Raw genomic sequence first — 72,089 nt, 5'->3', positions numbered from 1 at the left:
CGTAGAGAAAACCGGGACCTCTCTAAAATTATCAACGGCTGGCGTAGTTTGCGTATGCTGCGAGCTAGATGAGAAGATGGCGGAGCAACTGGGAACAAATCAAAAGAAAAGAAATAACTGCGCAGTGACAGGAGATTATGATTAACCTTGAATAAAATCGAGTTAAAAGTAACTGCAAGTTCAACAGGAAGAATATTCAATAAACAATATAAACTCTTTGTAGAAGACTTACTGGGGAAAGACGCTGGGGAAGGAAGATAACTTTTTAAAATACGAAGCGCCTTATTTTGTTGCCTCTGAAGCGGAATTAAATGGGATCTGAAAGTATTCAAGTAAATAAGTGGGCAGTAATTTAGATAAGAATGAACAAGAGCGGAATAAATAGAACGCATAGATTCGAGCGGCAAAATGAATTTCATACGTTTCATAATACCCACGCTCCTTCCAAGCTTCAATCTTATACCATCTATATGCGGCTTCCAACTCAAATTTGAGTCAACCAGCACACCAAGGTAACGAATAATTTCAACACGTGATATATCCATACCCGAAACAGATGACTTAATCAACTTCAGACATGGAAGTGCCCGTGACGTACGCGAAAATACCATAAACTTTGTTTTTGAAGTATTCAGAGCTAGCCTATTTGCCGTAAACCATGCTACTAGTCTATCGAATACTAGACTTAAATTATGTTTGACACGATCTTCATCGATTCCAGAGACACTACAGGCTGTGTCATCTGCGAAGAGAACGGTCAGCCCTAGGTCCTCAACTGAATTACTAATATCATTAACATAAATTAAAAACAACAGAGGGCCGAGAATTGAACCTTGGGGCACTCCAACTTTATTTGACTGGTTCGAAGACGTTGATATAACATCGCCCCCATCAATACACTGGACTCTATCGCTTAAATATGACCAACTTTGATTCTCCTAGAGATTTAGGCCTAAAAATCATTGAATCCATGTCTGAAAAGTTGGTCACTGATTTTGTCTTGCGACGAAAACAACAGGCAGTTCGAATTACTACAAAGCAGAATCCAGGTGGAAATTGCAAAAGACTGGACCCCACTCTCCTTTTTCAGAGGTTCATCACGCTAGCAAAAAGAAACAATCTCACGGAATCTGAATACTTTCAACACGAACTGTGTTCCTACCCAGCATCACTTTTTGACAGCTGTTGCATGCTCCGGTCTACAAACAAGCTAGAGTTTGCCAAGGCTGTAGCACAGGCTTGCAATCTTGAAAAGTGCTCTATTCCCCTTCTCAAAGGCATTTGATGTATCATCGACGGTGGAGCTCTTCTGCACAGAATTCCAGGGGCCAAAAACGACGATACTCCAAAGTCATTGACCATTATACTACTTAAGTGACCTAAGCCACTATTGTGTTCGACCGCTACGATGGTGGAACTACCATAAAGGATATGGCCCAGCCGAAAAGAAGTCGTATAATCAGCCGTGAGATCTTCTTCACAGTAGATATGCAGCTGAAGGTCAAAAACGGTTGAGTTCTTGTCCTGCAAGAAAAACACGGCCAGGTTTATCTGCGCGTTGGCTGTTTCAAAGGGCGATCAAAAGACTTCGTTGTAGTCCAGGCACCAGGTGATGCAGATGTCCCAATTGTTCAATCTGCTGTTGATTCTTCCCGGTATTACGACACTGCCGTCATTGGAGCGGCTGATCTTCTGTTTCTATTGTGACCTATCAAGCAAGAAACTATTCTTTGTACCTGAGCCAAAGACGAACAAACATCCCCGGATATGGAATATTCATTAATTGAAAGAGAAACTGGGCCAAGAGACATGCCATCTGATTCTTTTGCTCACACCATCTTAGGCTGTGATTCTACTTCACGGATCCATAGTGTGGGAAAAGGCCTTACTTTGAAGAAGCTAATGGCAGATGCCGATTATCGTACATCAGCTGCAATTTTCATGCTGAAGTAAGCTTGAAAGGAGGAAGTAAGGGTTGCTGGAGAAGACGCTCTGCTCATGATATATGGCGGATCAAAACAAGAAAATCTGGATGAACTCCACAGGAAGTTTTTAAAAGGAAAGTAACTACTGCTAGCACGTTCGTCCACACAGAACAGCTACCACCAACTTCTGATGCAGCTGAATGCCACAGTTACAGGGGTTTCTACCAAGTTCAGGTATGGAGTGGAGATCCTGATTCTGAGCTTAAAACCGAGGAATGGGGTTAGAGAAATATAGATGACGTCTTGTATCCATCGACTACTGACATTCCACTAGCCCCTCGTCTGCTTCTGAAAACCGTGAAGTGCTCCTGTCAACTTGAATGTAGCTCAACGAGATGTAGCTGCTTTAAAAACGGCATAGCTTACACTGTAGCGTGTAAAACATGCAAAGGGACAGCATGTTCTAACTCTCCAAGAATCGAAAGCTATAACGATGAGGAGAAAGTCGAAGCTTAGATATCTGAATCAAAAGAATAAGTTGTGAATACTAGTCGGAGTTTGATTCTGTCTTTCAAGTGTTCATGGAGTTGATTCGATAATTTTATCAGTGTGAAGACTAGTCAGTATTTTGACAGTAGTTTATTCTAAGAGGGATTTTAAATGTCGGCTGCTGAAAACTAGTTTCATAGATGATTTCCCTTTTCTAATATTTTTCATGTTTTAATAAACATGTTTTTAGGCCGACCCATCAAATTCAGGCCAACTAATCATTAGATCTCAAAACCGAAAATTCAGCCAGCGAAAGATGGTCTAATAAAAGAAAGGGTCACGACGACGAGAAACGTAAAAACCTCATGTTGATGATTATGATTTTCTTATATATAACGTGCTCCAAATTTGACTCCATTTCGCACTCATCTCGTATTTTTACATCGCAATAATAATTCAGTTTAAGAAAAAACGAACAATTACCAGAACTTAATATTTTGCTAGGAAAGTGAGAAAACTAACACGATAAACAAAAAAAAGTAGTTTTGCGTCAACCTAGAATGTGCAACTTTCGATATTTTGTTCGGATTTTTTTTGTATCTACAATATGGTGAAAAATGATTTCTGTTGCAATTTATTTGGGGTCAAACTCTACTTTGCCAGCACTATTTGTGAGTATTCGCCTGTGGAGATGGTGTCGGAAGGCCTCAATCTGGATACGTTTGCAAGGTACTGTTAGTGATCGTATCCAGCTCTGCCGAGATGATAAGCAACATCTCGGCGATAAGTTCTGCAATATTTAATAACGCTATCATAGATGTCTTTCGGCAAATTCCGCCATACCTAATTGAGCCATCAATTGATGTATGTCACTTGTCATATACCAACGACATTTTTCTTTTAGCTGATAATCTTGAGGCACTCCAGAACACCGTTGATGTTGTTTGCCCCGGATTGAATGAAATCGGTTTTTCAGTTGCTACTTCCAAAACCGAGTTTCTTGTTTTTGGACCTGAGACTGCCTCCAATGATACAATCTAAGTTGGTCTAGCAACAATGTCATGTTCCAGTTCATTTAGGTATTTACGTCTTCCATTTGGAACGTCAATTAGATCACAAGAAAGCTTATAATTGATTCTTTGAAAGAAAAACTAAGACTATTGGTAAATCCGGGCCTGACTGCAATGCAATTAAGAAATTATCGGCTATAGCAATCAGTACTGACAATAAAGATGTGTAATGATTTTTGCAATTACAGCTTGAGGTCTATAGATCTTGCTTCCATAGCAAAACTATTCAAATATCAAAATTAAAAAGAGCAATCGTTTTATTTCAACAATCAATACAAAAGCACCAAATAAGATCACAGCAGCATTAAACCGGGATGTTATACATAGATTCAACTGTTTCAATTTGGTCATCTACAAATTTATGAAACCCCGAAATTAATTTGCTAAAAGTATAAATAATGAAGGGGAATTTTCAGGTGTCATGACGAAAGGTGTGCGACTGATGAGTCCCAAAAATCTTTAATAGAGAGTATAGGAATTTTCCATACTGTATAACATTTATGCTGTGCCCTGCACTAGCACTTGGAGAAAGTACAAAAAAGCCTGGCATTTCGACAGAACTTTTTCTAAGCATCAGGTCAGCATCTAGACAAATGCTGGGACTCTCACCCCTCCCCAAGTATGTTTTTGTGTACCTGTGTGTTTAGTAGAGGTCCATTGCTGATGTATACTGATGCTAAAAGATTTCTGTCTCGTGATTTGTGATAAAACGACTGGCTAGTACATACTTCTATTCCGCCGTCACTTTAAAGCTTGATCAACAGGCAATTAGATAAAAGGAAGGGGTTTGGATTAGTAATTGTTTATTAACAACATCAGTTTTCTTGTGAAGGAACTTAATTTTGTATAGAAATTCGTATTTCAACGAAATTTCATTTTATTTGATGCTTTTACCAATGCAGTACGAGCTTTTGGAAGCTTAGTGGTGGTAGAGATTTAAATGCATTTTTCGTTAGACAGAATTAGGCTAGGCTGAAAATTCCTCTTCATTATTTTTACTTTCAGCGAATTAATTTCGGGGTTTCATAAATTTGTAGATGACCAGATTGTAACAGTTGAATCTATGTATAACATCCCGGTTTAATGCTGCTGTGATCTTATTTGGTGCTTTTGTATTGATTGTTGAAATAAAACGTTTGCTCTTTTTTAATTTTGGTATTTGAATAGTTTTGCTATGGAAGCAAGATTTATAGACCTCAAGCTGTAATTGCAAAAATCATTACACATCTTTATTGTCAGTACTGATTGCTATAGCCGATAATTTCTTAATTGCATTGCAGTCAGGCCCGGATTTACTGGGTCTAGACTGGGTCTGGGCCTAGAGGCGCGATAAATTATCACAGAGTAATTTTTGTCTTAACAAAAAGTGGACTGATGGGATTTATCGTCAAAGTGCCGCGTGCACTCCAACGCCACGCTGTCTATTCACAGAAAAGCAATTTTAAAACAATACATTAATCCCGTGGCTACTTATAAACTGTCAGATTTCTGCAAAGAATGGCAGCTGAGAGTTCGATATTACTTCTCTCTTTCATTACCTTTGGATACATCAGTTGCATTATGTTCAGTGGTTCTGCGATCCCGAATTTTCGGAGATTTCCCCGAAAATCTCGCAAAAACGGAGCGGTAAAAATGCTTAGGCCTAGAAGCGTCAAAGCTTTAAATCTGGCCCTGATTACAGAGAGCATAAACAAGGCTTGTATAGCCGGTCAAGATAACATTTTTCTTATTGCTGAAATACATGCAACAAAATGCGACAAGCCTATGGCTTTCTCCTGTACTCAATAAAATAAATAATAAATGCATCCATTAAAAGAACTACAGTTTGCGGCTGAAAAATTTCACTTCATTATGGTATGTAGTACTTAGAACTATGTAAGAGATTCAATGAAAAAGCAAAGTTTTTCAGCAAAAAATAAAGGACGATATTATAATGGGTATTTATGAATTCAAAAAAGAAGTCAAACTTTAGATGAAGAGAAATCTTATAAAATAAAGGAGTCAAAGCCAAAACGAACAGAAATTGCAAAATCTAAAGAATTGACCCTGAAAGCAATCGCTAATTACCACAAATAAGGGTATACTTTCGAATTAAAATAATAATAATAATTTATTGATACCCTTTGTACATAACAAAGACGTACTAAGAAGATTACTAAAAAAAGAGAAGGAAAATGAAAAGGAAACTGACAAAAGAAAACTTACGCAAAATATTGACGACTTAACTGTTAAGCACTTAGAAACGAGGGTCAAATTATATGAGATTTTACTTATTACGACACTAAGCACTTGATAGACGTTCCAAATGGAAGACCTAAATACCTAAATGAACTGGAACATGACATTGTTGCTAGACCAACTTAGATTGTATCATTGGAGGCAGTCTCAGGTCCAAAAACAAGAAACTCGGTTTTGGAAGTAGCAACTGAAAAACCGATTTCATTCAATCCGGGGCAAACAACATCAACGGTGTTCTGGAGTGCCTCAAGATTATCAGCTAAAAGAAAAATGTCGTTGGTATATGACAAGTGACATACATCAATTGATGGCTCAATTAGGTATGGCGGAATTTGCCGAAAGACATCTATGATAGCGTTATTAAATATTGCAGAACTTATCGCCGAGATGTTGCTTATCATCTCGGCAGAGCTGGATACGATTACTAACAGTACCTTGCAAACGTATCCAGATTGAGGCCTTCTGACACCATCTCCACAGGCGAATACTCACAAATAGTGCTGGCAAAGTAGAGTTTGACCCCAAATAAATTGCAACAGAAATCATTTTTCACCATATTGTAGATACAAAAAATCCGAACAAAATATCGAAAGTTGCACATTCTAGGTTGACGCAAAACTACTTTTTTTGTTTATCGTGTTAGTTTTCTCACTTTCCTAGCAAAATATTAAGTTCTGGTAATTGTTCGTTTTTTCTTAAACTGAATTATTATTGCGATGTAAAAAGACAAGATGAGTGCGAAATGGAGTCAAATTTGGAGTACGTTATATATAAGAAAATCATAATCATCAACATGAGGTTTTTACGTTTCTCGTCGTCGTGACCCTTTCTTTTATTAGACCATCTTTCGCTGGCTGAATTTTCGGTTTTGAGATCTAATGATTAGTTGGCCTGAATTTGATGGGTCGGCCTAAAGACATGTTTATTAAAACATGAAAAATATTAGAAAAGGGAAATCATCTATGAAACTAGTTTTCAGCAGCCGACATTTAAAATCCCTCTTAGAATAAACTACTGTCAACATACTGACTAGTCTTCACAACTGATGAAATTACCGAATCAACTTCATGAACACTTGAAAGACAGAATCAAACTCCGACTAGTATTCACAACTTATTCTTTTGATTCAGATACCTAAGCTTTGACGTTCTCCTCATCGTTATAGCTTTCGATTCTTGGAGAGTTAGAACATGCTGTCCCTTTGCACATTTTACATGCTGCAGTGTAAGCTATGCCGTTTTTAAAGCAGCTACATCTCGTTGAGCTACTTTCCAGTTGACAGGAGCACTTCACGATTTTCAGAAGCAGACGAGGGGCTAGTAGAACGTCAGTAGTCGATGGATACAAGAAGTCATCTATATTTCTCTAAACCCATTCCTCGGCTTTAAGTTCAGAATCAGGATCTCCACTCCATACCTGAACTTGGTAGAAACCCCTGTAACTGTGGCATTCAGCCGCATCAGAAGTTGGTGGTAGCTGTTCTGTGTGGACGAACGTGCTAGCAGTAGTTACTTTCCTTTTAAAAACTTCCTGTGAAGTTCATCCAGATTTTCTCGTTTTGATCCGCCATATATCATCAGCAGAGCGTCTTCTCCAGCAACCCTTACTTCCTCCTTTCAAGCTTACTTCAGCATGAAAATTGCAGCTGATGCACGAAAATCGGCATCTGTCATTAGCTTCATCAAAGCAAGACTTTTTCCTACACTATGAATTCGTTAAGTAGAATCAAAGCCTAAGATAGTGGGAGTCAAGAGAATCAGATGGCACGTCTCTTGGCCCAGTTTCTATTTCAGTTAGTGAATGTCCTACATTCGGGGAGCTTTGTTTGACTTTGGCTCAGGTGCAAAGAATAGTTTCTTGCTTGATAGGTCACAATAGAAACAGAAGATCAGCCGCTCCAATGACGGCAGTGTCGTAATACCGGGAAGAAACAATAGCAGATTGAACAATTGGGACATCTGCATCACCTGGTGCCTGGACTACAACGAAGTCTTTTGATCGCCCTTTGAAACAGCCAACGCGCAGATAAACCTGGCCTTGTTTTTCTTGCAGGACAAGAACTCAACCGTTTTTGACCTTCAGCTGCATATCTACTGTGAAGAAGATCTCACGGCTGATTATACGACTTCTTTTCGGCTGGGCCATATCCTTTATGGTAGTTCCACCATCGTAGCGGTCGAACACAATAGTGGCTTAGGTCACTTAAGTAGTATAATGGTCAATGACTTTGGAGTATCGTCGTTTTTGGCCCATGGAACTCTGTGCAGAAGAGCTGCACCGTCGATGATACATCGAATGCCTTTGACAAGGGGAATAAAGCACTTTTCAAGATTGCAAGCCTGTGCTACAGCCTTGGCAAACTCTAGCTTGTTCGTAGACCGGAGCATGCAACAGCTGTCAAAAAGTGATGCTGGGTAGGAACACAGTTCGTGTTGAAAGTATTCAGATTCCGTGAGATTGTTTCTTTTTGCTAGCGTGATGAACCTCTGAAAAAGGAGAGTTGGGTCCAGTCTTTTGCAATTTCCACCTGGATTCTGTTTTGTAGTAATTCGAACTCCCTGTTGTTTTCGTCGCAAGACAAAATCAGTGACAAACTTTTAAGACATGGATTCAATGATTTTTAGGCCTAAATCTCTAGGAGAATCAAAGTTGGCAGGTTCGTAGGCTGTCCGGTCGTTTGTGATGTTTCTTAGCTGAAGATCCCCATTAAATGATGATCTTATTTCTAGTAAATTGATAACGATCTGGGTGTCTTTACAGTCTATTGGCTGCCTTGGCTCGGACGTTTCCTTATGTTGTTCAGTAGTTCCATAAGTTGCCTGTGACACACCCTCCATCAGAAGATTTAGTGCAGAGCAGAGTGGTCGAGACAGAACCAATAAAGTCCTTTGAACCTCTGTCATATCACTTCCATTGGTAAGTCCACCAGCCGTTTTGAGACAACGCATGAGCCCCTGCTCAATGACAAGATCCGTGGAGAGCCCAGTCCAGAATATATCAGAACGTATTATCAAATGCACCCTATTCTGGAAGACTTGATTAACGGCAGGATGGGTTTCTTGGAGCTTGACCATTCACTGGAGGTAAAGGTGGCAGGGTTTTTTGTAATCGTTGTGCCCAGATGCTGCCAGATAAGGTAGCATTTTGGAGGTGGATTTTAAGTGGAGATCCTATGACCCAGATCGTTCGGCTCTTAAGAAATTTCGCAGTGCGGATACCGTATCGGAGTATTGGAACCACAGTTTCGAGGTTCTGTACTGGAGCAATTCCAGTCTCTTCCTACCAATGAATCTTAATATTTTGTCCAGGGAACACTTTCCTTATATATCCGCAATTGCAGCTTCTTTGTTCATAAGCTTTGTGCACGTTTCTGAGTTCCAATATTTCTTCAGGCTGCAGAATTGATTCAGCAACACTGGAACTTTTTTCGAGAAGGACCTCGAAAATCATAATAGCGTGTAGCGCAGCATTAACCAGAAAATGGCCACGTATTACCCTGGTCATTGCTTTCCCGCTGAGAAGATGGGGAACAGTGTTAGGTGCGTAGAGAAGTTCAAGAACCTCTCTAAGCTCTGAACTCTCCACGATGTAGCCAACTGATCCAAGGAAGCTCATCATGGTGTGAAATCCTTCAAGTTTTGGAACAATATTTAAGGGCCTACTTCCAGGAGCAGCAGCTTAGACAATTGTCGTGGCCACCATAGCGGCTGGTCAAATGTTACAACCGGAGTAAATCCATGTCACCAGGCCTGCTCTGCTACGAAAAACAAAGTCGAATAAACCCAAGTGTCATCAATAGCTGGAAGGTCAATCATAGGGATGAAAATAATGGAGGCTTTCCCTGAGTGATTCCCGATCATGATTGTTTCCTGTGTGCCATTCCTACCCGATTTTGGAGTTTCCAGATACCAGGACGATAGCCACAGGGTGTCAAGACTTCGGCTGACAACTGTAGGTTGTAAATCTCTTAGACCTTGGTATCAAATGTGGGGGAGTACTGTATCATCTAATTTGTGATGGACGACGCGTGTTTTGTATGGATCCTTTTTGTCATCGGTTGTGCGTTTTTTTCTGGGAATGTGTATTCTCGTTGCAGTTGAGTCTGGTGTCACAGAGGCATTGATACCCGTTCCATGGAAAGTATTCTTCCCGTCAAGAGTGCAGATATCATGGTCCACGCTGTCGGCAATGTGGTGTATGAACCTGCCGGAGAGAATCTCCTCCAAATCTTCAACTGTGCGGACTGACTTCAACTGACTGGTTACTCGGGGTAATTTTCAATTGTTAGTTTTTAGCTTACGGCTTTATCCGGGAAATCACTTGGACAAAATGTGGGACGAAACGTTGCTATAATTTATTGTATACGAAGGTAATAAAAGTGGTGTGGCTGCCTTCTCTGCGTTAACTGGTCTTCTGAACGAGTAAACCATAATTTATCAGCCCACTTATTTTATTTTTTTACCAACAATCGACGAATTGATAGACAATAAGTGCTTAAAGAAACATGTCAAATGAAAATAAAAATGAAACGGGTTTTCTAGTAGACACTACATCAGGCTATTTTGATTTTTGGTCTACAAAAAAATGAAAAAAAGAAATAAATGCTTTTTTTTTATTCTGTATCAGTGAGGTAGGTGTCTAGGAAAGGGGGAGTTCTTCACCCCCTCCCCCTCTAATATACAAGGGTTTGACTAGAAAAATGTCAAATAAAAAAAAATGCATATTGATTAATATGAAACGGGTTTTCTAGTAGACACTACATCAGGCTATTTTGATTTTTGGGCTACAAAAAAAAAAGAAAAAAAGAAATAAATACTTTTTTTTAATATTCTGTATCAGTGAGGTAGGTGTGTAGGAAAGGGGGAGTTCTTCACCCCCCTCTAATATACAAGGTTTTGTTAAGATTATACCAATTTATCCTATGTTTCTTATAAAAAAAAAACCATGTTTCTGAACTCTTTTAAAATTTAACAACTCTTTTAGCTTAGTATCAGCCCGGTGTTTCTAATTAACATCCGCCGTTGCTAATTCAAATCTAAAAATCTGGATGTTAGCTTGCTAGTTCTGACACCTATGAAAACCATGTAAACAAGATAAATAGTGGGTTAGACTATATCCTGCTGGACTATAACCTACTAATATCGGTAAGTTAGAATAAGAAAAGACACTAGAGTCGTTTCCAGATAGTGCACACTTTAAGTAAAGGTTAGTAGTATAGCGTATCATTAGAATAAAATGTAAGATGAGGTTTCTCGAACTTTTCAGCAATTGCGGTTCTAGGTCTGGGCAGGGGGGTGGAAAGAGAGCTGCCCCCCTCGGTTTTTCTGACATCTTGTATTATACTCTCTTTTTTATTGTTTTACGCTCCTATTGTATACCCTCTCCCCCCAGATTATGAGGCCTAAAACTGCTACTGCTCTTCAAACTCTAAATCCTGTTTGGCACTTTATGAATTAAAAAAAAAAGATTTGTGCAACATAAGAAGCTTTATTTCGAGAAAAGTATATATATTTTTATTTTTGAAAATTAACGACTGCCTATCCACCTCTACATTCCTAAAAATAAAACTTAAAAATTACAGTTAACAAATTCTCAAAGGTAGGATTAACTATATTTTTAGATCAAATTCATTACTGGAACTTTCTTTAGGTATGGCCTAGGAGAAAGATAGTACGCTACTTCGGAAATCTCTAAAAATTTCAATGGGCGCAAGAATTATCTGATCTTAAGAATATTTACTAGAGCATGCTATCATATTTTCTCGACAGTTTCTTATATCAGTAAAATGTTTCAGTTTTGAAATAATTTGCACAAGTTTATTGATTTTCTAAGCACTGAAATTAGCAGGTAAAGCTCCTACAGAAGCAGTGGACAAGGGCTAGATTATGATCCCATGTGAACATGAAAAAAATATTGTTGATGTGTGTAGTGTATGTCATCGCCTGAGCAACGGTCTAACCATTCACGAGTAAAGACACATGTATTCTGTGTTTGGTAATACGCCATCTACTTATTATTTTATTAATTTTTCCTTAGCATGGGAGTTAGTATTAGTAATCCGCAACCCCTATTTTAGATAACTTTAAATTTAGAGGATACCGATATAAGCATGCTGGTGCCTCATATTTAGCTGCATCGAGGCCTGAATCAACTACTGAATAATCAACTTTTGCACTAATCATTCCCAATTTGGGTAGCCTTTAAATTTCTAGGGTGCTGAGTTTAGCTAACTGTTGCGTAGGAGCCCGACCCCGACTGAAGAACTGAATTCAGTTTCACCTGAAGCGTCTGTAGAAGAGAAACCTCAGATCTATTTTGTATTTTGGCATTAAAAATTAGTCATGTATTTGAGAATAAAGAATTTAATAAAAAGCTTCTAACTTGGTCTTATTTTAATTGTATTTGCCAAAGCTATGCGCGAATTGCTCATTGTTACAGGGTGAGCTGCAACCTATTAAAAGCCGAATAACAGCTCATAGTACCTGAAAGTTAAAAAAAGTGTTTTGAATAAAAAAACTGTTTAGTGAGAAAATTTCCCGTTTAGTGTTGATCACTTTATATAAATATAATACAGTATGATCAGTCCCTATCTGAACCATTATACAAAGCTGGACCGAGATCCAAGTACTTGGGAGAATGTTTCAACAAGTATTAGCCTAAGCGACACTCGATTTTTTCAATGGTAGACAAGTTAGGTTTCTCTTGAAAGCAAAACTTGGCTTCACTTTTATACCCCCAAGTTTTTGAAGAATCTAATTTTAAATTAAATTATTCCAATACGCATATAAAAATCAATAATTAGTAGTGCAAAATTATTATTAGACGTTTTTAGGAATTACAAGTAGGTTTCAAAGGCATTTTGAGAAAGTTTCTGCGAAAATACGCATTCCAGGGTAATATACACTGGACCGCTGATGGAAGATTAAATGGGAGGTGGGATTGGGACTGACATCCAAAAAGCTGTAAAGTAAAGTTGTGGGTGTAAAATGTGTTTAGAAGGGACATTAAGAAAGGAACTTGCTCTGAAATGCCTTTTGAAAGGTATTTCTTGGTGTTGAGGTATCCAAAAAGCTGTAATGTAAAGTTGTGGGTGAAAAGAATGGATACTTCAACTTGTAAAATGGGTTTAGAATGGACATTATGAAAAGAACTTGTTCTGAAATGCCTTTTGAAAGGTATTTCATGGTGTTGAGGCATTCAAAAAGCTGTAAAGTAAAGTTGTGGGTGAAAAGGATGGATGCTTCAACTTGTAAAATGGGTTTAGGATGGACATTATGAAAAGAACTCGTTCTGAAATGCCTTTGAAAAGTATTGCTTGGTGTTGAGGTATCCAAAAAGGCAGTATAGTAAAGTTGTGGGGGAAAAGATGAGTACTTCAAGTTGGAAAATGGGTTTAGGAAGGACATTAAGAAAAAAAGTTGCTCTGAAATGCCTTTTGAAAGGTATTTCATGGTGTTGAGGCATTCAAAAAGCTGTAAAGTAAAGTTGTGGGTGAAAAGGATGGATGCTTCAAGTTGGAACATGGGTTTAGAACGGACATTAAGAAAGGAAATTGCTCTGAAATGCCTTTTGAAAGGTATTTCATGGTGTTGAGGTATCCGAAAAGCTGTAAAGTAAAGTTGTTGGTGAAATGGATGGGTACTTCAAGTTGTAAAATGGGTTTAGAAGGGACATTAAGAAAGGAACTTTCTCTGAAATGTCTTTTGAAAAGTATTGCTTGATGTTGGGGTATGCAAAAAGTCGTAAAGTAAAGTTGTGGGTGAAAAAGATAAGTACTTCAACTTGTAAAATTGGTTTAGGAATGACATTAAGAAAGGAACTTGTTCTGAAATGCCTTTGAAAAGTATTGCTTGGAGTTGAGGTATCCAAAAAGCTGTAAAGTAAAGTTGTGGATGAAACGAATGGGTACTTCAAGTTGGAAAATGGGTTTAGAAGGGACATTAAGAAAGGAACTTGCTCTGAAATGCCTTTTGAAAGGTATTTCTTGGTGTTGAGGTATCCAAAAAGCTGTAATGTAAAGTTATGGTTGAAAAAGATAAGTACTTCAACTTGTAAAATTGGTTTAGGAAGGACATTATGAAAAGAACTTGTTCTGAAATGCCTTTGAGAAGTATTGCTTGGAGTTGAGGTATCTAAAAAGCTGTAAAGTAAAGTTGTGGGTGAAACGGATGGGTACTTCAAGTTGGAAAATGGGTTTAGGATGGACATTATGAAAAGAACTTGCTCTGAAATGGTCTTTGAAAAGTATTGCTTGGTGTTGAGGTATCCAAAAAGCTGTAAAGTAAAGTTGTGGGTGAAATGGATGGGTACTTCAAGTTTTCAAATGGGTTTAGAAGGGACATTAAGAAAATAACTGGTTCTGAAATGCCCTTTGAAAAGTATTGCTTGGTGTTGAGGTATCCAAAAAGCTGTAAAGTAAAGTTGTGGGTGAAAAGGATGGGAACTTCAAGTTGGAAAATGGGTTTAGGAGGGACATAAAGAAAAGAAGTTGCTCTGAAATGTCTTTTGAAAGGTATTTCTTGGTGTTGAGGTATCAAAAAAGCTGTAAAGTATAGTTGTGGGTGAAAAGGATGGATGCTTCAACTTGTAAAATGGGTTTAGGATGGACATTAAGAAAATAACTTGTTCTGAAAAGATATAATAAAGCCTTAAAAAAGTATTAAAAAATGGGGGCTCAGGGGCCTTTGGGACGGCGGGGGCCCTTTGGGAGCCCGGGGGACCTTTGGGGAATGGGGGCTTCCTTCGGGGTTGGGGTTGGGGTATCGGAGCCCTTTGGGGTTGGGGGTAGAGACCTCACGACAATTTTCAAATGGAGGTTGTGTATTATAACGACCGTAGAGTTTCACCCTCAAATCCTTTTCTAAAACATCTTCTAAAATCATCGTTTAAAATGTCTCTAACTGTTTCGCCGAAATAATTTCCTAAAATGTATAAAACGCTTTCGCCCAAATAATCCCTAAACGTAATTTCTGCGTGTTCCTTTTGTTTTTGGCATCCCTGCGCTGTCACATTTGAAATTACTTGGAAACCCTTTCCCGCGTTAATCTCTTCATCTCTAAGATCAAAACATTCGCCCTGAGACAATTCTCCTGGAAGAACTCCAAAGACATTAATAAACTTCGCCCCGGAGACAATTCTCCTTGGAAATACATCAAAGACATTAATAAACTTTGCCCGGAGACATTTCTCGGAAACGTGTTCTCCCTGGGGATTCCATGCCCATATTTGGTGTGGGATTGGGACTGACATCACAGGTGTTCTCCCTAGGGATTCCATGCCCATATTTGGTGTACTGTCACGACTAGCACCCCCTTTTCTACTTCTGTATTCATCTAAGGATCATTGATCATTTATTGATGTATGTATGTTCTCGAGTCTTTGTTCTCTTCTCGACGTCGCCCCAACAAAACATCTTTTTCTTCCACCCAATTACCCGCCGTTAAATAAAGGACTCAGATGTAAAGATCAATAGGGTCTAATCGTCCTCCAAGAATATTTAAGCTTTTTCACTTAAAGATTAAATTCGAGTTAATTAGGGAGACAGGTTGCCTCTCGTCAGACCATTCATTCCAGCCTCAAATCAGAAGGCTAATGATTATGCTACCTTCGCATGGTCAATATACCACGGCACTTTAATTAATCAGTGGGCAGGCCCGACCTCCTAAAATTAGGAGGCGATGTTTTTGTTAAACAGGCGGAGGCAAGTTTTGCCGAATTCCTTCCAAAATTTTTAGAATAAATTCTATTACATTTTTGTACTTATACTAATTTTATCATTATGACTGCTGGATTTTAATAATAAGCACCGGCTAGTTTGGATTAATCAACTTTAAATTATTATTTAAGTGAACCCGGTTATTACACCCTGGCAACTTTTAAGCCTATTCATATCACTGATGATGATTTGATGTAATTTTTCTAGAGCTCGTCCCCTAGAAAATATTCCTGACAGAGTACCCTAAAGGAGTCTTCTGCCAACCAGATATAGAGGTACGAAATATTTTTTACACCGACATTAATCTTAAAGAGAATTATGAGACAGTCATCTTTCAAACAGTTCGTAGTAACGAACTGTAAGTAAGGAGCGACCCGGCTAAATAGTAACCGAAACTCTAAAAAACGGAATTTTAATATCAATAGATACATCAAAAGAATCAGATTTATATTCTGATTTCAAATATATATGTTTCATCAAGTTTGATTTTACCTATCAAAAGATACGCGCCTGAGAAAATTTGGCTGATTTCCGAAAAAAGGGGGAGGGACCCCCTAAAAGTTATAGAACCTTAATGAAAATCACACCATCATATTCAGTGTATCAGAGAACCCTACTGTAGAGGTTTAAAACTCCTATCTACAAAAATGTGGAATTTTCCATTTTTTGCCAGAAGAAAGATCACGGATGCGTGTTTATTTGTTTTTTTTTTGTTTTTTTTTCTTTTTCCCAGGGGTGATCGTATCGACCCAGTGGTCCTAAAATATCGTGGGAGGGCTCATTGGAACGGAAATTAAAAGTTCTAGTGCCCTTTTTAAGTGACAAAAAAAAAGGAGGGCAACTAGGCTCCCTCCCGCGCTCATTTTGTTCCCAAAGTCATCCGATCAAAATTTTGAGATAGCCATTTTGTTCAGCATGGTCAAAAATATTATAGTTATTTCTTTTAAGATGACTTAATCCCTCGAAGCCCCCAGAAGGAGGGCTGAAAGTTATGAACTTTATCCAATGTTAACATTTAGCATTGGTTATTGGGACCCTGCTCAATGGTAACCGAAACTCTAGATGGTAACCGAAACTCCCATAAATATACTAGTAGTATATTTGATCCTAACACGCAGTGTTAGGATAAATATACTACTAGTATATTTATGTCTTTATTAAATTGTAAACCCTCCTAAGAGGGTTGTATTAAATGAGATAATGATTTTATTTACCCTGGAACAACAAATCTTCCAGGGTAAATATAAATCAATATCTCTGTGTTATTATAGAAACCCTCTTAAGAGGGTTTAATAAAATTTAATATATATATATAAATGATATACATAATTTACATTCACCGCTCTTTTATTATGCTAATAAAAGAGCGGTGAATGCAATATACAGGACGGTATATATATATAATATATATATATATATATATATATATATATATATATATATATATATATATATATATATATATATATATATATATATATATATATATATATATATATATATATATATATATATATATATATATATATATATATATATTGATGAAACATATATATTTGAAATCATAATTAAAATCTGATTCTTTTGATGTATCTATTGGTATCAAAATTCCGTTTTTTAGAGTTTCGGTTACTATTTAGCCGGGTCGCTCCTTACTTACAGTTCGTTACTACGAACTGTTTGAAAGATGACTGTCTCATAATTCTCTTTAAGATTAATGTTGGTGTAAAAAATATTTCGTACCTTTATATCTGGTTGGTAGAAGACTCCTTTAGGGTACTCCGTAAGGAAGATTTTCTAGGGGACGAGCTCTAGAAAAATTACATCAAATCATCATGAGTGACATGAATAGGCTTAAAAGTTGCCAGGGTGTAATAACCAGGTTCACTTAAATAATAATTTAAAGTTGATTAATTCAAACGAGCCGGTGCTTATTATTAAAATCCAGCAGTCATAATTATAAAATTAGTGTATGCATAAAAATATAATAGAATTTACCCTAAAAATTTTGGAAGAAAGTTGGTAAAATGTGCCTCCTCCTGTATAACACAAGAATCGCCTCTTACATTGTGGAGTTCGGGCCGTAACCATTTTCTCGGCCCCTGAAATTATCTACGGCACATTCGAAATTATAATCCTCTCGTGAAGTTTAAGGTAATTTTGTTCTGTAGGGTATTACGAGAGGCACCTTTTCTCATGACTTCGCTCGAATTTAATCATTGTGTGAAAATGTTTGAATATTATTGGAGAAGTAGAATAAGCTCTATATCTTTACATTCGTGTCCTTTATCCAACAGCGGATCCTTGGGTGGAAGAAAAGGATGTTTGGTTGGGGCGACTTCGGGAGGAGAATGAACACTCGAAAATATACATACATCAATAAATGATCATTGATCCTTAGATGAATACAGAAGTAGAAAAGGGGGTGCTAGTCGTGACAGTACACCAAATATGGGCATGGAATCCCTAGGGAGAACACCTGTGATGTCAGTCCCAATCCCACACCAAATATGAGCATGGAATCCCCAGGGAGAACAGGTTTCCGAGAAATGTCTCCGGGCAAAGTTTATTAATGTCTTTGATGTATTTCCAAGGAGAATTGTCTCCGGGGCGAAGTTTATTAATGTCTTTGGAGTTCTTCCAGGAGAATTGTTTCCGGGCGAATGTTTTGATCTTAGAGATTAAGAGATTAGCGCGGGAAAGGGTTTCCCAGTAATTTCAAATGTGACAGCGCAGGGATGCCAAAAACAAAAGGAACACGCAGAAATTACGTTTAGGTATTATTTGGGCGAAACCCTTTTAGACATTTTATGGAATTATTTCGGAGAAACAGTTAGAGACATTTTAAAAGAGGATGTTAGAAGATAATTTAGAAGAGGATTTGAGGGGGAAACTATATTGTCGTTATAATACAAAAGTTCGATTTGAACAGTGTCGTGAGGTCCCCTACCCCAACCCCAAAGGGCTCAGATCCCCCTACCCCCACCCCCAAGGGCTCCGATCCCCCTACCCCAACCCCGAAGGAAGCCCCCGGTCCCCAAAGGTCCCCGGGCTCCCAAAGGGCCCCCGCCGCCCCAAAGGCCCCTGAGCCCCCATTTATTAATACTTTTTTAAGGATTTATTATATCTTTTCAGAACAAGTTATTTTCTTAATGTCCCTCCTAAACCCATTTTACAAGTTGAAGCATCCTTACTTTTCACCCACAACTTTACTTTACAGCTTTTTGGATACCTCAACACCAAGAAATACTTTTCAAAAGGCAATCCTGAGCAACTTCCTTTCTTAAAGTCCCTTCTAAACCCATTTTCCAACTTGAAGTTCCCATCCATTTCACCCACAACTTTACAGCTTTTTGGATACCTCAACACCAAGCAATACTTTTCAAAGGGCATTTCAGAACCAGTTATTTTCTTAATGTCCCTTCTAAACCCATTTGAAAACTTGAAGTACCCATCCATTTCACCCACAACTATACTTTACAGCTTTTTGGATACCTAAACACCAAGAAATACTTTTCAAAGACCATTTCAGAGCAAGTTCCTTTCTTAATGTCCATCCTAAACCCATTTTCCAACTTGAAGTACCCATCCGTTTCACCCACAACTTTACTTTACAGCTTTTTAGATACCTCAACTCCAAGCAATACTTCTCAAAGGCATTTCAGAACAAGTTCTTTTCATAATGTCCTTCCTAAACCAATTTTACAAGTTGAAGTACTTATCTTTTTCAACCACAACTTTACATTACAGCTTTATGGATACCTCAACACCGCGAAATACCTTTCAAAAGGCAGTTCAGAGCAAGTTCCTTTCTTAATGTCCCTTCTACACCCATTTTCCAACTTGAAGTACCCATTCGTTTCATCCACAACTTTACTTTACAGCTTTTTGGATACCTCAACTCCAAGCAATACTTTTCAAAGGCATTTCAGAACAAGTTCCTTTCTTAATGTCATTCCTAAACCAATTTTACAAGTTGAAGTACTTATCTTTTTCACCCACAACTTTACTTTACGACTTTTTGCATACCCCAACATCAAGCAATACTTTTCAAAAGACATTTCAGAGCAAGTTCCTTTCTTAATGTCCCTTCTAAACCCATTTTACAACTTGAAGTACCCATCCATTTCACCAACAACTTTACTTTACAGCTTTTCGGATACCTCAACACCATGAAATACCTTTCAAAAGGCATTTCAGAGAAATTTCCTTTCTTAATGTCCCTTCTAAACCCATTTTCCAACTTGAAGCATCCATCCTTTTCACCCACAACTTTACTTTACAGCTTTTTGAATGCCTCAACACCATGAAATACCTTTCAAAAGGCATTTCAGAGCAACTTTTTTTCTTAATGTCCTTCCTAAACCCATTTTCCAACTTGAAGTACTCATCTTTTCCCCCCAACTTTACTATACTGCCTTTTTGGATACCTCAACACCAAGCAATACTTTTCAAAGACCATTTCAGAACAAGTTCTTTTCATAATGTCCATCCTAAACCCATTTTACAAGTTGAAGCATCCATCCTTTTCACCCACAACTTTACTTTACAGCTTTTTGAATACCTCAATACCATGAAATACCTTTCAAAAGGCATTTCAGACCAAGTTCTTTTCATAATGTCCATCCTAAACCCAGTTTACAAGTTGAAGCATCCATCCTTTTCACCCACAACTTTACATTACAGCTTTTTGGATACCTCAACACCAAGAAATACCTTTCAAGAAGCATTTTAGAGCAATTTCCTTTCTTAATGTCACTCCTAAACCCATTTTACAAGTTGAAGCATCCATCCTTTTCACCCACAACTATACTTAACAGCTTTTTGGATACCTCAACAACAAGCAATACTTTTCAAAAGACATTTCAGAGCAAGTTCTTTTCTTAATTTCCCTCCTAAACCCATTTTACAAGTTGCAGTACCCTTCCTTTTCAACCACAACTATACTTTACAGATTTTTGGATACATCAACACCAAGAAATACTTTTCAAAAAACATTTCAGAGCCATTTCATTTCTTAATGTCCCTTCTAAACCCATTTTCCAACTTGAAGTACCCATCCTTTTCACCCACAACTTTACTTTACAGCTTTTTGAATGCCTCAACACCAAGAAATACCTTTCAAAAGGCATTTCAGAGAAATTTCCTTTCTTAATGTCCCTTCTAAACCCATTTTACAACTTGAAGCATCCATCCTTTTCACCCACAACTTTACTTTACAGCTTTTTGAATACCTCAACACCATGAAATACCTTTCAAAAGGCGTTTCAGAGCAACTTTTTTTCTTAATGTCCATCCTAAACCCATTTTTCAACTTGAAGTACCCATCCTTTTCACCCACAACTTTACTTTACTGCCTTTTTGGATACCTCAACACCATGAAATACATTTCAAAAGGCATTTCAGAGCAACTTTTTTTCTTCATGTCCCTTCTAAACCTATTTTCCAACTTGAAGTACCCATCCTTTTCACCCACAACTTTACATTACAGCTTTTTGGATACCTCAACACCAAGAAATACTTTTCAAAAGACATTTCAGAGCATCTTCTTTTCTTAATGTCCCTTCTAAACTCATTTTACAAGTTGAAGCATCCATCCTTTTCACCCAAAACTATACTTTACAGCTTTTTGGATACATCAACACCAAGAAATACCTTTCAAAAGGCATTTCAGAGCAAGTTCCTTTCTTAATATCGCTTCTAAACCCATTTTCCAACTTGAAGTACCCATATTTTTCACCCACAACTTTACTTTAAAGCTTTTTGGATACCTCAACACCATGAAATACCTTTAAAAAGGCATTTCAGAGCAATTTCCTTTCTTAATGTCCCTTCTAAACTCATTTTACAACTTGAAGTACCCATCCTTTTCAGCCACAACTTTACTTTACAGCTTTTTGGATACCTCAACACCAAGAAACACTTTTCAAAAGTCATTTCAGAGGGCGGTTTTCGCGAGATTCCTGGAAACACTTTCCTGCTCGGTTATTCGTCTCGAAAACTGCTGGAAAGCAAAAACGAGAAAATGGAAAGCAGTGGAGCGCAAAAACTAGTGGAATACGACTAGAATCTAAAGGAATACATCTGTTTTAGCATTTGATTGGCTGAATATTTAAATTTAAGAATTGAAATTAAATATCTGAATTGAAGATTTGAATATTTTAGAGTGGATGTAAGTAATTCAAGTATCAAGGGTCATGGTTTATACAAAAGTCAACTTACCAAAGTTGTAGGGATGGGGCTTAATCTTCTGGTTTTTCTGGAGTCCTGGCTTTCCAATTTATGGTTTGCAAGGTAATAGAAATCCAGATTCTGAAAATTCTGGGAAGTGAAGCCCCAATCAAGTATTGCTTCCTAAGCCCCAACTTAAACACAGAGCTTTATTTCCACCTGAACTTTTGAGTGGTAGCAGGACAGTATTGCAAAAGCAACAACCAAACCACTAATTTTTATTGCCTTTCTTTTCTCCCTCAGATGGATAACAATCTATATGGAAACTATGCATCAGTGTTAACTGAGTAAATATATAAATATTCATATAATTTAGCCAGGAAAAAAAGTGAATATATGACTTGCTGCCTTTTTTATTCTCTTTTAAATGAAGTAATCACTTCTGGGGCAAGAAAAAAAAACCCATAGCACCCTTAAGTTTTCAAATGGGTTTCTGTGTGTTTTTTTTTATGGGTTCCTGAAAATTGTCTGGCGAGAAAAATTTTGCCATTTGTAGTTGATTCAGGAACCGTAATTAATATTTTCATTATCTCTTATTAGTCAAATGTTAATTTTAAATCCAATTTACAGGAATTTTTTAAGAGCTTCAATCCCCTTGACAGTGACAATGGTTTCACTGTGACGTCATTTACAAAGAGCTTCTGTCTCTTTAGAAGCTCCGGCAAATTTGCTTTCAAAACAACATTTGACTAACAATAGCTAATGAAGATAGTAATTACCATTTGTCAATCAGCTACAAATGGCAGTTTCTTCTCGCTTAATAGTTCTTTTAGAAATAGATTTTTCTAAATTGCTGTTACATTGGGCTCTTTTAGCCACTTAAAGGGCTCAAAGAGGAATTCAATCCAAGCAATTATTGAATTCAGAAGGAGTATAAGAAAGGAATCAGATATTGTGTTCAATATTTCTCTAGCTAAGTTAAGTTAGTATGTATATATTTACCTTTAGCTAAGCCTCTTCTTTGTTTAGATGTCTGCTCTGAATACATTTATGCCGTATTTGTCAACTAGTCCACTTGCTGGTTTTTCTCCAAAATGCTTATTAGTTGTTGTTTCTTCATTTAAACATAGCGTATATTTTTTACCTCTGGCGGTGTCTCAGTTCTCTGTTTGTTTCATTTGATGTTTTGTTGACCGGCAAACTGAGAAAAATGGAAATGTGATCGTTTTTATTCACAGTTCTCTTGCAAAGAGGCAGAGAACTGGCTCATAAAGTCAGTCTGGTCTCTGTTTAAATAAAGAAACAAAAAAATTTACATGAAACAAGAATGTGATAAAGAAGAGTGTAATGAATTATTGAATGCTAGTTTGTTTCTCTTTTTTATTCAACTTGATAAAATAGTTATTTCTGCATCAACACACATTTAGGAGTGCATTTCCATCTATTCTACCAGAAAATCCACCAAAACGAGTAAGAGTAAGGCAATATGGTTTTTTTTTAATGTCCAGTAGTCAAACCAGAGACCCTAGAAATGAGAACAGGGACTTATGACTAAAGATATAACATCACCAATAGAAGATGCCTTTTTCTGCACCGCGGGAGATTGTACATTGGAGAAATGGTCAGGGATCAGACAGAAACTGTGAGGCACATCAAAGGTGGACAAAATAAGCTGGAATTCAAAAATTTCTGCTGTTTGAATTTTATTTCTTCCTGTTTCAATTGTATTTTGTTGGAACCAACAGTAAATGCTTTATGATTCATCAGATGCCGGCTATGTGCATTGGGGTACTAAAATCATTAGAAATACGACTATCACTGGTCCATCTTCTAAGGGCAGTTTTCACCTTCTTCTTTCATACTTTATTTGACTGCCAAAGAACAGTTTTCTCCAGAATCCCAGAAACTTTTCTGCTGGGTCGCAAGACTAAAGTCTCTTAGATGAAGTGAATGGTTTTAATCTGGACCATGTTCTACTCAGGTTATAAAGATTTGGCTGCGTATACCCATGACTGAAAGAGGATTTTTTTTTTTTACTGGAAACTTTACACAGAGAATTATGAAAGAATAAGGCTTCTTTATGTGGTTTTAATTTTTGATCCTAGGTAAGAACTGAAAAATCTCATTGGACCTTGCAATTTCAGGGACCTTGAATCCTAGCTATAGCAGGGTTTCTTTATACACTGGTGTTGTATATCCTTGGTATAGCAAGTGAAATGCAAAGGTCCTCTAAAATGTCTAGGTACAAACTCCGTGATCCAAGCTGATTCCATCCTATCCTTCTAGGTGTAACTGCATTCGACTCAACACAGAGACTGTATTTACCTTAATTTCCTCATCCTGGGTTTTGTGTCAGTGAAGCCAGTCCAAAAAAAGAATTCCTAGGTACACTTTTTATTCCCGCTTTTTGGAGCTCAATATCACTTCTTTTTTGTTTCTATCATAACTAAAATATCTTTTATCAGTAACTAAGCTCCCAGAATCTGGACTTTTAAATTCCCTTTTTTAGGGTGATTTTCGTCTGATGTCACATTCCAGAACGTATGCAAAGGAAAAGTCAACCCAATATATAAAAGCCCAGATTCCAGAAATTCTGGTGGGTGAAACCACAGCTTAAATGTTTGTTTCTCATTGACATTTTTCTTCTAGGATATGGAAATGGCCTGTTTTGCCGACTCAACGGTTGCTATACAGCTTATTGACTTTCAGTTGGGTTTATCCAGCAGCTCAGATGATGAGGAGAATTTGATTGTAAAGAAAAGAAGTAAGAGAAAGATGTTCCTCATAAATTGTATTGCAGCCCACTATGCTGGCAAAATGCGGGGTGAACACATGAAACTGTCAGGATATTTCACAAATGTGATTTCGAAAATGACGGACAGGGAATTTTGGAGAAACTTCAGTATGAACAGGGAGACTCTCACTCTTTTTGTCGATTTTTTAGAACCACATCTAAGAAAAAATTATTCTGGTGGCAATGTTTGAATTGAGCCCGCTGAGGCTGCCCTTATTTATCTTTCATACATTGGGAGCCAAGTGTTTCTCAGAGAGTTAGCTGTAAAGTTTGGACGATCAAAAAGTGGAGTAAGAAAAGCTATTTTTCTTGTTACTGATATTATTGTGAAATATGGAGTAAAAAAGTACATCAGGTGGCCCTAGCAACCAGATACATCTGAAGTTATTGAACTATTTCGTGAGAAAAGCCGTCTACCAGGCATCATAGGTGCCATTGACAGCTGTCATTTAAGAGTTGAACCTCCAAGCAAAGACCAAATGCCATTCTTAAACAAAAAACTCTTCCACTCTATTGTTTTACTTGGTGTTGTATTGCCAAATACATTATTTTCTTATGTGTCAGTTGGCATGCCAGGGTCTTCACATGATGCAAAATATTTCAAATGGTCAAGTTTACGGAGGAAAGTCCATCAGAAAAAGAAAGACTATTTTCCCACTGCAGATTTTCATATAATTGGAGACTCAGCTTTCCCCTGTCTTGACTGGTTAATTCCTGTGCTAAAACCCACATTGGCAGACACGGAACAAAAGAAAAGGTTCAACAAGAGGATGTCAGCTGGAAGAGTGATGGCAGAGAACTGCTTTGGAGATTTGCTGAACAGATTTAGAGGACTGCGCTTCATCAAAACGAATGAGGTCAAATATGCAACTGCCATCGCAATGTCTGCGTGTGTTATTCATAACATGTGCCTGAGAAACCGTGACACAACCCTACTTCCCACCAAAGGAAGCAATTTGACACAGACGCGAATGCACGAGAGTGCAGTTGACTCTGTTCCTTCTGATGCTGGTACTAGGAAAAAAAACATGTTAATTGCTAGATGTTGAGCTTTTTTTTAATTTTATGCAATTTTAAGTAAAAAAAGCAAGCTCATGAACAGCTTTTTTGTCAGACCCACATCCTTTTCAACATCAAAACCATATACTAAACCCTTAGAGCCAGTCTCCACTTAGTCTTTTCTGCAAAAGAGGATCTGGCAGAAATAGGCACACTTTTGATTTTTTTTCTGCCAATCGAAAAAAGGGGGGGGGATGGAATAGCTGTCTCCATGGTGAAACATCTATTTCCAGTTTTGCAGAAAATACCCAATGTAAACTGGCTTCAAAGCATGTTAGAGAGAAACAGAGTTATATTTGTAGTCTATAAATAGTGATAACTACATTTAGACCCAACATCTCTGAGATCCAAATATATTGCTATTATCCCATTATTGGCTATCATTGTCTTTTATACCTAGCCCAACAAGCAAGTTTTCATGAAGAGCATATTACCAGCCAGCCAGTAAGAGTGCACGGATATTGTAAGCAGTCAATGGCAATGCACTGGCCGAGCTCTGTTAGATCAAGCTTTGAGATTTCCAAGTGCAAAGAACACAGAGGTAAAGCAACAAAGAAAAGGTACTTAAGCTAAATTTCTCAATACAAAATATGTGCTGAACAAACCAAAGTTATTCATGTTTTTTTCAGGCCTGCTTTAGGAAAAACCGACTTCCCAAATTCAAATTCCCCTCTTATGCCTAGGTGATAATATATAGTGCTACAAGACCTGATAAGATATCTATTTTAAGTAAAAAAGTATCAAAATTAAACTAATTTGAAAACCAAATATAAGACTTCTAAAACCAGTAATTCAGCTATGTCGTAGCCTATAATGTCTATACTAAATTTCTAAGTTAAGATATTTCTTCACCTCCTAAAACAGAAAAATGTTTTTCAAACAGAAACATGACTTATTTTAAACATGAAAACGGTGGAATGGCAAAAAAAAATTAACACAAAATGCATATTCCAATCAGCTTTGTAAATCAATCATCACCACACCTTTTTTTCATATTTTGAACAAGTTATTGCATAGACTTGGCAATATCTCTTGACACCTCTAGAACTTCTTCATGCCTTTTCTTCTTATTTTCTTCCTTTTCTTTTGCTTGCTGAAGATTCAGGTCTTGCAATATTTTCTCCTCTTCACTGCACTTTTTTGAAATGTTTTTTATCTCCATCACAATTTCACTCACAACTTCTTTTTTTGTTGCTGGTGTTTTCAACCGAACTTTTTCCATTTTTTTCTTGTTTGCAGTCTTCAAATCAAATTTTGAAAATTCGAATTGTGTCTCTTGTTAACTTAAAATCTCATCTGAAGATTTTGGATCATCAATGCAATCTGAAACAAACTTTGGTCGATATGAATCCTTGTCTTTCTCAATGTCATAGACATCTTCAAAATGTGCTGGCTTTTTCTTAGAGTCAGCTCCTGTTTCTTTGGAATTTTTCTCAAATTTCAAATTAGCCTGCTTCAACGAATTGTACTGCTTTCTGCATTTCTCTGCAGATTCCTTGATAGATTCAGGCAAGCAGAACCCATTTTCCTTCATTTCTTTTGCTATGTCCATCAAAACATACACTTTTTTTGTAACTTTATCCCTCAGTCGTGACTGGACACTGTCTCTTTTTACAATAGACAGAAGCAGCTCTCATGCTTTTTTGTCTGTGTTTGCTGCAGACTTAGTTCTACTACCAATCCAAATCATTTCTGCAGGAAGAGATGGTGGTTCTTTTGCCCCCAATTTTGCTGAGGGTGATTCTGCAGAAGCCAATTCGTTGGAACCTGATTCTGTGGATGAAAGCGGTTCAACCACCACAATAACTCCCTTGTCTGTCAAATAATCTCTCCAACTGTCTGGTAGTTCATTGTAGTACAGTGCCGTACAGCACCATCTGAAAATAAAATACGTTAGGAGCTGATTTACAATTACACCAGGTTACATACAAAGTAATCTGAAAGATTGATACTCACAAAAAAAGTGAGCAGATTTATATGCCTCAGAGTTTGAAAATGGAAACTGGTGCAAACCCAATCCCCCATAATGACTGGATATAATGACATCAAGGGTCCAAATGCAATTAAATAAAAAAAAACAAGTTTTTTTTAACTGAAAGTAAGGAGCGACATTAAAACTTAAAACGAACAGAAACTGTTCCGTATCTGAAAGGGGCTATCTCCTCCTCAACGCCTCGCTCTTTGCGCTAAAGTTTAACTCTGTCTCACAAGTCTATTCTTTAAAACAATAAAACAACTTTGGCGTAAAGAACAAGGCCTTTAGGACGGGACAGCACCTTTCATATGTAGAGTAATTCCTGGTTGTTTTAGGTTTTAAGATCACTCCTTACTTTCAGTTAAAAAACTTTTTTTTTATTTAATTTCTGATCGTTTTTTAGTTAATGCAGCTTTTATTTTGGCTTACCGTCACTGAATAAGTAAAACAAAATTTGCATATTAATTTTACTTTTCTTGTGCTAAATGGCTTTCCAATAAACCAAAACCAATACTATTCAGAAATACCAATACAGAAATTATTCTGTATATGAAAGGGGCTGTCCCCTCCTCAACGCCTCGCTTTTTACGCTAATTTATTTTTACTGTTTAAAAAATAGAGTTGTGAGAAAGTCAAACTTTAACGTAAAGACCGAGGCGGTGAGGAGGAGATAGCCCCTCTCATAGACGGAATAATTTCTGTTCGTTGTAAGTTTTAATGTCGCTCCTTACTTTCAGTTAAAAAAAAACTTGTATTGTCTTATTTAATTGTTGAACGTTTTTGAATTAATACAGGTTTTGATTTTGGCTCACCGTACATAAATAATTACAACAAAATTTTCATATTAATTTTACTTTTATTAGGTTAAATGGCTTTCTTGAAACTTGTTTAATTTTATTTACGAACATTTTTATTAGCAAGAAATATACGTAACTTACGAATTAACTTACGTAACGAACTTGTATATTCATATATTCTTAATACGTATATTAGAGAATTCTCCCTCTAGTCAATACCTTGCTCTTTAAGCTTAATTTCGAATTTTGTTCTTTAAAAATGACCCTTAATCACAAAGACCGTTAATTACAATAAATAGCTCTTATAAAAGTATTGAAACATCATTTGCTTAAACAGGGAGGTATGGACCAAGGGGTGAACCGAATAGTATAAGTAATATTTTCCGTTCGTTTTAAGCTGTGATGTTGCTCTTTACTATCAGTTGAAAAAATTTTTTTTTTTAAGTTGATTTCTGGTCTTTTTTGTAAAGAATGCTGGGAAATCTGGCGCTCCCTTCATAGCAATGTCCCTTCCCCAATGAAAGTTACTTCATGGAAAGATCCTCCCACATAGCCCCCACCCACCCCCTCCCCCTCTACCAGAAAAAATCCCCCTGAAAACGTCTTTATGCTTCCCAATAACCAATACCGTATGTTAACATTGGGTAAAGTTCATAACTTTCAGCCCTCTCCCCAAGGACTTCGGGGAATTAAGTCATCCATAAATACATAGTTATCATATTTTCGACCATGCTGAACAAAATGGCTATCTCAAAATTTTGATCGGGTGAATTTGGGAAAAAATGTGCGTTGGAGGGGGCCTTTTTGCCCTCCATTTTTTTTGTCACTTACAAAGGGCACTAGAACTTTTAATTTCCGTTCCAATGAGCCCACCCACGATATTCTAGGAGCACTGGGTCGATACGATCACCCCTGGGAAAAAAAAAATAAACACGCATCCGTGATCTTTCTTCTGGCAAAAAATGCAAAATTCCACATTTTTGTAGATAGGACCTTGAAACCTCTACAGTAGGGTTCTCTGATACGCTGAATATGATGGTGTGATTTTCATTAAGGTTCTATAACTTTTATCGGGTCTTTCCCACTTTTTTTTAAAATCAGCCAAATTTTCTCAGGCGCGTAACTTTTGATGGGTAGCACTAAACTTGATGAAAGTTATATATTTGAAATCAACATTGAAATCTGATCCTTTTTATGTATCTATTGGTATCAAAAACCCGTTTTCTAGAGTTTTGGTTACCATTGAGCTGGGTCACTCCTTACTTACAGTTCATTACCATGAACTGTTTGATATCATATATCAGATTTTCAACATCTCAAAAAGCTAGCCCTCTATTGGAAAATTATACTAATATAATTTTTAATAGTGTGTAGGTGTTGACAATTAAAATCTACAGGTTCTGGAATGAGGTAAAAGAATATCAGCATATCATATACTTTTAAGTACCTGGCACCAGGAATGAATCCAGGAATAAAAAAAAAACACTATCACCACTGTTTTTTTTTTTTTTATTCTATGTCTACAAATAACAGTTCAATAGGGGAAATTATTTTTATTAAACAATTAACCACAACAAAATAGTTCCTGAATGTTTATACAGTGGCTGTCATCAGCAGGTTAACTAAAATAATACAAATATAACATTGATGTTTGTACAAAACAAAAATTAATTATACATTAATTGATGCTCTTATTTTATCCAAAGCAGTAAGCTATGCAAATATTTTTGGTTTCCTTGTTTCTGTAAAATTGACAAAATCTTTAGACAAAGGTTCATTATCAAGTAAACAATGGTCATTGATACTAAGTATGGTCTTTGTAAATATCGAAGTCTAATGTCCTGACATTGTAGGAAAAATTAAAGGGGCTAGGGAGAATCTAACAAATTGGGTATTTTGTATAATAGTGCATTAGGAAACCTATTATATGCAATACTGACAATAGACATAGAGCACAAAAAAATTAAATAAAATATTTTGCCAATTCCTAAATCTAAGTTCTACCATATAAAAAATAACTCAATAAGTCCCAAGGGTGACACATATTGGGCATATTGTTTATTCCAAATTTCAACTTCATTCATTGTTTTCAAACAAAAAGCTTTGTCTTTTTTTAATTTTTTTTTTGTATATGCAATAAACCTTACATAAATCTTTTGTCTAACTTAGGCAATGAAACTCTAGAGTTCAATAAGAGTATCTCTGTAAAAAAAATAGGGCAATAAATTCCTGCTTCCCTAAAATTTTTTATTCTAACCAATCTTATTATATTAAACTTGCTGTTTTTTAAATTTAACTCTAAAGTAGAAAATTAGCCAATTTGGGCTTGTGATAGCCCATTAAAAAAAAATCATATAACAAACTATTCCATGATATATAAGCCTATATGACTTTGTCATATTCATAAAAAGTTTGGTGGGTAAATAAAAGTTCAAATAGGGATAAATTGTCATGGATAGGCAGTGTGGTCTATAAAATTAGTGAATGTTTAATCATAAGCATATTTGACAATTTACAGACAAAAAATTCAATTATTTTTATGAAAATAACATACAAAAATTTATTTTTTTCCAGCAAATAGTTGTATTTGAAAACAATGTTCTTTGTTTTCACTTCAGACAAAGTCCCATTTTGTTGCCTAATGCAAATTTAGCAATAGCCACTTGCATTTAAAGCTCTTTTCAAAAGCACAAAGCAATTATCTGTCTAGTTAATTTTGGCTGTTAAGTTACTATTCCTTAATCAAACTTAAATGATTTTTATTTTAATAGACATTTTTTCTTTCAAATCTCACATTTTTACAAGACTGGGAGGGGGTCATACAAGAAGGAGGATTACAAACTGACTCTTAATGTTTCAGAGCCCATATGTTAAAACTGGGCTTTTTGTGCTTCTCAAGCTCTCCACTCTAGAAATGGCACCAATATTACATATGGTGATCTCAATGGTGCCCTTTTCACTTCACTATTTCACTACTTATATGGGCCTCTGGCTGTTTTTCAGATTTCCTGAAAAAGATGGTACTGGTGCATTATATATAACACAGTGCTATAGATTGCACAAGGAAATACAAATGGAAACCTTTCAAGTGGGTATTTGCAAGAGATAAGGGATTGCAAAGTGTGATTTCTTATCGTGCTTACAATACTTAAACTGTTGTTTTTGGGGTTTAGGGGGGGAGAAGATACCTAGGTTATTTTAAGTATTTAATATATGTTATGCTTTACCTGCCACCACCACCCCCCCCCCCTAATGTGCAAATATATAGCCAAAATTTGTTTCTAAACTATTATATTTTCATCCTATTTCATTAGCATTCACCAAACTTGACTTCTTTTGTGTGTTATATATAATGCACCAAATACCCAAAAAATTTCAGCCATTAACTTCTACTGGCCTATTTGACAAACCAATATAACAGATATCACACCTTAATCACCTTTATATGAAGAATTTTTTCACTAGACCATTTTTGTGGCAGTAAAGTAAAGTTAAGTCTTCAAGGACTTATATAAAGTTTTTTTCAAGTAACTTTAAAGTTTGTATTGTGTTTCTTTCTAAGAAGGAGTAATTCTGCATTGAAAATTCCTAGGCTACTAGAGTAGCTTAGAATTCTGTGAAAGAGTATTCAGACCCAGTAAAATTCTAGTTTAGCTACATTTTGCTATCTTGGAGAGGGGCTAGGTTATGAAAATGAAACTTTCAGTGATGAATCCATGGCCAAAAATATGCTCAGAGAAGTTATTACCAAGCTTCAATATTAACCCCCTCTAATTTCAAAGTCTTAGAAATTTGCCTACTTGACAGGTCCATTACCAATTGGAATTCTGACATAACAACATTTTCCCTTAATTTCCAGTTTTTGGTTTCTTTTTCTTTGGGTTGAGTCTTGAAAATGCAATCCTTGTTAATTAATTAGAATTTTAAGCCATAGGCTAACAATGTTTTTCTTTCTTCTAAATTTAGGAGATGTATTTGCAGATCTTTGAAACCTTATAAATTGGGATTTAGCAAAGTTGTGCAGCTGAAAATACTTTTCTTGTACTTCATTTAAGCACAAGAACAATTTTACAAGGTTTCACTTTTGGTAAAATTCTAGTTTAACTACTTTTACTATCTTGGAAAGGGGTCAGGTTAGGAAAATTAAACTTTTAGGGATAGGTCTACAGACAAAAGCATGTTCCAGGATGGTATTTTGAAGTACCTATCCCCACTCCTTCTCCCTCTAGAGGGCAGTGACCTTTGATGATGTCTAAAAATCTTTTCATTATGAAAAGATGTTAAACGTTATGAGAAAACTGTTTTCAGCTTCACAACTTTGTTAACCTCAATTTATGAGGCTTCAAATATCTGCAAATACATATTCTAAATTTAGAAAAAAAACCCATTGATATGGCTTAAAATTCTACTCAAATAAAAGGAATTGAATTTTCAGAACTAAATAGAGAAAAAAAACTGATAACTGAAAATTAAGGTAAAATGCTGTTTTGTCAAAAAATTTCAATAGTTCAAGTAGTCACAGCCTACCTGTCAATTGGGCAAATTTCTACAATTTAGAAATCAGAAGTGGGGTAACATGGAAGCTTGGCAATACCTTTCCAGAGCATATTTTTGGCCATGGATTCATTACTGTAAAATTTTTCTAGCCTAACCCCTTTCCAAGATAGCAAAAATAGCCTACCTTCCAATGGCATACTTAAGTGTGTAGATCAATCCCTGAAAATTTCCATTTCCTAACCTAGCCCCTTTCCAAGAAAGCAAAAGTAGCAAAACGAAAATTTTAGCAGCTTTTTTTGTAAAAGGGTGCACCTTTCCCCTTCTTTTCATTATTTACCATAGCCTAAAGCATTTACCTTTCAAAAGTTAATAACATCCTTCAAACATGACCTCACACTAACTCTATCATACAATAGCAGTTACAGAAAGTCAACTAAAGCAGACTAGTAGGAGTTCAAAGAGTAACCACATAGGAGAAAATACATGAAGTGGATTGTAGTTCAACTAAGGTTAACTAAAGTTCAAGGTCCAACTGTATATTAACATCCTGTATATAAAAATTATAAGCTTTCTAGCTTACCTGTAGTTTGGAAGAGGAACAGGCCCTTTTCATTTGTGCCAATGTATTTTTCTAAGACTAATGCTTCAATCTGTTTAAAAATTACGCCAAGAATGTGGTTTCCAACTTCACTTTCCACGATTCGTCTGGAATCGCTTTCCGAAAAAGCAGAAAGCGTTTCCAGTCGGTTTTCGCGACTACCGGCGAGTTATTCCTACCCGTCTTCATACGTGAAAACACATGGAAAGTGATTCCAGATCGATTTTCCAAGTCGCGAAAACCGCCCTAGCAAGTTCCTTTCTTAATGTCCCTTCTAAACCCATTTTCCAACTTGAAGCATCCATCCTTTTCACCCACAACTTTACTTTACAGCTTTTTGGATACCTCAACACCAAGAAATACTTTTCAAAGGCATTTCAGAACAAGTTCGTTTCTTAATGTCCCTTCTAAACCCATTTTCCAACTTGAAGTACCCATCCTTTTCACCCAAAGCTTTACTTTACAGCTTTTTGGATACCTCAACACCAAGAAATACCTTTCAAAGGTATTTCAGAGCAAGTTCCTTTCTTAATGTCCCTCATAAGCCCATTTTCCAACTTTAAGGACCAATCCGTTTCACCCATAACTTTACTGTACAGCTTTTTGGATACCTCAACTCCAAGCAATACTTTTCAAGGACATTTCAGAAGAAGTTCTTTTCTTAATGTCCTTCTTAAACCAATTTTACAAGTTTAAGTACTTATCTTTTTCAACACAACTTTACTTTACGGCTTTTTGTATACCCCAACATGAAGCAATACTTTTCAAAAGGCTTTATTATGCGTTTTCAGAACAAGTTCTTTACGTAATGTCCTTCCTAAACCAATTTTACAAGTTGAAGTACTCATCTTTTCCCCCACAACTTTACTATAAGGCTTTTCGAATACCCCAACATAAAGCAATACTTTTCAAAAGGCTTTGTTATATCTTTTCATAACATGTTCATCACGTAATTTTCTTCCTAAACCCATTTTACAAGTTGAAGTACTTATCTTTTCCCCCACAAGTTTACTTTACGACTTTTTTGCACACCCAAACATCAAGCAATACTTTCCAAAGGCTTTATTATATTTTTTCAGAACAAGTTTTTTTCTTAATGTCCTTCATAAACCAATTTTACAAGTTGAAGTAGTTATCTTCTTCACCACAACTTTACTTTATGACTTTTTACACAGCCCAAGATCAAGCAATACCTTTCAAAAGACATTTCAGAACAAGTTCCTTTCTTAATATCCTTCTTAAACCAATTTTACAAATTCTAAATTTTTTCTTAGTAGATAGAAAAAGCTATAGCATAGTTGTGAATATTTTCTCGAAAGATAAGCAGTTCTATTTCAATTTTAAATTTTCTCAATGAAGTGAAGAAAAGTTCGTTCTCTTCTGAATGTTCTCAAAGAAAAGAAATTAGTTATTAATCAATTCTATTTTTCCAAATAATATAAAAAATTTTCACTTCGGATGAGATTTTTCTCAAAGAGATGAAAAAATTTTAAATACTGTTCCTAATTTTTCATGGAAGATAGAAAAGTTCAAGTTCTCTTCTGAATTTTACCAAAGAACACAATTCATTTCTAATTTCACCAGAGAAAATAAAAAGCTTCCACTTCAGTTTTAAGTTCACCAAGACATAAAAAATTTAAAGTTCACTTCTAAATTTTTCCGTAGAAGATAGGAAAAGTTATACTATGATTGTGATTATTTTCAGTGAAGATAAAAAGTTTCACTTTAATTCTAAATTTTCTTAAATTAAATTCCGACCTCTCTCAAAGAGTCAAATTTAAAGTTCTGTTCCAAATATTTTCCCGGAAGAAGAAAAGGCCCAAGACATAAAAAAATTAAAGTTCACTTCTAAATTTTTCCGTAGAAGATAGGAAAAGTTATACCATGATTGTGATTATTTTCTATGAAGATAAAAAGTTTCACTTTAATTCTAAATTTTCTTAAATTCAGTTCTGACCATTCTCAAAGAGATGAAAAATTTAAAGTTCTGTTCCAAATATTTCCCCGGAAGCAGAAAAGTTCAACTTCGATTCTGAATTTTCTCAATGAAAATGAAACAAGTTATCGATCAATTCCATTTTCCCAAAATAATAGAAAATACGCTAATTCGATGAATGTTTTTCTCAGGTATGAAAAATTTAGAAGATTATTCCAAATTTGTCTCACAATAAAGAAAGGTTCAACCTCGATTCAGAATTTTGAAAAAGAAATCACTTAAATTCTATCTTCTACAGAAAAAATAAAAAGCTTCAGTTTCAGCTTTAAGTTCGCCATGACATACAAAATTTAAAGTTCAGTTCTAAATTTTTCCATAGAAGATAGGAAAAGTTATGCTATGATTGTGATTATTTTACATGAAGTTTAAAAGTTTCACTTTAATTCTAAATTTTCTTAAATTCAGTTCCGACTTTTCACATAGAAATGAAAAAAAATTAAAGTTCTGTTCCGAATTTTTTATAGAAGATAGAAAATTTCTCCATGTTTAAGTTAGGTTAGGTTAACTTATCATGAGCGCTCATGATAATTTAACCTAACCTATCCTAACTTAAACATGGAGAAATGTTTCTAATTATTTATTAATATTTATTTATACCTAACCTAACCTGTTGTTTTTGGTGGTTAGATGAATGAACTGAATTTAAGAAAAATTAGAAATAAAGTGAAACTTTTTATCTTCATGGTAAATAATCACAATCATAGTATAGCCATTCCTATCTTCTATGGAAAAATTTAGAATTGAACTTTAAATTTTTATGTCTTTGAGAAATTAGGAACTGAAATGAAAGCTTTTTCATTTTCAATGGTAAATTTCAAAACTGAGCTAATTTTTTTTTCTCTTCTCTAAGAAAATTCTGAAGAGAACTTGTACATTTTGAACTTCTTCGAGAAAACTCAGAATTAAAGTGGAGCTCCATATCTTCATGAAGAATATTCACAATCAAAGTATAACTTTTCCTATCTTCTATGAAAAATTTGGAACAATATTTTAAATTTTGTCATCTTTTTGAGAAAAATCTGAATTGAAGTGGAAAATTTTATATTATCTTAGGAAAATAGAATTGATCAATAACTTATTTTTTTCATTGAGAAAATTCAGAATCGAAGTTGAACTTTTCTTTTTCCGGGAAAATATTTGGAACATAACTTTAAATTTTTGCATCTCTTTGAGAAAGGTAGGAATTGAATTTAAGAAAATTTAGAATTAAAGTGAAACTTTTTATCTTCATGGAAAATAGTCACAATCATAGTATAACTTTTCCTATCTTCTATGGAAAAATTTAGAACTGAACTTTAAATTTTTTATGTCTTGGCGAACTTAAAACTGACGTGGAAGCTTTTTATTTTCTCTGGAGAAATTAGAAATGAATTATATTCTTTGATAAAATTCAGAAGAGAACTTGAACTTTTCTATCTTCTATGAAAAATTCGGAACAGTATTTTAAATTTTTTCATCTGTTTGAGAAAAATCTGAACTGAAGTGGAAAATTTTTATATTATTTTGGGAAAATAGAAATGATCAATAACTTATTTCATTTTCATTGAGAAAATTCAGAATCGATGTTGAACTTTTCTTCACTTCTTTGAGAAAATTTAAAATTGAAGTGAAACTTTTAATCTTCATAGAAAATAATCACAATCATAGTATAACTTTTCCTATCTTCTATGTAAAAATTTAGAATTGAATTTTAAATTTTTTATGTCTTGGGCCTTTTCTTCTTCCGGGAAAATATTTGGACCAGAACTTTAAATTTGACTCTTTGAGAAAGGTCGGAATTGAATTTAAGAAAATTTAGAATTAAAGTGAAACTTTTTATCTTCACTGAAAATAATCACAATCATAGTATAACTTTTCCTATCTTCTACGGAAAAATTTAGAACTGAACTTTAAATTTTTTATGTCTTGGTGAACTTAAAACTGAAGTGGAAGCTTTTTATTTTCTCTGGAGAAATTAGAATTGAATTGTGTTCTTTGGTAAAATTCAGAAGAGAACATGAACTTTTCTATCTTCTATAAAGAATTTGGAGCATAACTTTAAATTTTTTCACCTCTATGTGAAAAGTCGGAACTGAATTTAAGAAAATTTAGAATTGAAGTGAAACTTTTTATCTTCATGGAAAATAATCACAATCATAGTATAACTTTTCCTATCTTCTATGGAAAAATTTAGAACTGAACTTTAAATTTTTTATGTCTTGGTGAAGTTAAAACTGATGTGGCAGCTTTTTATTTTCTCTGGAGAAATTAGAATTGAATTATGTTCTTTGGTAAAATTCAGATTAGAACTCGAACTTTTCTATCTTCTAAGAAAAATTTGGAACAATATTTTAAATTTTTTCATCTCTTTGAGAAAAATCTGAATTGAAGTGGAAAATTTTATATTATTTTGGGAAGATAGAATCGATCAATAACTTATTTCATTTTCATTGAGAAAATTCAGAATCGAAGTTGAACTTTTCTTCTTCAGGGAAATATTTGGAACAAAACTTTAAATTTTTTCATCTCTTTGAGAAAGGTCTGAACTGAATTTAAGAAAACTTAGAATTAAAGTGAAACTTTTTATCTTCATAGAAAATAATCACAATCATAGTATAACTTTTCCTATCTTCTACGGAAAAATTTAGAAGTGAACTTTAAATTTTTTGTCTTGGGCCTTTTCTTCTTCCGGGAAAATATTTGGAACAGAACTTTAAATTTGACTCTTTGAGAAAGGTCGGATTTGAATTTAAGAAAATTTAGAATTAAAGTGAAACTTTTTATCTTCATGGAAAATAATCACAATCATAGTATAACTTTTCCTATCTTCTACGGAAAAATTTAGAACTGAACTTTAAATTTTTTATGTCTTGGTGAACTTAAAACTGAAGTGGAAGCTTTTTATTTTCTCTGGTGAAATTAGAAATGAATTGTGTTCTTTGGTAAAATTCAGAAGAGATCTTGAACTTATCTATCTTCTATGAAAAATTAGGAACAGTATTTAAAATTTTTTCATCTCTTTGAGAAAAATCTTATCCGAAGTGAAAATTTTTTATATTATTTGGAAAAATAGAAAAGATTAATAACTAATTTATTTTCTTTGAGAAAATTCAGAAGAGAACGAACTTTTCTTCACTTCATTGAGAAAATTTAAAATTGAAATAGAACTGCTTATCTTCCGAGAAAATATTCACAACTATGATATAGCTTTTTCTATCTACTAAGAAAAAATTTAGAATTTGTAAAATTGGTTTAAGAAGGATATTAAGAAAGGAACTTGTTCTGAAATGTCTTTTGAAAGGTATTGCTTGATCTTGGGCTGTGTAAAAAGTCATAAAGTAAAGTTGTGGTGAAGAAGATAACTACTTCAACTTGTAAAATTGGTTTATGAAGGACATTAAGAAAAAAACTTGTTCTGAAAAAATATAATAAAGCCTTTGGAAAGTATTGCTTGATGTTTGGGTGTGCAAAAAAGTCATAAAGTAAAGTTTAGGGGAAAAAGATAAGTACTTCAACTTGTAAAATGGGATTAGTAAGAAAATTACGTAAAGAACTTGTTCTGAAAAGATATAAAAAAGCCTTTTGAAAAGTATTGCTTGATGTTGGGGTATTCGAAAAGCCTTATAGTAAAGTTGCGGGGAAAAAGATGAGTACTTAAACTTGTAAAATTGGTTTAGGAAGGACATTACGTAAAGAACTTGTTCTGAAAAGGCATAATAAAGCCTTTTGAAAAGTATTGCTTGATGTTGGGGTATACAAAAAGTCGTAAAGTTGTGGTGAAAAAGATAAGTACTTCAACTTGTAAAATTGGTTCAGGAATGACATTAAGAAAAGAACTTGTTCTGAAATGCCTTTGAAAAGTATTGCTCGGAGTTGAGGTATCCGAAAAGCTGTAAATTAAAGTTGTGGGTGAAACGGATGGGTACTTCAAGTTGGAAAATGGGTTTATGAGGGACATTAAGAAAGGAACTTGCTCTGAAATGCCTTTGAAAGGTATTTCTTGCTGTTGAGGTATCCAAAAAGCTGCAAAGTAAAGTTGTGGGTGAAAAGGATGGGTACTTCAAGTTGGAAAATGGGTTTAGAAGGGACATTAAGAAAGGAACTTGTTCTGAAATGCCTTTGAAAAGTATTGCTTGGTGTTGAGGTATCCAAAAAGCTGTAAAGTAAAGTTGTGGGTGAAAAGGATGGCTGCTTCAACTTGTAAAATGGGCTTAGTAGGGACATTAATAAAGGAACTTGCTCTGAAATGATTTTTGAAAAGTATTTCTTGGTGTTGAGGTATACAAAAAGCTGTAAAGCAAAGTTGTGGGTGAAAAGGATGGGTACTTCAAGTTGTAAAATGGGTTTAGGATGGACATTAAGAAAAAAAGTTGCTCTGAAATGCCTTTTGAAAGGTATTTCATGGTGTTTAGGCATTCAAAAAGCTGTAAAGTAAAGTTGCGGGTGAAAAGGATGGATGCTTCAAGTTGTAAAATGGGTTTAGAAGGGACATTAAGAAAGGAAATTGCTCTGAAATGCCTTTTGAAAGGTAATTCTTGGTGTTGAGGCATTCAAAAAGCTGTAAAGTAAAGTTGTGGGTGAAATGTATGGGTACTTCAAGTTGTAAAATGGGTTTAGAAGGGACATTAAGAAATGAAATTGCTCTGAAATGCCTTTTGAAAAGTATTTCTTGGTGTTGATGTATAAAAAAAGCTGTAATGTAAAGTTGTGGGTGAAAAGGATGGGTGCTTCAACTTGTAAAATGGGTTTAGAAGGGACATTAAGAAAAAAAAGTTGCCCTAAAATGCCTTTTGAAAGGTATTTCATGGTGTTGAGGTATTCAAAAAGGCAGTATAGTAAAGTTGTGGGTGAAAAGGATGGGTACTTCAAGTTGTAAAATGGGTTTAGGATGGACATTAAGAAAAAAAGTTGCTCTGAAATGCCTTTTGAAAGGTATTTCATGGTGTTTAGGCATTCAAAAAGCTGTAAAGTAAAGTTGCGGGTGAAAAGGATGGATGCTTCAAGTTGTAAAATGGGTTTAGAAGGGACATTAAGAAAGGAAATTGCTCTGAAATGCCTTTTGAAAGGTACTTCTTGGTGTTGAGGCATTCAAAAAGCTGTAAAGTAAAGTTGTGGGTGAAATGAATGGCTACTTCAAGTTGTAAAATGGGTTTAGAAGGGACATTAAGAAATGAACTTGCTCTTAAATGCTTTTTGAAAGGTATTTCTTGGTGTTGAGGTATTCAAAAAGCTGTAAAGTAAAGTTTTGGGTGAAAAGGAAGGATACTGCAAGTTGAAAAATGGGTTTAGAAGGGAAATTAAGAAAAGAACTTGCTCTGAAATGTTTTTTGAAAAGTATTTCTTGGTGTTGAGGTATCCAAAAGCTGATAAGTAAACTTTTATGTGAACATGACGAGCATTTCAACTTGTGAAATGTGTTTAGAAGAAAAATTAAGAAAGGAACTTGCTATGTAAGTCCTTATGAAAAGTATTGCTTGGTGTTGAGGTATCCAAAAAGAAGCACAGTATAGTTGTGGGTGAAAATAATTGATGTTTCAAGTTGTAAAATGGTTTTAGAATGGACATTAAGAAAGGAACTTTCTCTGAAATGCCTTTTGAAAAGTATTTCTTGGTGTTGAGGTATCCAAAAAGCTGTAAAGTAAAGTTATGGGTGAAAAGGATGGGTACTTCAAGTTGTAAAATAGGTTTAGAAAGGACATTAAGAAAAAAACTTGCTCTGAAATGCCTTTTGAAAAGTATTTCTGGGTGTTGAGGTATCCAAAAAGCTGTAAAGTAAAGTTGTGGGTGAAAAGGATGGATGCTTCAACTTGTAAAATGGGTTTAGGATGGACATTATGAAAAGAACTGGTTCTGAAATGCCTTTTGAAAAGTATTTCTTGGTGTTGAGGTATCCAAAAAGGCAGTATAGTAAAGTTGTGGGGAAAAAGATGAATACTTCAAGTTGGAAATGTGGGTTTGGGAAGGACATTAAGAAAAAAAGTTGCTCTGAAATGCCTTTTGAAAGGTATTTCATGGTCTTGAGGCATTCAAAAAGCTGTAAAGTAAAGTTGTGGGTGAAAAGGATGGATGCTTCAAGTTGGAAAATGGGTTTGGAAGGGACATTGAGAAAGGAAATTGCTCTAAAATACCTTTTGAAAGGTATTTCATGGTGTTGAGGTATCCGAAAAGCTGTAAAGTAAAGTTGTGGGTGAAATGGATGGGTACTTCAAGTTGTAAAATGGGTTTAGAAGGGACATTAAGAAAGGAACTTTCTCTGAAATGTCTTTTGAAAAGTATTGCTTGATGTTGGGGTATGCAAAAAGTCGTAAAGTAAAGTTGTGGGTGAAAAAGATAAGTACTTCAACTTGTAAAATTGGTTTAGGAATGACATTAAGAAAGGAACTTGTTCTGAAATGCCTTTGAAAAGTATTGCTTGGAGTTGAGGTATCCAAAAAGCTGTAAAGTAAAGTTGTGGATGAAAAGAATGGGTACTTCAAGTTGGAAAATGGGTTTAGAAGGGACATTAAGAAAGGAACTTGCTCTGAAATGCCTTTTGAAAGGTATTTCTTGGTGTTGAGGTATCCAAAAAGCTGTAATGTAAAGTTGTGGTTGAAAAAGATAAGTAATTCAACTTGTAAAATTGGTTTAGGAAGGACATTATGAAAAGAACTTGTTCTGAAATGCCTTTGAAAAGTATTGCTTGGATTTGAGGTATCCAAAAAGCTGTAAAGTAAAGTTGTGGGTGAAACGGATGGGTACTTCAAGTTGGAAAATGGGTTTAGGATGGACATTATGAAAAGAACTTGCTCTGAAATGGTCTTTGAAAAGTATTGCTTGGTGTTTAGGTATCCAAAAAGCTGTAAAGTAAAGTTTTGGGTGAAATGGATGGGTACTTCAAGTTGTAAAACGGGTTTAGAAGGGACATTAAGAAAATAACTGGTTCTGAAATACCCTTTGAAAAGTATTGCTTGGTGTTGAGGTATCCAAAAAGCTGTAAAGTAAAGTTGTGGGTGAAATGGATGGGTACTTCAAGTTGGAAAATGGGTTTAGGAGGGACATTAAGAAAAGAACTTGCTCTGAAATGTCTTTTGAAAGGTATTTCTTGGTGTTGAGGTATCCAAAAAGCTGTAAAGTATAGTTGTGAGTGAAAAGGATGGATGCTTCAAGTTGTAAAATGGGTTTAGGATGGACATTAAGAAAATAACTTGTTCTGAAAATATATAATAAAGCCTTAAAAAAGTATTAAGAAATGTGGGGCTCAGGGGCCTTTGGGACGCCGGGGGCCCTTTGGGAGCCTGGGGAGACCTTTGGGGGCCGGGGGCTTCCTTCGGGGTGGGGGTAGGGGGAGCAGCGCCGTTTGGGGTTGGGGTAGGGGGATCGGAGCCCTTTGGGGTTGGGGTAGGGACCTCACGACACTGTTCAAATGGAACTTGTGTATTATAACGACCACAGAGTTTCACCCTCAAATCCTTTTCTAAAACATCTTCTAAAATCATCTTTTAAAATGTCTCTAACTGTTTCGCCGAAATAATTTCCTAAAATGTCTAAAACACTTTCGCCCAAATAATCCCTAAACGTAATTTCTGCGTGTTCCTTTTGTTTTTGGCATCCCTGCGCTGTCACATTTGAAATTACTTGGAAACCCTTTCCCGCGTTAATCTTCATCTCTAAGATCAAAACATTCGCCCGGAAACAATTCTCCTGGAAGAACTCCAAAGACATTAATAAACTTCGCCCGGAGACAATTCTCCTTGGAAATACATCAAAGACATTAATAAACTTTGCCCGGAGACATTTCTCAGAAACGGGTTCTCCCTGGGGATTCCATGCCCATATATGGTGTGGGATCGGGACTGACAGCACAGGTGTTCTCCCTAGGGACTCCATATTTGGTGTACTGTCACGACTAGCACCCCCTTTTCTACTTACGGAGTAAGTTACCTTAGTTATAACAGAGTAAGTCTTTTTGAGAGTCCAAATCAACAACAGAGTTTGAGACCTCGATGTTGGTTCAGGGATCCGACTCGGTGCAGCATCGTAGGTATGTAGTCTGTTCTAATCTTAAACAACTACGTGATCTGATATCATACCGGCGCAAGCCAGGTTAGTTTCTATCCCCAAGACAAACTTATTTAGGATAGTACGAAAGGACCTCCTGGGATTTTATATCAACTTGGCAGACAAATGCATTAAATTTAGGATCTATTTATAAGGATACCTTAGTTGATAGCATGGGCGTAGATGATTTATTTTATTTTTCTCCAAATAATTACGGTCTTAGTCTCAGTTGCTTTTTTAACACTACTAGAACGAAAGGTATTAGGTTATATTCAATTACGTAAGGGTCCTAATACGGTGGGGTTTGGGGGGTTACTTCAGCCATTCGCCGATGGAATCAAAATCTTCTGCAGGGAAGTTTCACTCCCGCTAGTTTCTAACTTTACACCCTATCTTGTGGCTCCTGTGTTTAGCCTATTCCTTTCCTTCTTCTTATGGACATTAACCCCATTCATATCTTACGGTGCGAAATTTAGCTTACCATTTCTCATGGTTATTTGTGCTATAAAAGTGGGAGTTTACAGTATTATAGTGCCCGGTTGATCTTCTAATTCTAAATATTCTCTGCTGGGAAGAATTCGGGCAGAAGCTCAAACCATTTCTTATGAAGTGTCTTTGATTATCATTATTCTCTCCCCGCTAATATTGTTTAAAAACCTTGATTTAGAGGGGTATCTAGTTAAGTCCTTTTACTTAGGGTGACCTCTATACTTGTGTTTTCCCTTGGGTGTCTGCTGATTCATTACAATTTTGGCAGAAACTAACCGTACTCCCTTTGATTTAGCCAAAGGAGAGTCTGAATTAGTGTCGGGGTTTAATTCGGAATACATGGGGGTTGGGTTTGCGCTTACTATATTATCTGAATACGCTAGTATTCTTTTTATATCTTTACTATTCAGTGTGGTTTTCGGGGGGATAAGCTTTTTAATGTTCTCTGTTATTGTGTACTTCTATCTTTGAAGAAGGGGGTCTTACCCTCGTTATCGATATGATAATTTAATATATCTATGTTGAAAGAGTCTTCTACCGGTATCTTTAATGTTTCTTTGTTTTTATTGAGGCCTTGGTCAAGGTGGTTAATACCAAAGATCCCTGGTTGTACGATCAACCCCATTCTGCTTTCAAAACAGATGCTCTAGTGAGCTAAGGGACCACATTAGATGATTTTGTCGTTTATATTAATTGTAACGGGGGTATATAGAAAATAGGAGAAATAGAGACATGTGAGGATTTGACCTAAGACTATATAAGGTTCTTCTACAGGTCGTGCTCCGATTCAGGTAAGGAGTAAAAAGATCGAAACCCACGATCAAAATAGGGGTTGAGCTACAGAGTAAAACTCAAGGCCTCGGAATTTGGGCTTAAATGTAAAGGGTCGAGAAATAAGAATGAGAATAGAAGAGACGAGTGCAATTACCCCGCCTAATTTATTTGGAATGGACCGGAGGATAGCATATGCGAATAGGAAATACCACTCCGGTTGAATATGGGCTGGAGTAACTAGTGGTTTGGCGGGAATAAAATTGTCTGGGTCTCCAAGCAGATAGGGACTAGTTAGGGAAAGCGCGACTAGGAGAAATACAAGAATCATAAAGCCCACGGTATCCTTAATAGTGAAGAGTAGTAACCGTCCAATTCGTTAAAACCCTACCCGCAAACTTACGCCTGAGGCAGCGGGTATGCGTGTAGGTTTTCAACGAATTGGGGTTACCAGGGTCATTAGCAAAGAGGTATCATTTCTATAGAAGGTATTGTAATTTGAAATATCATAAGGACTTTGCTTGATGGTATATACTTTGCGTACGTGCCCGTACCAAACAGGTTGGTTATAATCTGTTCTGCTTCAAGTTTTTTCTGGCACAATTAACTGAATTTATATTTCATGATAAACAAGTTTTTTTTTTTTTAGGTTACATCCGTGTCGGAAAAACCGGTGTATCTTTTTAGATGCCAATTATTTTTTGTATATATTCAAGTTTCAAATTAGATACCTCAACAGTTTGGAATAGTTTATTGAACGTAACACAACTGACATTTTTTTGTAAGCATTTACATAGAAAATGGATAATTCAAAGCAATTTCTGGTGAGTAAAAATTTTCTCATTATTATAATAAAAAAAGAAATTATCTTATCATTAAGTTAAGGAAGAAATTCTTTCCATAAACTAGAACTAAGGGTACTTATATACTTAGAAGTCTTTTGTTTTTAGGAGCTGAAACCTATAAATAATTATCCTATATGTTTAATCTTTCGGCGGCTTTTTTTTTTTTTTGGTTGTTTTTTAAAAAAATTACCTGCCAGTCAGCATTTAAGGTTTGATTTTTATAATGATAACTTAACCTTTTTAGGGATGTTTTTGAAAAAAGTGCTTAGCTCTATTGAAAAAAAAAAAAATGTTTTGCAATAATTTAAATGCCTAACATAAAATGAATTATTTTACAAAAACTAAAATGCATTTTTTTCTATTAGGTTTAAACATTCAATACCCCCCCCTTCTGAAAAGATTTAACTATATAGCTAAGTTATATTCATTAAAAATCAAATAAAGGAATTCATAATATTATATACGCTACCTAAACAATATACGACCCATCCGGTGAATCTGCTCATGACCGTGACCTATGACCCCCGTGTCATCTCCAGCTCAGCTGTAAGGACCTTGAAAAGGGGTTGGACTGCCTTATATAATGCCTCAGCTCCACCTACTGAAGATTGTGACCTTAACCCCCCTCAAGTATTACAAAGGAGTTCAGATATAGAAGTCCAATCAGAATTTGTAAGTATATACATATTTTTTTTTTCTATCCCTATTTTCAAAAAATAAGACAAAATTTTCTCAGGGGCATAGCTTTTTAAAAACTTAAAATTTTTTTTTAATCTATTTAATTTTATTTAATTAACCAAATTAGATTGATTATATAATTTAATGATTATAATGCATTTCTATAACAAAAAAAAAAAACCTTACATCTTAAAATATAAATAATATGTTTTAAAATGCAATATTCATTTTAGACAAAAAACTAAATATTTGAAAAAACTAAATTTAAAAAAATTTATACTATACAGTTAACGCACGCTTTTAGACTAGTATTTTCGTGCCTAATGCATTTGAATACATCCGCTATACTTGATCAGATCTACCATCGCCTTTCAATCCGATCTGAATTCTAAGTGGTGTCGTATGCAAAGTGGAGTTTAAATAGCAAGATGTATATCTTCAATAAGCAATTTACACGGGGAAAAAGGTTTTTTGCTAATTTCCAAATATGTCTTCGCGATAATGTTAAGAAACATTATTTGGATGAAGCCGTTTTTGGTCATTTCATTGAAACACTTAGGTGTTTACGAGAAAGAATTTGAGGTTGTTCTATTTGAACAGTGTTGCGAAGTCCAATACCCCATCCCCCTAACTCGAAAGGGTATCGATCCTCCTACATCGAAGGAAGCTCCCGGTTCCCAAGGGTCCTCCCCGGGAGAGGGGGAGGGGAGGGAGGGTTCTAAAAAAGGACCATCCAACATTTTAATTGCACTTTAATTGTTGATATGGATGGAGAAAAGAGTTCTTCTCTCTCTTACAAGCATTTATTCAGCCCAGGTCAACTTCAAACAAATCCGTTGGGAAAAGACACAGGAAAATACGGATTATTGAGAAGGTAGCATCATCAACCACCGAAATATGAGGTTTATACTTTTAAAAAATACAAAGTTCAATATTCGAAACGATCTTCATCAGGAGCTTAGGATAGTAGTGGTGACAATTTATAGCTAAGTATCAATTGCCCCCCCCTATTTTTTAAAAAAAAACATATTTTTGTATTTATATTTTTAAAAAAAAATAAAAAGTTCAATATTCGAACCTATCCTCAGCAGGAGCTTAGGATAGTAGTGGGGCCAATTGCCCCACTATTTTTGAAAAAAATACATTATTTTTACATTGATAATTTTAAAATATTCAAAGTTCAATATTAGAAGCTAGCTTCAGCAGGAGCTTAGGATAGTAGTGGTGACAAGTGAGAGATACGGGGCAATTTGAGGTTTATACTTTTAAAAAATACAAAGTTCAATATTCGAAACTAGCTTCAGCAGGAGCTTAGGATAGTAGTGGTGACAATTTAGATATAAGGAGCAATTGCCCCCAAATTATTTAAAAAAAAACTTTTTGTTGAAATTATATTTATAAAAAAAATACAAATTTCAATATTATAACCTATCTTCAGCTTGAGCTTCGGATAGTAGTGGGGGCAATTGCCCCCCCCTATTTTTTAAAACATAAATTTTTTTTTCTTGTATAAATTTTATAGATAAAAATTTAAATATTTTAAGCTAGCGTAAGCTGGAGCTTAGGATAGTTTGGGTTACAATTGATATAAAGGGGGCAATTGCCCCCTATTTAAAAAAAAAAAAAAAAAACCTTTTTTTTTCATTTATACTTTAAAAAAATACAAAGTTAAATATTCGATGCTATCTTCAGCAGGAGCTTAGGATAGTAGTGGTGACAATTGAGATATAAGGAGCAATTGCCCCCTATTTTTGAAAAAATACCTTTTTGTGGCATTTATACTTTTTAAAGATACAAAGTTCATGAAAATGAAATAAGTTATTGATCAATTCTATTTTCCCAAAATAATATCAAAATTTTCCACTTCAGTTAAAAAAAAAAATTCTTGTTAGTCTGAAGTTGATTGTCTGAAAAGTATTTTTTGGGGAAGATACACGATTGGCTGAAACATAAGCAGAACTTTTAAAATCACAACAACTGAAGATCAGTAAATAATTCCATTATTTTTTTGTTAAACACAATTGGCTGAAATAAAAGCGGAAAAAAAAAGCTCTTAATAGAACTTTTTAAGTGTGAAGTCCTATTTTTCAGACTAAATTATAGAAAATATAGTCAAAACACACTTTTCTGTTTTAGATACGTTACGTGCCTATTAATTGGAATTTAACACCTAAACGCACTTGCAAAAATCACTGCACAGGTGTTTTGGATTTGCCAAGATTTAAATGTTAAGAGTGATAACATTTTTGTGTTTGTGCTAACGAACTGTAAGTAAGGAGCGACACGACTCAATAGTTACCGAAACTCTAAAAACCAATAACCCTACTTCGGAAGTTTCAAGCTCCTATCTGCAAAAAATGTGGAATTAATTTCTTGAAGTAATTGATGCTTAATGGAGAAAAAGGTGAAAATTATAGGTTTTATGAAATTGATCATAAGACTTAAATTTTTCTATCAGATACGTTGGCACTTTAAGATGAAATTTGACTCGCATATGCTTGCGGGTATTAAGCGTTTGAATCTGATAAGAAGAGAGAGACTTAATTTCCAAGATATAAGGTATAAAATACCTTAAGAATGGGATGATATACATTCAGTTCCAAGATGATAGGACTGTTAGACACCGAATTTATCAGTTTGAAAAAATCATCTTTGAGAAAAATCAGAACCAAATTTAAGAAAAATTATAAATAAAGTGAAACTTTTGATCTTCATGGAAAATAATCACAATCATATTATTACTTTTTCTTTCTTTCATCTAAAAATTTAGAATAGAACTTTAAATGTCTTTATTTCTTTGGGGAACTTAAAACTGAAGTGGAATATTTTTATTTTATCTGGAGAAATTAGAATTGAATTTTGACCTTTGGTAAATTTCATAAGAGAACTTGAACTTTTCTTCACTATGTCGATACAATTTTAATTGAAATAGAACTTTTTATCTTCCGTGAAAATATTCACAAGTATGGTATTACTCTTTCTATATTCCATGGATAAATTTAGAATTTAAATTTAAATTTATTTATTTCCTTGTGAAATTAAGAGGTGAAGTGGAAGATTTTAATTTTCTCTGGTGAAATTAGAACTGAATTGTGTTCTTTAGTAAAATTCAGATGAGAACTTGAACTTTTCTTCACATCGTTGAGTAAATTTTAAATTGAACTAGAACTTTTTATCTTCCGGTAAAATATTCACAAGTATAGTATTACTTTTTCTATCTTCCACCGAAAAACTTAGAATTGAACTTTAAATTTCTTTATGTCTTTGTGAAATAAAGAACTTAAGTGGAAGATTTTTGTTTTCCCTGGAGAAATTAGAATTGAATTGTGTTCTTTAGTAAAATTCAGAAGAGAACTTGACCTTTTCTTCACTTCGTTGAGGAAATTGTAAATTGAACTAGAACTTTTTATCTTCCGGGAAAATATTCACAAGTATGGTATTACTTTTTCTATCTTCCACCAAAATTTAGAATAAAACTTTAAATTTCTTTATGTCTTTGTGAAATAAATAACTGAAGTGGAAGATTTTTATTTTCTCTGGAGAAATTAGAATTGAATTGTGTTCTTTGGTAAAGTTCAGAAGAGAACTTGAACTTTTCTTCACTTCTTTGAGAAAATTTAAAATTGAACTAGAACTTTTCGTCTTCCATGAAAATATTCACAAGTATGATATTACTTTTTCTATCTACCACCGAAAAATTTAGAAATGAACTTTAAATTTCTTTATGTCATTGTGAAATAAAGAACTTAAGTGGAAGATTTTTATTTTCTTTGGTGAAATTAGAATTGAATTGTGTTCTTTAGTAAAATTCAGAAGAGAACTTGATTGTGTATCCCAGAGGTGACTTCAAGAAAGAATTTATTACTTACTTACAATTTTTTCATAATTTCTTTAATGAAAATTTCTGTATTGTGTATCCAAGAGGTGACTTCAGGAAAGAGTTTGTTACTTGCTTACAATAGAACTATTCTAAAGAACATGAAGGGGTTAAGCTTAAATATATTTATTGATTAAATTTATTAACATATTTTTTTTTTTAGAAAAAAAAACAAAAAAAAAAAATTTTTACATAAAAAAAGTAATTAGAGTTCACTCTTAAACATCCACAAACGATGGTCCCATGATGTAGGATAGTTTTTAACATGTCTTATGGATTTTTCACGATCAGGTATATTCTTAGGTATCCACTGTGCGAAGAACCTAACCTCGTCTTCAGGACGGTGATAGCCCCCTTCAAATTTAGGACACTTAAACTCTTCTAGATTGAAAAGTGGAATCCTAGGGTCACACTTTTGAATTAAAACTTTATCTGTAGGTACATTGCCCTTTACGTAGAGCGCTTCAACTCCGAAAAAGCTGCAAATTTTACTGACTTCCTCCTGGACATTTCTCAGTTCCTGACCAGTATTATTAAGTGGTGTAATCACTCTATCATAGAATCCCAGTCTGTTTATATAACGTAATGTAGTACTCCACAAGCTTTTATCATACTCAAACAGATTATAGTTCACTAACCAATGATAACAGTCAATTTCTTTGAGATCCATAGACAATAATAAAAAAGCACATTCGAATATAGCACCGCAAGATGATTTTTTCAAACTGATAAATTCGGTGTCAAACAGTCCTATCATCTTGGAACTGAATGTATATCATCCCATTCTTAAGGTATTTTATACCTTATATCTTGGAAATTAAGTCTCTCTCTTCTTATCAGATTCAAACGCTTAATACCCGCAAGCATATGCGAGTCAAATTTCATCTTAAAGTGCCAACATATCTGATAGAATAATTTAAGTCTTATGATCAATTTCATAAAACCTATAATTTTCACCTTTTTCTCCATTAAGCATCAATTACTTCAAGAAATTAATTCCACATTTTTTGCAGATAGGAGCTTGAAACTTCCGAAGTAGGGTTATTGGTTTTTAGAGTTTCGGTAACTATTGAGTCGTGTCGCTCCTTACTTACAGTTAGTTAGCACAAACACAAAAATGTTATCACTCTTAACATTTAAATCTTGGCAAATCCAAAACACCTGTACAGTGATTTTTGCAAGTGCGTTTAGGTGTTAAATTCCAATTAATAGGCACGTAACGTATCTAAAACAGAAAAGTGTTTTTTGACTATATTTTCTATAATTTAGTCTGAAAAATAGGACTTCACACTTAAAAAGTTCTATTAAGAGCTTTTTTTTTCCGCTTTTATTTCAGCCAATTGTGTTTAACAAAAAAATAATGGAATTATTTACTGATCTTCAGTTGTTGTGATTTTAAAAGTTCTGCTTTTGTTTCAGCCAATCGTGTATCTTCCCCAAAAAATACTTTTCAGACAATCAACTTAAGAATAACAAGAATTTTTTTTTTTTAACTGAAGTGGAAAATTTTGATATTATTTTGGGAAAATAGAATTTATCAATAACTTATTTCATTTTCATGAACTTTGTATCTTTAAAAAGTATAAATGCCACAAAAAGGTATTTTTCAAAAATAGGGGGCAATTGCTCCTTATATCTCAATTGTCACCACTACTATCCTAAGCTCCTGCTGAATATAGGTTCGAATATCTAACTTTTTATTTTTTAAAATTATAAATGACAAAAAAAGATTTTTTTTTTGTTTTTTTAATTATGGGGCAATTGCCCCTTTTTTCTATATTGTAACCAATACTATCCTATGCTCCTGCTGAAGATAGCTTAGAATATGTAACTTTTTATATTTAAAAATTATAAATGCAAAAAATATGTTTTTTTTAAAAAATAGGTGGGAAATTGACCCCACTACTATCCTAAGCTCCTGCTGAAGATATGTTCGAATATTGAACTTTGTATTTTTTTTTAAAATATAAATACCACAAATATGTATTTTTTCAAACATATGGGGGCAATTGCTCCTTATATCTAAATTGTCACCACTACTATCCTAAGCTCCTGCTGAAGCTAGTTTCGAATTTTGAACTTTGTATTTTTTAAAAGTATAAACCTCATATTGCCCCTTATATCTCAATTGTCACCACTACTATCCTAAGCTCCTGCTGAAGCTAGCTTCAAATATTGAAATTTGTATATTTAAAAATTATAAATGTCACAAAAAGGTATTTTTTCTAAAATTGGGGGGCAATTGGCACCACTACTATCCTAAGCTCCTGCTGAAGATAGATTCGAATATTGAACTTTGTATTTTTTTTTAAAAGTATAAATGCCACAAAAAGGTATTTTTTCAAAAATAGGGGGCAATTGCTCCTTATATCTAAATTGTCACCACTACTATCCTAAGCTCCTGCTGAAGATAGCTTCAAATATTGAACTGTATTTTTTAAAAGTATAAACCTCATATGTCGGTGGTTGATGATGCTACCTTCTCAATAATCCGTATTTTCCTGTGTCTTTTGCCAACGGATTTGTTTGAAGTTGACCTGGGCTGAATAAATGCTTGTAAGAGAGAGAAGAACTCTTTTCTCCATCCATATCAACAATTAAAGTGCAATTAAAATGTTGGATGGTCCTTTTTTAGAACCCTCCCCCCCCTCCCCCTCTCTCGGGGAGGACCCTGGGGAACCGGGAGCTTCCTTCGATGTAGGAGGATCGATACCCTGTCGAGTTAGGGGGATGGGGTATTGGACTTCGCAACACTGTTCAAATAGAACAACCTCAAATTCTTTCTCGTAAACACCTAAGTGTTTCAATGAAATGATCAAAAACGGCTTCACCCAAATAATGTTTCTTAACATTACCGCGAAGACATATTTGGAAATTATCAAAAAACCTTTTTCCCTGTGTAAATTGCTTATTGAAGATATACATCTTGCTATTTAAAGACCAATTTGCATACGACCCTACTTAGAATTCATATCGGATTAAAAGGCGATGCTAGATCTGATCAAGTATAGCGGATGTATTCAAATGCATTAGGCACGAAAATACCAGTCTAATAGTGCGCGTTAACTGTATAGGAGCAATTGTTTTCACTTTCGTTTTTTCAAATATTTATTTTTTTTTATAAAATGAATATTTGATTATAACTAATCTTTTTTTTAATTTAAGAGGTATGGTTTTTTTTTTTTGTTATATAAATTCATGAAAATCATTCCTTTATATAATCAAGCTAATTTTGTTAATTAAATAAAATTAAATAGCTTAAAAACAAATTTTAATTTTTTAAAAAGCTATTCGCCTTATAAAATTTTTTATTATTTTTTTAAAATGTGGATAGAAAAAAAAAATATGTATATACTTACAAATTCCGACTGGTCTTCTATATCTGAACTCCTTTGTAATACTTGAGGGGGGTTATGTTCACAATCTAAAGTATGGGGAGCTGAGGCATTATATAAGGCAGGCCACCCCCTATTCAATTTCCTTCCAGCTGATATTGATGTAACAAGGGGGTCAGAGGTCACTGTCATTAAAAGACTCGCAGGAATGGGCTGGTCTTGTGTAGTTCTAGTAGCGAATTTGATGACTGAATGTATTGTATCTTGCATTAGTATGACTTCAATATATCGTGCATTCTTTTCAGAAGGGGGGGTATTGCATGTGTCCACTTCATTGAAAAAAAAATGCATTTTATGTTTTGGAAAATAATTAATTTTATTTTAGGAATTTAAAGTATTGTAAAACTTTTTTTTTTTTTCAATATATATAAGCACTTTTTTTAAAAAACACCCCTAAAAAGGTTAAGTTATAATTAAAATAAACAACCCGTAAATCCATTGGGGCGTGTATTTTTTTAAAAAAACAAACAAAAAAAAAAAAAACGACGCCGAAAGCTGAAACCTATTGGATAATTATTTAGAGGTTTAAGATACAAAAAAAAAAAGAATTATAATTATAAAATTACCATTAGTTATATTGTATGGAAATAATTTCTTCCTTAACTTAATGATAAGATAATTTCTTTTTTTATTATAATAATGAGAAAATTTTTACTCACCAGAAATTGCTTTGAATTATCCATTTTCTATGTAAATGCTTACAAAAAAATGTCAGTTGTGTTATGTTCAATAAACTATTCCAAACTGTTGAGGTATCTAATTTGAAACTTGAATATATACAAAAAATAATTGTCATCTAAAAAGATACACCGGTTTTTCCGACACGGATGTAACCTAAAAAAAAAAAACTTGTTTATCATGAAATAGAAATTCAGTTAATTGTGCCAGAAAAAACTTGAAGCAGAACAGATTATAACCAACCGGTTTGGTCCGAGCCCGTACGCAAAGTATATACCATCAAGCAAATTCTTTATGATATTTCAAATTACTATACCTTCTATAGAAATGATACCTCTTTGCTAATGACCCTGGTAACCCCAATTCGTTGAAAACCTACACGCATACCCGCTGCCTCAGGCGTAAGTTTGCGGGTAGGGTTTTAACGAATTGGACGGTTACTACTGTGAAGTAGGGGTGAAAGGGGAGCTTGTCTACATTGGCGTTAATCCCTAGAGGATTATTAGAGCCTCTTTGGTGAAGAAATAAAAGATGAATTATGGTCAAGCCGGCAACTAAAAAAGGAATCAAAAAATGAAAGGTGAAGAAGCGTGTGAGAGTGGGGTTGTCTACGGCAAATCCCCTCAGAGCCATTGAACTACATCATTCCCGATGTAGGGGACCGCCGACACGAGATTTGTAATTACAGTAGCCCCTCAAAAGGATATCTGTCCCCATGGAAGGACATACCCTAAAAAGGCCGCGGCCATTACTAGGAGTAACAGGGCGATCCCTGTTATTCACGTCTCATAGTAGTGGAATGAGCCGTAATATATTCCTCGACCAATATGAAAATAAATGCAAATAAAGAAAAAAGAGGTGCCATTGGCGTGAATGGTTCGAAGAAGCCAACCATAATTAGCGTCCCGACAAATGTGGGCCACTCTAGAGAACGCCAGATCAGCTCTCGCGGTGTAGTGCATAGCTAGAAAAAGGCCAGTGACGATTTAAATGATTAGACGGAGTCCTAGTTGGGATCCGAAGTTTCATCAAATAGAGATATTGGCCGGGACAGGTAAGTCCACTAGAGCAGAATTAACAATTTTCAAGGGTAGGTTGTGTCTTACGTAAAGATAACATTTAATACCCAAGCCCCAACGGGTCTAAATCATGGATCGGAGGGGCTTTTTATTTATATTTAAAAAATCGATAACGAGCAAGAGAGCTAAAAATAAATAAACCACTACGAACAAATAGATGAGGAGAGCGAGATTTCCGATTCTAAAGTTGATCACTATGTAGTATGTGGGGCACTGGTACCCCAGTGAGGTGTTTGCCAGTATCTCAGTTTCAATCGGGATTAATAGAAAAATGATAGATGTGGGTAAGGTTCAGAGGAAAGAGGTCAATCTAACAGTAAATTTTTCATTTGCGCTCAGGGAGGAAACGTAATAAATATTACTAGGATTCCCCCTAAGAAAATTAAAAAAAGAATTAAAGAAATTCATAGAGAGACATCCTTTAAGGAGGTACAAACTAGAAGAGTTTGGAGGAAGAGGGATATAATAAAGGCGAGCGGGTGGTTGAGTAGGAGTATCAGTATGGAGATAACAACGATAAATCTTAGCACATCAAAAGGTAGTTTAACAAAAATATTAATTTTGGAAGTTAAAGATGTTCATTACTCTTTTGAAGACTGAGAGATTTCTCTAAATCTGGTTTACAAGACCAACATTATTTTTTAATTATACAGTCAATTTTAATGATCTATCTATCTCTTTTCTTAAGATTATTAATCTTTTCTTCAAGAAGCAAGCATCTCCTAGTGACTCTACTTAGATTAGAATTCCTTATCCTTTTATTATTCAGACTTCTCATATATTCAAATCATATAAGAATAATGAATGCATTTACTTTTCTTAGAGTCACAGTCTGTGAGGGAGCTCTGGGGCTGTCAGCCTTAGTGTCTTTAGTGCGATCGTCTGGTTCAGATCAAGTACAATTTCTAAATGAGTAAGTGATTTTTTACCTCAGGTTTATTATATTTAACACTCATTTACAGATTGATATTAGAATTTCACTTAGGGTGGGGAATTATTCTCCTGACGTTGAGCTCGGGGGTGGTTTTTGTTTATAGTCATCGGACTTAAGCCAAATTGGCCTCTAACTTACAGAATTATTTTATTAAGCCTCTTTATTCTTTTATGGTTGACTTTTACTACTCGGTCATTTATCGGATTTTACGTGTTTTTTGAATGCTCTTTAATTCCTACGGCTATCTTAATTCTCGGCTGAGGCTACCAACCGGAATGGCTCCCTGCTTCTTATTATTGCTCCCCAGCCCCCCATTGCACTTCCTGGCTGAAGGGCCACGAAACGGAGATCAGCACCGCCGGTTTGGACCTTAAGGGTCTAGTGCCGCATCCTTTACCTTCTTTACCTTTACACAAGTATTTATTCATCATCTATTCTGCAATTCTGGGGCGACTTTAGAGACAGCGCAATTTTTTTGCTAGTAATTCTTTCATTCTTGGTCAAGCTCCCCATTTATTTTACTCACATTTGACTTCCTAGGGCCCATGTGGAGGCACCCGTCACTGGCTCCATGGTACTAGCTGCCATTCTTTTGAAACTAGGTGGCTATGGCCTGTACTTAGTTCAAGGGTTAAATATATACAGTGAAACTGCAGTAATAAGAATTTGTATGTTAGGGGGAATTTATAGTTGTTTAATCTGTCTCCGACAATCTGATGTCAAATCCTTAATTGCTTATTCTTCTGTAGCTCATATGTCATTCATTATTTTAGCTATACTAGCATCTGGTCACCACCTTAATATTAGATGAATTTTAATGATGGTTTCTCACGGGATCTGTTCTTCTGGGTTATTTTATTTGAGCTACTTATTCTATACGCGCATTTGAAGTCGTAGTTTTTTGTTGACTCGCAGAGCAATTTCACTTCTCCCGTATTTATGTTTTTGGTGGCTCGGTCTCAGATTCTTCAACATGGGACTCCCTCCATCGGCCAATTTTTTTTTCCGAAATATATTTCTTTTTCGGCGTTTTTAGTTTAGATTGGTTGATAGTGGCTTTATCCGGAATTTTATGTTTTCTTTCATCTTGCTATTGCATTTCCCTTTACTCTAGTACCAGCCACGGAGAGAGTCTTTATATTTGTAGCTGGCTAGACTATAGTTTGAGAGAATATTTAATTAGAAGAGCTCACTTCATTCCTTTATTGGGACTGATTCTTCTTTACTGTTATAGTTTAAAAGAACGTTAGTTTGTGGAGCTAAAGGAGAGCATTTCTGACAGTATTGTTATATTTCGTATTAGGTTACATATTACTGGCTATTAGAGCGGCGGCTATGTGTTGTTCATTTATATTATTCACATTAGATGAGGTTTATCCATTAAAGATATCTTTCTTATATCTAGACTATCAAATGTGTTCAGACTGATTAGGTATATCATTTATCTTTTTAGTGCTCCTTATTTCTTCTCAAGTGGTAATCTATTCCTCCTATTATATGAGCGAGGAGGTTTTTATAGGTCGTTTCATATATATATATATTGTTAGGATTTATTTTATCCATAATTTTGCTAATTGTTTCATCAGACGGATTAAGATTAAAACTAGGTTGGGACGGGCTCAGGATTACTTCTTACCTTTTAATTATATTTTATAAAAACTATGCTTCCTCTTCTAGAGGAATAATCACAGTTTTAAGAAATCGGGTAGGAGATGTATTAATTTTATGATCGTTGGGGCTAAAATTTTATTCAAAAAGTTGGGATTATGTATTTTTGAGATACTTTTCCTCATCAATCATAGTTTTCTTTATTGTATCTTCCTTTACTATGAGAGCTCAGCTTCCCTTTTCTGCATGACTACCTGCAGCCATGGCAGCTCCCACACCTGTTTCCTCATTGGTTCATTCTTCTACATTAGTAATCGCTGGGATTTACTTAATAATTCGTCTATCACCTTTGTTCGAGAGAGGGGGGTGTCTCCTGCTCATTACTGCAGGAGCCGTGACTTCATTTTTTTCGGGACTGGCTGCATTTGGGGAGAATGATTTAAAACGAGTAATTGCATTATCTACGCTGAGTCATTTAGGGGTGATGATATTCTCTCTAGGGTTGGGGCTAACACTATTCTGTTATTTCCATTTATTTGCTCACGTACTTTTCAAGGCTCTCCTTTTTATATGTTCGGAGGTAGTAATTCATTTGTAAGGCGTACAGGATATGCGTCGCATGGGGGGGGGGGGGTTCTAAAATATGTCCATATACAAGCAATATTATTCTGGTATGCTCCTTAAGATAAATAGGATTTCCATTCTTATCAGGCTTTTTCTCAAAGGACTTAATCATTGAATCTTCAGAAGAACTATTCATAGTTATTCCCAGCATCCTTATATTAATTTCATGTCTCTTGACGAGAGTTTACTCATCTCGAATTGCCCTAATATGCCTCTGTTCATATAATTGCAATCTGAGTTGCCAGTACAGGGATGAAGAGGGGGACTACCTAATCCCCCTCTTTATTCTTTATTGGGGGGCCGTTACAGGGGATTATTTGTTTTACTGATGTTTTCTAGGATATATAAGACCTATTTTAGGGGGATTTGAAAAAATTATACTTTTATCTCTCGTAGGGGTGGGGGTCATATTACCTTACTTTATTAAATTATATAGTTTCAATTTAAGACACTGTCTAGGGAGCATATTTTTTTTGCCATTCATTACAGGATATATGAGTTCAACCCCCTTACGCGTGGGGGAACTTCTCCTCTATAAGGGGGATCAGGGGTGGGTAGAAGAAATAGGCCCATCCTTGGTTTATGAAAATAGATTGTGGGGGTTATCTTTATTTTCATTCTTGTCATCCTCTCCGTACAAGGTGATTATTTTAGGTTCTTTGTTGTCTTTACTAGTCATTTATTTCCGTAGCTTAGCAAGAGCACAACCCTGAAGATGTTGGGGTGGATTATTCCTGGAAATATTTAAATGACATATGTCTGTCTATCCATTGAAAATGTATTGTATTATCTATACTACATAAATAGGCAACGAGTAGAATTTAACTACCCGGCTGGAGAGTTAGCAGCTCCCTTCCTTCTTTTTGCCTCTTAGCAGGGGTTATCCCACGCTCTTCAGTAACAATGAAGCGCTATTTATTAGCTTCTGCTAAAGAGTGAGGGCCAATAAGCCTAAATTCAGGTCGAAACTGGATTTGATATATCAATTCTTACTCTGAGAGAAAGAATATCCTCTTTTAGGATGCAAACCCAATGTTCTACTTAAACTATTCTCCTTATAGAGTAGTCTCATAGGTTCATTATCTACTTAATTCATCTAAGTTCACCTTCTTTTCATTCATAAAGCAGTCCAATGATAAGAACAAAAGAAAAGAAAACAACTAGGTAGGTTCTTATTATTGAGACATTTAGAAATACTACAGGTAGAAGAAGAGTAATCTCTACATCAAAAATAAGAAAAACTAAGGTAATTACGAAAAATCGAATGGAAAAGGGGGTGCGAGAAGAATTTAGCGGGTCAAATCAAACTAAAAGAATTACCTTTCCCTACCAGGTTCTCTTGATTGGAAGTCAAGTATAATATCTATACTAGAAAGATCTTATTCTCCTCATCAGTAAATAGAGAGATAGAGAAATAACCAAACAACGTCCACGAAGTGTCAGTATCAAGCCACGGCTTCAAACCCAAAGTGGTGTTGAGGGAAAAAGTAACATTTAGCATGGCGCATTGCACAAATTAAAAGAAAAATAGTGCCAATAAGTACATAAAGGCCATGAAAGCCTGTCGCTATAAAAAACGTAGATCCGTAAATTCTATCTGCAATAGTGAAAGAGGCTTCTATATACTCTAATCCTTGCAGTAATGAGAAGTACACCCCTAGAAGAACAGTCAGTAAAAGCCCTTGTAGACATTGATCAAAATTATTTTCTATAAGTGCATGGTGGGCTCAAGTTACCGTTACTCCTGAAGCTAAAAGAATTCTTGTGTTAAGCAAACGTACTTGAAATGGGTTAAATCTTTATACCCCGATTGGTGGCCATAGGGCTCGAACTTCAATATTCGGTGATAAACTTCTATGAAAAAATGCTCAAAAGAAGGATACAAAAAAGAAAACCTCAGAAGTGATAAAGAGGATCATTCCCCATCGTAAGCCGAAGCCAACTTTACTTGAATGTATTCCTTGGAAAGTAGCTTCTCGTGAGACATCACGTCATCATTGATAGGAAGTGATTATAACTGTAACTAGCCCCGTAAGGAATAAGATTCTATCAAAAGAGTGGAACCATTTAACAAGTCCTGAAGTCATCACAAAGGCTCCCATACTTGTGGCTATGGGCTAGGGTCAGATATTAACTAAATGATAGGGGTGGTTTAATCCACTCATTATTCTCTTGCATAGAGAGTCATCAATGTCATAAAAACATAGGACTGGATAACAGCGACAGAGACTTATATCACTAAGAGAACAATTTACGAAAAGACAACGACCCCAGTGATATACATATTTTCTATGGTGCTCTGGCCTCCCAAAAGAGTTACAAGGAGCTAGCTGGCAATTATATTGGCTGCGAGTCGCACAGAGAGAGTGATAGGCCGAATCAGGCCTCTGATAATTTCAATTAGTTCCATAAAGGGCATGAGGGGTGCTGGTGTTCCTAGTGGGAACCATAATTTATCAGCCTACTTATTTTATTTTATATTTTTACCAACAATCTACGAATGGATGGACAATAAGTGCTAAAAGAAACATTTCAAAATAAAAAAAAATGCATATTGATGAATACGAAACGGGTTTTGTAGTAGACACTACATCAGGCTATTTTGATTTTTGGGCTACAAAAAAATGAAAAAAAGATAAAAATGCTTTTTTCTTTTTATTCTGTATCAGTGAGGAAGGTGTGTAGGAAAGAGGGAGTTCTTCACGACCCCCCCCCCCCTATGATATACAAGCTTTTGTTAAGATTATACCAATTTATCCTATGTTTCTTATAAAAATACCCTGTTTCTGCACATTTTAAAATTTAACAATTCCTTTAGCTTGGTATCAGCCCGGTGTTTCTAATTAACATCCGCCGTTGCTAATTCAAATCTAAAAATCTCTATGTTAGCTTGCTAGTTCTGACACCTCTGAAAACCATGTAAATAAGATAGATGGTAGGGTAGACTATATCCTAAGAAATGGGAACTACCTGGGAGGGTTTAAAGAGGGGGCTTTGAATAAATTTGTACGGAGGAGGTGCGTAGCTGTGCTGGCCTTAGGGGCCTTGGTGCTGCGCTGAGTTGTTAGTAGTAGTAGTAGTTGCAGTATATAGAATTCAGGCTCCATAAAAAAAAAAAAAAAAAGATACGATGTTCCGTGGTGACATATATGTTCCGTGGTATGCCTATGATTGCTAAGTGCAATAAGTGCAAGTTGGCCTCAGTTTTAATTTAAATTTTGAAAATGGAGACAAATAGCTCTTCAAAAAATCGTACAACAAGCCAAGTTCTTTCATATATAAGTGCATCGAACTCGTGGTTGAGACTGAATTTGGCCTTACAGATTATTTCTGAGCAGAATCCAAGTAGTTACAAATGACAAATTTTGTAAAACTTCTATGAAGTTAAATGACCTGCGGTAATTCTCATTTGATTCTATTCATAATTGAGGCTATTGGGTAAAAACTAAAAACAAAAAAAGTGTCTTAAGAAACTAAAAACTGGATATGGTATGTAGGATGTATAAAACAAAAATTATCTTTATGTTAAGGAAGTATGTTACCTCTTTTATGCATAGCACAGCTGGAAAGATGGTGCAATCAAATTGTAGAGTGGATTTATTTTATCTCCATGTCTCCTTTTTTCATTGTCTGAACGCAGGTCAGTGTTCCTTTTGGTCTGGTGGTAAGGCAACAACAGTGTTTCGCCACAACGCCTTCTTGAGTTTTGTAGACCAAAGATCCTCCAGGGACGAACTCTACAGGATTTCATCTTTCTCGGGGCTTCACATGAGTGTTAATTTTAGTTTTCCATGTATTTTTATTCCAGAGGATGGGGGAAATATGCCCCTCATCCATACATACCATATACTTCGAGTACCATCGAATGCGATCGAATATTTTTGCTTTTATCGGCTACAAGTAGATTTTCTTTCATCTTACGTACAGGTGGTGGTCTTATCAGTTCAGTGAATGTCAGGGGTCTGTCTAAGACAACTCATAAGTCCCTGGATTTGTTTTCTGCTTTTCTCAGCTGCTCAGTCAATGCCTAAGATTCACATCCGCACACTAGTACGGAGGGGACGTTACTACTGAAGAGTTTGAGTTTCAGGGAGCAACCTGTATTTCTCCACACGTTCCTTAGTGTATGTAAGGCTCTTCCTGTGTAATTGAATATTTGGTAACTAAAAGTACAGATCTTAAATGAAAAAAAAATGCAACTAATATTACTAAGAACTCACTGCAGAATCAAGCTGCCTGAGGCCAACACAGACACAGATGCTCGTCCTTGTTCCCAATCTGTTCAAAGCTTCAGTCTTTACCTCCTCCTATGAAGCACAAATTTCTCTTAAATTCTTCCTTTGGTATCTTCCCGCTCAAAGAGGACCTGTTCCATTTGTGAACCTGTTTATCTGAAGATAGGCAGAGATGGACTGCCAAAAAGAAAAATCTTTGAAATATGTCATCGCTCATCCTTCACCCATGACCTAGCCATTTTAACCTCTTTCTTTTCATTGTAGCCTGGAAAGTAGAATCAAACCACACTTTTCGTCAAGCTTATTGTTTTATATACTGTTCTCCCGTTCGGAAGATTTGTATTAATCTCGGCGTGATTTGCAGCAATTTGGTATAATTCACCTTTTTTTTCATTTTTCAAAACATAGAGTGTTTTCTCCCGTTCGGAAGATTTGTATTAATCTCGGCGTAATTTGCAGCAATTTGGTATAATTCACCTTTTTTTTCATTGTTCAAAACATAGACAGTCTGAGAGAGGGTGTCATTTATCACCTATTCCTATAATTTTGTACATTCATTTATACTAGCCTCTAGGACTGATAGATAAAAATGGATTATATTTCACATACCATCTATTATATTTCACAGATTTCAATACGAACTAGTTTCTTTGGAGAATCTGCAATGAACTCCTTGTCATAGTTAAAGCATTAGCTACAAGCTAGTAAAGAGCAAACCACAGCCCATAGTGATTAAAAGCTAAAAAACTTTAAAACAGTCTTTTTTTCTTCTTTTTTTCCAGGCCAGGCGGGTTACTAGAACACCATAGAGAGATGCTTAAGAGCTCATTCAAAAGCTATTTCTCATATGTATGTGGTTTATTTAAATCCCACAATCCGCAAGTGCCATATGGCACAAATAAGGGCACTTTCGCCATTTCTCAAGGGGTGGGGCTAGTGGGCAACCAGAACATCATAGATAGATTTTTGATAGCTCATATAAAAAATGTTGCTCATATTAATGTTCTTCCTATAAATTCTGCCATTTGCAAGTTTCAAATGGTACTAAAAATAGTACTTTCTGTGCCATGTCTGAAGTGGAAAAGCTGGGGCTAGTGGCTACCAGAACTTCTTAGAGTGATGTTTAATTGCTCATTTGAAAACTTGCTCATATCTACTGGCTTTTATCAGTTCTACAATTTGTAAGTGAGATATAGCACTGAAAACAACACTTTTGGTGCCAATTCTGGAAAATCATGAAAGTATAAAATGGTATGATTGTAATAATTATGATCCAAATCCCTTAACTTGAGGTTTACAAGAACGCCTCCTGCAGGTTCCTCCTCCAGACCCCCTTAATAAGCTATGCAATTAAAGTCCTACAAACACCAATATATTAAATTATATTATTAGAGGTGTGGTTCTCTTAGTATAGCGCTGGACTTCAAATTAGATTATCATGCATTTGATTCCTCCTTGGATTTTTTTTTTTCAATCATGGTTTGTCCCTTCTTATCATTTATTTTTAGATAATCCACTATTTTTGCAATTGTGATGCACTCATTTTCACAAGCATATCCTGGGAAGACTCATTTTAGAGCTATTACTCATATCTACATGCTTTTTATCAATCTAACAGCACTAAAATGGCACTTTTGGTGCCAATTCTTAAGTGAAAGAGCTTGGAAGCATAAGACAGTACCATTGCAACAGTTATGGTCCAAAGCCCTTAACTGGAGGTTTATATGAATCCCTCAAATATATTCCCCCTCCAAACCCCCTGTGTAAGTTTCATAAATCTTCTACTCATCTTAAAAGTAAAAGATTATTGTGAAAACAAATTAACTAAAACTAAAAACTTTTCAACTAAAAATCTACCAAAAATTAAGATTTAATGATCAACAATTCTGAGTTAAACCTTCAAACTTCACTCTGCAATGAAGCCTGTGTGCTGGTTCTAATGGTGGTAATTGAGGGGAAGGGACATCCTTGCCCCCTTATTTTTTGCTCCTGCCTAGGTATTGAAAAACACCTTTCTTTGGTTATTTCATTGAAAAAGGCATTTTTTTCATTTGAAAAAAAATGGGTGGAAAAACAGAAAATGCACTTTATGGAGATGGTGTCAGAAGGCCTCAATCTGGATACATTTGCAAGGTACTGTTAGTAATCGTATCCAGCTGTGCCAAGATGATAAGCAACATCTCGGCGATAAGTTCTGCAATATTTAATAACGCTATCATAGATGTCTTTCGGCTTTCGGCAGATTCCGCCATGCCTAATTGAGCCATCAATTGATGTATGTTACTTGTCATATGCCGACGACATTCTTCTTTTAGCTGATAATCTTGAGGCACTTCAGATCACCGTTGATGTTGTTTGCCCCGGATTAAATGAAATCGGTCTTTCAGTTGCTATTTCCAAAACCGAGTTTCTTGTTTTTGGACCTGAGACTGCCTCCAATGATACAATCTAAGTTGGTCTAGCAACAATGTCATCTTCCAGTTCATTTAGATATTTAGGTCTTCCATTTGGAACGTCAATTAGATCACTAATTATCGGCTATAGTAATCAGTACTGGCAATAAAAGTATGTAATAAGTTTTGCAATTACAGCTTGAGTTCTATAAATCTTGCTTCCATAGCAAAACTATTCAAATACCAAAATTAAAAAAGAGCAAACGTTTTATTTCAACAATCAATACAAAAGCACCAAATAAGATCACAGCAGCATTAAACCGGGATGTTATACATAGATTCAACTGTTACAATTTGGTCATCTACAAATTTATGAAACCCCGAAATTAATTCGCTGAAAGTATAAATAATGAAGAGGAATTTTCAGCCTAGCCTAATTCTGTCTAACGAAAAATGCATTTAAACTTCTACCACCACTAAGCTTCCAAAAGCTCGTACTGCATTGGTAAAAGCATAAAATAAAATGAAATTTCGTTGAAATACGAATTTCTATACAAAATAAAGTTCTTTCACAAGAAAACTGATGTTGTTAATAAACAATTACTAATCCAAGCCCCTTTCCCCTATCTGATTACCTTTTGATCAAGCTTTAAAGTGACGGCGGAATAGAAGAATGTACTAGCCAGTCGTTCTATCACAAATCACGAGACAGAAATCTTTTAGCATCAGTATACATCAGGAATAGGCTACTACTGAACACATAGGTAGACAAAAACATACTTGGGGAGGGGTGAGAGTCCTAGCATTTGTCCTTCGCGTATGCGCAATGACAAAATTTTTAGCGCATTGCGATGGGAATATAAGAGACCCGTTGAAGCTACTGCTGTGAGGCTTTGGAAAACTTTCAAAACCGCGCGATTTGATGTGTCCCATTTCTGAACCAAATTTTCCACACTGTATAATATGTATGCTGTGGTGCAGGGGTTCTACTCGTACTTTTTCAATGCTTGTTGACAGTATGCTTTATGCCTCACCGTCCCACATTCTTTACAGCGCTTCGTGAGGATAATCACGCCTGAAATTCCAGGCCTCTTCTATTATTTGAGCCTCGGTAGGAAACTCTTCCTTTAGAAGTATCCAGACTTTAACAGTTTTTTCTCCTCGCGAAATAATTTTTCCTAGGCCTGGATTTTCGCTTACCTTTTTCAAAAAGGTATCAACTGAGGTATCGACTGTGGTATGGTCCAACCAATCGCATACACTAACTTCTTTTCTTTCGGAGGTCATTTCTGCGATTTCTTTTTCGTCATTTGTCTCTCTTGTTTTTATATATTTTCCTTTTGCAGAAAAACTAGAAAGTGCGTTGACAGCTGTGGTGACTAAAGTTTTCTTATCTTTTGTTTTTTGTTCATGGTGCTTCGTTTCACTTTTGGTGATGGTTTTGTGGGTTATATTCACTCCCCCATAGTGAATTATATTGTCGGGGGAAGGGTAGTCCGAGCCATATTTATCAATGAATGCCCAGGCATCTTCCAAACTCTTCAGATTTTTCAGCTCTTTTCGGACATTTTCTGTGAGTTTTCTTACCTCTTTCGGGAGACTAAACTTGCCAGCCGGGCGGAAACTATATTCCACGAGGTGTTTTCTATTATATGTGGCACTGTCTGAAAAAATCAGTTGATTTTCGTTTTCGTTGTCAATTTTAGTAAGAATCCCACAGCCTTCAATATCGATCCCTACATCGAAGCCATATTTATTGCTCAATTTTTTGGTTATTTTTTCTTCAAGTTCTAGGGCATTTTCTACCTCAACTAACATGACGAAAGGGGCAAAAATAGGTGGGCTCAGCTCAATATCCTTATGAATTTCAAACAAAGGATGATAGGCTTGCACAAATTTTTGTGTTCCTTCTTTACTCTCCTTCACGTGGAGCCCACAGAAGGCCAGTCCTCCGGACATGGCCTTTAATGTATCCATTTGTACGATTCTTAGGAGTTGGCTGGAATGTGGCTCTGAATTTCTTTCATTCAATGAAGTTATTTTTTCCATTCTGCGGTAACTGATTTGAACCTGCAAAAACAAATTAATAAATATCGTCGATGACGTCAGCATCCATATTTAGTGCTAATGACGTAAAGTATAATTGTGATGCCATATTTTTAGTGTATGACGTCATACCAGTGGGAATCAGTTTATGGCGCAATGTTTAAATTACAATGACTTAATAAGTTATGCCCTGAGGGCATATAAGAACGATGTTGGAAAAATGTATTATTTAATTTTTTTTTCCTTTAGAGTAGAGCACTTTGTATCGAAGAAGTTGTCGTAGGAACTTCGAAAAGCCACGGAAGTTTTTTGTAAAAGTAAATCAATAAAAAACATCAACGGGTGTAAATTCTCTCTCTCTTACTCTCTCTGCTATAATTACGTATGCACGCAGGAAATAATTTGGACAGGGGAGGGTGGGTATTAAATTCAACAAAACAACAAAAACAGTCAAATTTTCTGTAAACCTTAGAAAAATTATGGGAAAAGTTGAAATATAAACCTTAGGAATTGTGAGTGAGTGAGCCCGCAGACCCCCTTGTCTATGTCTCTGATTTAGACCCAATGTAAAATCTTAAATCCCTGATCATCAGGACTGAGGACCCCATTATTGCTAACGCAACTGAATTGCTTAAAATTGACTCTAGCCTACAGGTCCACTACCAAACAAGTCACCAAATTTTACTGGTATGTTTATTATAAATCAACTGAACCGCAAATTAAGACCGGAATAAGATAATGGGTTTGCCCTGCAGCGCGTGCGAGACAACCAAGAAATAGAGGTGAAATGGAAGGCTGATTCTGAGCTAAATTCAGAAATTTAACTCAGCATCCTATCACAAAGTACCAGTTAATGCTACCTTGCAGTCTTGTAGTTAACCGTCCTAACTAATAATTTCTAATTTTGTGCATAACCTTATTTTACTCGTATCTCAAAAGTGTTTTTTTTTCTAATTTTATCTGTTTTAGCCCCTGAGTTTTGCCTCTGTTAAGTTTTAAGACTTGTCAATTTATTTTTGTTTTCATGTTGCTTTAGGCCTATGTATGCTTAGTGGCTAAAAAAGTTTCTGTCTGAAGACAAATAATTATCTTCAGATTATTCCAATTTTCCTTTGGCACTTTTTAATTGTATTTTTGTCCTTTTTTCTTAATTTGTTCAAACATAATTTTTAGTTTTTCTTTTATGGGACACAATATTATAAGTTACAGCCTTTTTGAATGATAGACAGGCTCCCCAAAAAGCCGAACTTTCGCCCAGACCATGTTGGCGTCATGTTAAAACAGCCTTATAGAAACAAAGAATGAGGAAGAACGTTTTTCGAACAACTTTATTGTCTTCTGACGTAAATTATCAATTTAATTTATCAATCAAAACGTGTACGTTTTGAATTCTTAAGGTTCGTGGTTATTATTAATTCCAATTCATCTCTAGTTCAGCGTTCAATAGAACTTGTGACTTAGCCTTAAGATTGAAGCTAAAATAAACAGAAAAAATAGTAGAATAAAATGTAAACTTTGCTCAAAATAGCAGCAGCAAAATCGACAGCAGTGATCACAAAAGCAGCATTAAAACGAAATACCAGAAGAAAATTCAGAGTCCCTTAAAATTCAAGAATTCAGGCTCCATAAAAAAAAACGCAAAAAAAAGAAAAAAAAAAAAAAAAACAGATACGATGTTGCATGGTGACATATATGTTCCGTGGTATGCCTATGATTGTTAAGTGCAATAAGTGAAATTCGGCCTCAGTTTTAATTTAAATTTTGAAAATGGAGACAAATACCTCTTCAAAAAATCGTACAACAAGCCAAGTTCCTTCATATATAAGTGCATCGAACTCGTGGTTGAGACTGAATTTGGCCTTACAGATTATTTCTGAGCAGAATCCAAGTAGTTACAAATGACAAATTTTGTAAAACTTCTATGAAGTTAAATGACCTGCGGTAATTCTCATTTGATTCTATTCATAATTGAGGCTATTGGGTAAAAACTAAAAACAAAAAAAGTGTCTTAAGAAACTAAAAACTGGATACTGGACATAACTTTGGTAGCTATTTTAGATCCGCTCTCATATTTTAGGTCGTTTCTGAGCGAGGTATGTAGGATGTATAAAACAAAAATTATCTTTATGTTAAGAAAGTATGTTACCTCTTTTATGGATAGCACAGCTGGAAAGATGGTGCAATCAAATTGTAGAGTGGATTTATTTTATCTCCATGTCTCCTTTTTTCATTGTCTGAACGCAGGTCAGTGTTCCTTTTTGGCTGGTGGTAAGGCAACAACAGTGTCTCGCCACAACCCCTTCTTGAGTGTTGTAGACCAAAGATCCTCCAGGGACGAACTCTACAGGATATCATCTTTCTCGGGGCTTCACATGAGTGTTATTTTTAGTTTTCCATGTCTTCTTATTCCAGAGGATGGGGGAAATATGTCCCTCATCCATACATACCATATACTTCGAGTACCATCGAATGCGATCGAATATTTTTGCTTTTATCGGCTACAAGTAGATTTTCTTTCATCTTACGTACAGGTGGTGGTCTTATCAGTTCAGTGAATGTCAGGGGTCTGTCTAAGACAACTCATAAGTCCCTGGATTTGTTTTCTGCTTTTCTCAGCTGCTCAGTCAATGCCTAAGATTCACATCCGCACACTAGTACGGAGGGGACGTTACTACTGAAGAGTTTGAGTTTCAGGGAGTAACCTGTATTTCTCCACACGTTCCTTAGTGTATGTAAGGCTCTTCCTGTGTAATTGAATATTTGGTAACTAAAAGTACAGATCTTAAATGAAAAAAAAAATGCAACTAATATTACTAAGAACTCACTGCAGAATCAAGCTGCCTGAGGCCAACACAGACACAGATGCTCGTCCTTGTTCCCAATCTGTTCAAATCTTCAGTCTTTACCTCCTCCTATGAAGCACAAATTTCTCTTAAATTCTTCCTTTGGTATCTTCCCGCTCAATGAGGACCTGTTCCATTTGTGAACCTGTTTATCTGAAGATAGGCAGAGATGAATTGCCAAAAAGAAAAATCTTTGAAATATGACATCGCTCATCCTTCACCCATGACCTAGCCATTTTAACCGTTTTTTTTTCATTGTAGCCTGGAAAGTAGAATCAAACCACACTTTTCGTCAAGCTTATTGTTTTAAATACTGCAACTACTACTACTACTACTACTAACAACTCAGCGCAGCACCAAGGCCCCTAAGGCCAGCACAGCTACGCACCTCTTCCGTACAAATTTATTCAAAGCCCCCTCTTTAAACCCTCCCAGGAGGTTCCCATTTCTTAGGATATAGTCTACCCTACCATCTATCTTATTTACATGGTTTTCATAGGTGTCAGAACTAGCAAGCTAACATAGAGATTTTTAGATTTGAATTAGCAGCAGCGGATGTTAATTAGAAACACCGGGCTGATACCAAGCTAAAGGAATTGTTAAATTTTAAAGTGTGCAGAAACAGGGTATTTTTATAAGAAACATAGGATAAATTGGTATAATCTTAACAAAAGCTTGTATATCATAGGAGGGGGGGGTGAAGACTTTTATTTTCACATGTTTCTTTTAGCACTTATTGTCCATCCATTCGTTGATTGTTAGTAAAAATATAAAATAAAATAAGTAGGCTGATAAATTATGGTTGGCTCCTTCAGAAAACCAGTTAACGCAGAGAACGCAGAGGCAGCTTCACCACTTTTATTACCCTCGTATGCAATAAATCATAGCAACGTTTCGTCCCACATTTTGTCCAAGGGATTTCCCGGATAACGCTGTAAGCTAAAAACTAACAATTGAAAATTACCCCGAGTAACCGGTCAGTTGAAGTCAGTCCGCACAGTTCAAGATTTAGACGAGATTCTCTCCGGCAGGTTCATACACCACATTGCCGACAATGTGGACCATGATATCTGCACTCTTGACGGCAAGAATACTTTCCATGGAATGGGTATCATTGCCTCTGTGACACCAGCGTCAACTGCAACGAGAATACACATTCCCAGAAAAAAACTGCAAAACCGATGACAAAAAGGATCCATACAAAATACGCGTCGTCCATCACAAATTAGATGATACAGTACTCCCCCGCATTCAATATGAAGGTCTAAGAGATTTACAACCTACAGTTGTCAGCCGCAGTCTTGACACCCTGTGGCCATCGTCCTGGTATCTGGAAACTCCAAGATCGGGTTGGAATGGCACACAGGAAACAATCATGATCGGGAATCACTGAAGAAGAGCCTCCATTGTTTTCATCCCTATGATTGACCTTCCAGCTAGTGATGAGACTTGCATTTATTCGACTTTTTTTCATAGCAGAGCAGGCCTGGCGACATGGATTTACTCCGGTTGTAACATTTGACCAGCCGCTGTGGTGTAAAGCCATGACAATTGTCTAAGCTGCTGCTCCTGGAAGTAGGCTGTCAAATATTGTTCCAAAACTTGGAGGATTCCACATCATGATGAGCTTCCTTGGATCAGTTGGCTGCATCGTGGAGGGTTCAGAACTTAGAGAGGTTCTTGAACTTCTCTACGCACCTAACACTGTTCCCCATCTTCTCAGCGGAAAAGCAATCACCAGGGTAATACGTGGCCATTTTCTGGTTGATGCACCGCTACATGCTATTCTGATTTCCGAGGTCCTTCTCGAAAAAAGTTCCAGCGTTGCTGAATCAATTCTGCAGTCTGAAGAAATATTGGAACTCAGAAACGTACACAAAGCTTATGAACAAAGAAGCAGCCACTGCGGATATAAAAGGAAACCGTTCCCTGGAAAAAAATAGTGAGATTCATTGATAGGAAGAGACTGGAACTGCTCTAGTACAAAACCTCGAAACTGTGGTTTCAATACTCCGATATGGTATCCGCACTGCAAAATTTCTTAAGAGCCGTACGATCTGGGTCATAGGGTCTCCACCTAAAATCCACCTCCGAAATGCTACCTTATCTGGTGGCATCTGGGCACAACAATTACACAAAATCCTGCCACCTTCACCTCCAGTGAATGGTCAATCTCCAAGAAACCCATCCTGCCGTTAATCGAGCCTTCCAGAATGGGATGCATGTGATAATACGTTCTGATATTTTCTGGACT

The 72,089-nt window shown here is 35.5% G+C and overlaps 1 protein-coding gene and 1 long non-coding RNA gene across 3 annotated transcripts; both read right to left on the bottom strand.

Moving 5' to 3' along the window:
- Window positions 1–26,085: 26,085 nt before the first annotated feature.
- LOC148939375 (uncharacterized) lies at window positions 26,086–59,758 on the bottom strand. 2 transcript variants are annotated; one of them, XR_016143562.1, is made up of 2 exons: window positions 59,639–59,758; window positions 26,086–27,338 (listed from the first exon to the last, which is right to left on the bottom strand). It is a non-coding gene; the product is annotated as an uncharacterized LOC148939375 (long non-coding RNA). The 2 variants fall into 2 exon arrangements; XR_016143561.1 differs by lacking the exon at window positions 59,639–59,758 and adding an exon at window positions 33,311–33,416.
- A 5,437-nt stretch (window positions 59,759–65,195) lies between these two features.
- LOC148939374 (uncharacterized) lies at window positions 65,196–69,838 on the bottom strand. The gene is made up of 2 exons (XM_089106770.1): window positions 69,818–69,838; window positions 65,196–67,016 (listed from the first exon to the last, which is right to left on the bottom strand). The coding sequence occupies exon 2, from the start codon at window positions 66,993–66,995 to the stop codon at window positions 65,994–65,996; it is 1,002 nt and encodes a 333-aa protein (XP_088962896.1). The 5' UTR covers window positions 66,996–67,016; window positions 69,818–69,838; the 3' UTR covers window positions 65,196–65,993.
- Between the last annotated feature and the right edge of the window lie 2,251 nt (window positions 69,839–72,089).

The sequence above is a fragment of the Artemia sp. Qi Xiang Cuo genome, chromosome 21 (assembly GCF_049724085.1).
Source record: "Artemia sp. Qi Xiang Cuo chromosome 21, ASM4972408v1, whole genome shotgun sequence".
Taxonomy (NCBI): domain Eukaryota; kingdom Metazoa; phylum Arthropoda; class Branchiopoda; order Anostraca; family Artemiidae; genus Artemia; species Artemia sp. Qi Xiang Cuo.
Note: the sequence above shows the minus strand (reverse complement) of the source record. Positions and strands in the feature narration are given on the sequence as shown.

What these genes read in the sequence shown, in the direction of transcription:
- LOC148939374 (XM_089106770.1), bottom strand. Translation starts at nt 66,995, where the DNA reads ATGGAAAAAATAACTTCATTGAATGAAAGAAATTCAGAGCCACATTCC.